The sequence below is a fragment of the Lonchura striata genome, chromosome 5 (genome assembly GCF_046129695.1).
Source record: "Lonchura striata isolate bLonStr1 chromosome 5, bLonStr1.mat, whole genome shotgun sequence".
NCBI classification, from domain to species: domain Eukaryota; kingdom Metazoa; phylum Chordata; class Aves; order Passeriformes; family Estrildidae; genus Lonchura; species Lonchura striata.
This window is the reverse complement of record NC_134607.1, coordinates 25,281,315-25,345,024: the sequence shown is the minus strand read 5'-3', so window position 1 is coordinate 25,345,024 and position 63,710 is coordinate 25,281,315. Positions and strand designations below refer to the sequence as shown.

Here is a 63,710-nt window from a genome sequence, read left to right as displayed (position 1 = left end):
TCATTTTTTGGTCAGCCTTTCAGACATGGTTGTGTCGTTTACTTTGTGGCAAGCTTATTTACTTAAGCATATTCCATATATCTCTGACACCAGAATGGGATAGTGTTCCAACAAGATGATACCAGTATGACAAACAGATGAGTTATAGCATCTCTGCCTTTGCTTGTCTGTATTCCTGAAGTTGCTCTACCTCCTTTTTGATTAAACCTTTTATTAGCAGCTCTTGCTCAGGTCCCACACCTCCTCCTGTGTCTCCTTTGCTGTAGCAGAGTCACATCTTCTTTTGTCTCTTCTTCATTCCAAGACATGCAATATTTCATCAGGCCATATCAGAAGAGATTCTTCATGTCTGGCTTACCGAGCACAGCAGAGCCCTCTCTGCATGTCCCCTTCATTTAATTTGTTCTACTTCAGCTAGTGTAGCTGATTCACACTACCACCATATTTTCTTTAACCACGTTACACAAAACAAACATACACCTTTTACAAGAATGGACAGTGGGGATCCTTTGAGATTAAACCTACAATCATCAATTTCTGATGAAAAAAATGAAGTGTACATGGAGTAGTATGGAGAATGTTTATTTTTCCTTTCTCGGCAGAAGAAAAGCCTAATGACATATTCTTAGGGGTCAGCATACCTTGGCTGGTGAATTTCTGTGTTCTTTCTATGGCTTTGTAAGGGAGTAGCATAGAATCACCAGGGTTTTGAAATGCAAAGTAAGGTTTTTCCCTTTACATTTCAACTCCTTCAGATTCTGAGGAACTCAGCTGGTGAGTTTTATGCCTGACAAAGGCAGGATGGACAAAGCAGCTGACTACCAATGCTTTAAAATCCCAGCCTGAGAAGATCTCACCCCACTAAAAATCTGTAATAAATATAATCCATGCCAAGACTTGGAGAAATTCATTCTTAATCCAATCTGACATTAAAAGACAGTAAAATATTTGTCTGTAGATTCTCGGATTCACCTCATACCACTTTTAACAGGCGATCAGTATTTTTTGGTGAAGTTGTTATCCTTTTTACGAAAAGAAAAAATAATTTTTTTGAATGGGAAGGAACAAGCAGTGCAACCAGAACTTCAAAAAAGTGTAAATGATCCAAAATCACACCTGCACCTCAATGCTCAGAGAGGATAAATAGCCAGATACACACACATGGCCACAGAAACTCCTTTTTTCTTTGATGCCCCTGTTATAAATAGCTGACCAAGGGCTGTCTTGCTTACATTTATGAAATAAATATGTGAAATGAGAGCCCATGGCACATGTATTACTGACTAGTGTTTTCCTGTTGTGATTACTGAAACTACAAGGCACAAAATAACAATAAAGCAATAAAATCCAGGTTGTAATACAAGCTTGAACAGCATATTGATGCTGGTAGGATTGTATTTTTCTGCACTTATTTTATTAAGATATATCTGCAAGCGCCAGCTTAGTCACTGATTTCACAGAAAACTTGTGAAAACTGGCTGACTCCACATGTTTATCTATCAAAGAGCTCTTTACAGAAGTGACATCTCCAACATCTCTATTGATCTCCAGCCACATCTCCAGTTCCCACACCAGTCTCCTTTTTCACCATTTTTCAGCAAATTCAACACCTCCCCTCTCCCAATCCTGCTTCTATCCACACTGTAAGGCAGATTAGAGAGAAACACACTGAACCAAAAAGAGCCCTGCTCACAAACCAACCAAATTCTGTTCCCCAGTCCAGGCCAAAGTGTTTACAAATTTGCTTTTTCTAATACATTGTTTTTTTGCTCACTCTCTTTGCTCTTTTGCCATGGTGAGGAAGTAACATCCTCACATTTGGAGGAAAACTAAGAGCAGGTACCTCTTTGGTGCCATTGTTGCAAAGACACATGGAGGAGACTGGATTCTGCACAGAAGTGGTCTGCCTTATTGGTCCCCGTCCATCCCACACTGTCAAGCCGTGAAGCAAGCAGTGTTCTCTCTTTATGTCTGCAACATGCTCGGGGTGAGCAGGCACAGGGCTCTCACAGCCACCACGAGAGGATAACTGGCAGTGTGGCCAAGCCCAAGGCAATGCCTGGCCAGCAGCCTCTGGACCAGCATCTCCTGTGCTGCTGGAGCCCCTGCTGGCTGCCCTGCTCTGGGATCTCTAGACCAGAGCCATGAGACACAGTGCAGACACATCATCTGGGCCTCTGCTGCTCCTCAGGTTTGTGCAGCAAGCACTGCTCTGTCTGGCTGCCTGCTGATGCTGTCTGCTCCAACAGAGGTTCTCCTTCTTTCCTCTGTCCCAAATACACAGCTCTCACAAACCCTGCTAACATCATTCCTCTGCACAAGGACCTCCATTTGCAGAGTCCATGGACTCAGAGTGGCACACTTTTCAAGTGTTTATTTCATCAAGGACTGTAGTCACGTGCTCTATTCTAGGGCAATGAAGATGTTCAGTTTACTTGTCACCTTGTCCTCCTTCACCCCACTGCCCATATTCTGCTCTTCCTCAGCCCTTTCTCACCACCTTCAGCTACCTTCAGATACCTTTTGTAGGTATCCAGCTTCTTCCCACAAAAAAGCTGATGTTCAAATTGCTCTCTCTGCCTGTGCAGAGCAAACATATCTCACATCAGACCTTACTGCAACCAGCAAAGGCTCTGGAGAGACCCAAGTCTTAAGGCTCCTCCACATGACCCAACTCTGACAAAGACAAGTCCAGGCTGCAATTGCAATTCAGGATGGAGAGAAAAAGAATTGAGTGATCACTATAGTTGCACATCTTGTAGCCTGAGACAATGGGCTGATTTTCAGATATGATGATATAAGAATTAAAATAATATTATACTAATATTTATTAGATTATATATTATAGGCATTGCATATTATATTAATGGCAGGTTATGTATTGGGCTATGGAAATTAGTTGGTTGTTCCTTGTTTTTTCCCTACCATAGCTTTGGAAAAAACCCAAACAGTGTATGTTGTGTAGAAAAATGGTCCCATTGAGACCATTTCCAAATATTATCTCCATTTGTGGTGAGACAGAATTTTCAGGATGATTTCTTCTATGCTATTTTGAACACACATCAGTTTATGTTAATACTCACTAACCACTATTGAAAATTTTCTTTGAGGAATACGGAGATAGAAATACTACATAAAAAAAAGATCAGTCATCAGTCACCAGGTTCACATGCAATGTTTTAATGACTAATTTTTAATTTGTTTTACATTAAAATCAAAGTGGGATAAATCAAAGGGCTAAGGATTCTAAATTAAGTCAGTGTGTTCTGACCATTCTAGTATAACTTAAGGTTGAGCTCCTGAGTAAGTGGAGCAGAAATCCGCAAAACCAGCTTCTGTGGAAAAAAGAGACACAAAATAATGAATTATGTTAATGTAAAAAAAAAACAACAAACCAGTTCAAAACAGAGGTTAAGAAGTGAAACTAGAGTTTAGACCTTCATGCTTTCTTTAACATATCTGGTAGGAGAGACTAACTTGATGCCAGTATGCATCTTCCTACTGCTGCATCCAATCCAACAGCCCTTTTAGAAATTCAGGAATGGTTTAAAATTAATTAATTACATGAATCAAATATTAAATTGTAAATGCAATATCTGTCCTGCTCTCTTCCTGTTCAGTGTTAAATTTTATGTATTTTGGGCTACTCACATAATTTCCATTTTCAGTACTTCACCAGTTTTATCTTTAGGTTCCAGAATTAATAATCTCTTAAAATGCCCAATATCCATTCACACCTATTTGCTAGCCCACAAATTCACGTTAACATTAACAGTCTGTGCTTACTTAAATCACTTCTTCAAGGTATCTAATATTCTCATCTTTCATCAGAAACAGTTCTGTACCACTGCTTAGGGAGCTGGATTTCCACTTCTTGAATAATTTGCCTTTTCTTCAAATATAGGGAAAAATCCAGACAAAAGTACTGCAAAATCATCCAAACACCAACCTGAAAATTGCCAGGCAGCCAGAGAGGCTACTCCCAACTGCAATCCTGCATGGACACTGGGAGTTGTGGATGCTGGGAACCTCTGCACTTCCCAGCAGAGGATGCAAGTGTGATAAAAATAACCTTCCCTATGCCCATTGTCAGCACAAGCCTGGCCAAGATGTACCCTTCTAACATCCCTGCTGCAGTCACTGTACAATTCCTTAGGGCATGAGACTCCAGAGAAAAAAATAGATACCAGACTCCTAATAATAGGAAGATTCTGTGATATTGCAAATGTCAGATCAGGGTAGTGCTGCATGAATCAGAGAGAAAGAAGTGGCTTATTACTAAGCAACCTGTTTCTATTTATATACAAATAAATATGGCTCAATAAGCACTTCAGCACTGTTATTAGGTATATTTGCTTTCTGGAAACCAAAACCAATATGGGAGAAGTTACTTTCTACTGCAGCCCTTTAAACAGTGGGGTCTCTGCTTATAAAACTATTATACAAAATGTAAACTCACTAAGCCTGTAAGAAAGTGGCAAATTTTCCCTTTGCATTTTTTTAAATTACATTAATAAGTTTTCAAGACCAAAACCCAAGCTGCTGCTACTGCTCTTTTTTATTTTATTGATTTTTTATTAGAGGGTCAAACATGAGAGGAATATAGGTAGTGACTTTGTAACATATGCACAGGGATGGTTGGAGAAGTTGGACTAAAGCTCTCAGCATTTTGAGAGGAATATATTTCTCTGGTGTAGAAAATTTAACTTTTTTGTAGTTTTGGATCCCTACAGCATCAGCTTGGTGGGTTTTATCCTCCAGCATTTGAAGTAGATCTTAAGTCACCAAGATAATATTCTGCTCTTAAATCCAATTTTAAATTATATTTTTGAGACAAGCTTATTAGTCTTTTAAATCGCCTTTGTATGTGAGGCTGTTAGTCTGCAGTTATCTTCTGGATTTCTGTAATTGGTACCTTCAAGCACATCTCAGTGGAATGTTTTCTTTGCCCTGCCACATTTATGTTGCTTTGAGCTTGCTTAGAGGCTGTTAAACAATTTCTTCCCTTGAGGCAGTACTGATTATGTTTATTTATGACATTGTCTCTGAAAGTGGGATTTTTACAATTCTCCAAGGCAGAAATTTATTCTCAGCAATTTTCTTCCTTTACAGATTCCTTCAATAAAATAAATGGTAGTACCAGATATGTTTAATGGGGATCATTCTTTGGTTACAAATGAAACTTAGACACTAAGCCAGGTCAGAAAGGTAACATAAGGTGTGACATCCCCTACTTGTTGCCTCATCTATCTTCCACTGCATGATGATTTAGTGACGTTTTGCAGTGTTAACACCAGGAGTGTTCTAGATGCAACCAATGCTGAGATATGAGTACATATCTCATACAGAGTGTGAATGATCACTTCAGCTTGGTGGTGACAGATATGGAACAAGTGGCCAGAGGAAAGGAAGCAAAAGGTTATGCTCCTTTTGTCTATACTCCTATGCAAAAGAAAATTGGGACCACAGAGGCTGCTGCTGCTGCTTAGGGTTTATTAGTGGCTTTCAGGCCATCCCCTCTGGAATGTCCTCACACTGGTGCCAGAGGAGCACTGCACAAGCAAGTCGTGCATTTTGTTCTGGAACACTGAGGCTTGGCACTTTAAGATGCTAAAATTATACCTTTTTGGAAGATGGGGAGATGCTCCTTAGAGCCAATGACACTGGAATAAGTTTTGGACACCAAGTAATTGTGAGAAAAAAATCCACAACACTTCAGCAGCAGATAAAAAACTTTGACAAGTTTTCTCATTTTATCAGAATGATAAGAACACCCATAAAACTGCTAACTGTGCTCTCAGCTCATGGACCTGTATCTTCTTTCCAGTATTTCAGTAGTTTAAAAATTTGTGTAAGTGGCAGACATTAAGTAAAAGAGAGTCCATATGCATAAGCAAAGATTAAAGTTTCCTAAAAGAGCTCTTGCTTTTGCCTTTTTTTTTTTTTTTTTTTTGCCTCCTAAATGTCAGACTGTTGTATCAAGAATGGGTGTCTGGTTATACTTCAAAATGTAAAGGAGTGTGGATGAGAAACAGTTCCTGTCCTTCACTGACTTCACCTCTCTTCACGGTTCTTACCCTTCTTTCTCTAAGTTTTTTCTTAAACTCTCAGTTCAGGTCTTACCCCACTGATCTCATAAGACACAGCATCTCCACGGATGGATCTTCCATTCAGAGACACAGCTTGAGGTCTCCGTTTCAGGCCAAGAATGGTAATTTTGTTGTACTTCAGAGTTTCAGCTCCAGGGTAGCCATTTTTAACTATTTCTGTCTTCAGGCTTCTCTGGAAAAATACACAGAGAAAACTTTAGGACCATGACAGCTCTTTAGAGGTGACTTGCTGCACATTTACAAGATTTCATCCTTGTCATTGAACATACACAATGTCTTCCAATGTAGATATTGAAGTCATAAAGGAAAAAACAACAGTCATATAAATTTGTACGTAAGAAAGGTTTCATGTGCGATTATAAACTATGAACATAAATCACATTTACAGCATTAATTGGATTATGAATAGAAAAGCATGTCCAAGAAGATATGTTTTTCTACTTTTAATCAATGTTGTTCTTGTACCCATTGCAGAGTACAGTGGCATATGAAAAGCCAAAATCCACATACAGAGATTCAATTAGTGACCTTAAGACAGATTTAGTTAACATCCAAAACTAGCTGCTTTAAAACACTAGTATCTTCCACAAACAGAAGCTGCTCGATGTTCTGCCCTGATTTTATGTACCACATCTCCTGCTAGAAATCCCTGTTATATATGTCCCAGGTTTAAGGAGACTAAATATGTCCACAGAGCTTTGTTTGCTGCTCTTTTTATTTACTACATATTTAGGGGTATACCAAGAGGACATGCAAAGTCATGAAGCTAATTCATTTGGATCCCCAGAGACAGTAATTTCCCATACATGCAATGAAGAGGAATCATCACATTTGTTATGTGATCAAAGTTGTTGAGGAAATAAAGATGAATTACACTGCTCAGGAAATGATGGATGGCTATGCAATCATGACTTTTTAAAAATATGCCAAGGAGAAACCCATGATGGAACCTTTTGCATAAATTACCTTATGTTATTTCAGTAGTGCATTGTAGGAGGGGAGCAGGAGCTAGATCACAGTGTATGTAACTTAGGGCTGTGCTTAGAGTGCTTATTTCAGGCATCCACACTAAAAATAAGTGCTAAGCCCCAGCACACTGATTTAAACTGCCTAAATAAGGAATGTTGGCTATTTTTTAGCAAACGGAGAGAAGCCTGCAAAAGCCACCAAAGAAGTTTTTGGGGTACCTATTACATGTGGTGTCTTATTCCCTCTGGCAGAGCTCCAGAACAGAGGGGAGCTCAGTTTAGAGAGAGCACCTCCCTACGGTGTTTTACTGCTGTCTCAGGACAGCCAGCTCAGGCGGCCACACACCCAGGAATCACAGTGTAATGCTGAACTCAGCTCTCAAGCTCAGGGGCCCAAGACAGGACTCTTCAGCAGATACCATTTTCCCTTTTGCTATTTAAGATTGACTGTTTTCCTTTATAAACACATAATAAAAACTCGACATTAAAGATTACTGGAATGCAGATAGGGAATTCAGTCATGGATTTACAGGCTGAAGTCAAATATGAGCAATTACATATGGAAGTGCCAGAGAAGCAACAATCTAATTTGCACGGTTCAAAATTTAATATAAAACTGAATATTGTTTTTCTGTAGACTTACTGCAGTAAATTACTATACACAGACTACAGAAAACCAAAGTGATTTTTCTTCCTTTTTGCTGTTGAAGTACCCTTTTTTTTTTTTCTGAAAAAGAAGGAATATTTTTTTCTTGGTAAATCAAGAACAAAGTAAGTTAAAATAATACTTGAAGTCTACCCATGTGGTGTTAGTTCCAGGAAAATATCTCACGAACATACCAGGCTACCTAGTAAAGCCCACTGTCTTACCCTGGATTGCTCTTGCTTCTGGAAGACAGACCTTCTAAGAGTAGTATCACAATAGGGGTTAACATGATTTTATCATTTTGACTATCTTCTGTGGATTACTTTTGGACTTTTAGGAATACATGGCATGAAAATCACATAATCATTTAGGCTGGAAAATATCTTTAAAGTTATCAAGTTCAACTATTAACCCAGCACAGCCAAGTCCACCAGCAAACCATGTCCCTAAGGGCCACATCTACACATCTTTTAAATACCTCCAGGGATGGTGACTTCACCACTTCTCTGAGCAGCTTGTCCCAGGGCTTGATAACCCTTTCAGCGAATAAATTTTTCCTAATATTGAATCTAATCCTCCCCTGGTGCAACCTGAGGCCTCTGGCCCTATCACTTATTGGAAGAAGAGACTGACCCCCATCTGGTTCACCCTCCTTTCATGCAGTTGTGGATAGCAATAAGGTCTCCCCTGAGGCTCCTTTACTCCAGGCCAAACACCCCCAGCTCCCTCAGCTGCTCCTCATATGACTTGAGCCTCAGATCCTCAAGATTCACTGCCCTTCTCTGAACACAGGCTCTGAGGTGTGGCCTCACCAGTGACAAGGACAGAGGTACAGTCATTGCCCCAGTCCTGTATCTTTCTGATACAAGCCAGGATGCCTTGGCCTTCTTGGCCACTTGGGCACATGCTGGCTCATGTTCAGGAAGCTGGGGAACAAACCATGCCATACTCTATATACAATATCCTATTTACTACTAAATGTTAAATTTGCAGATAAAATAAAATCTGTAGAGACAGGTTATTTAAGCAGGGTAAGGTTATTTTTACAATAACTCCTACAACTTACTATCATATACTTAATGAGCTTATAGTAGACACATTTTACAATATTTTACTCAATTGAAGCCTTGACTGTTGGGCTTTTCTACAGGTGTTTCCCAGGACATGTCTGCACAGAACTGAGCACTGTGTGAAAGGCATCAGTGCACTGACCCTGAGCTAATCTGTTCCTGTGCTGCACAGAGCATCTGATCAGCCTAGCGGGTTGCCAGAAGCATGCTGGATCTCTCCACGGGACACCCACTATGGGAGCAGTGTCTGTGCTGTCAGACAAGGAAATGCAAGCTACAGAATTGAGACTACATAACTCTCTGCACCACAAAACAAAAACATTAAGTGATTGAAGTCAAAAGGTTGCTGGAATATTCTGAAGAGTGAAATCTAGCTCTCTCCCACCCATCAGACTGAAAGTCATTAGGTGGAACACGAGAAAGGCCCCTTGTCCCCAGAAGTTGCAACTAAGGAAAGAAAATGTTGAAAATACGTTTTTTTCAGATTTGTATTGCAGCAGGGACATTAATGACATGTGTCACTATGATACTTAATGAAGCAGACATAAAACTGCAGGATCATAGTTGGACTATTTCATAGGTAGCTGTAAATGACAGCATTAGATAGCTTACCTGGTTAATAGACTGAGCTAGAAGATAAATATCAGCATGTTACAATGGTTACACTAAATTATAGCTACCTCCATGTAAGTAGGTATCTTGTATGTTGCCACTTACATTGCTGAATGTGTATTTAGCCAAGAAGTAGTTCTCTTTTTCAATAGTATCTGTCAAAACACAAAGCAAGGAGGATTGATATCAAAACAGGCAGCAAAATCCATAATCAGTTCACATTACAGCAGCAAGCAGCTAAGGTCAGGCTAAGATGATTTGTGGGCTATTTAATCTCTTCCTCTAGACTTAGGTTGATCTCAGGAGAATCAGCTTTTCACCTTCACAGAATCACAGAGTAAGATGACTTAGAAAGGACCCTCAAGGATGATCAAGTCCAACTCCTGGCCCTGCACAGCACCATCTGCAAGAGTCACACCATTTTCCTGAAAGATTAACCCAAACATTTATAGACTCTGTCAGGTTGGTGCTGTGACTGCTTCCCTGGGGAGCCTGTTCCAGTGCCCAGCCACACTCTGGGGGGAAGAAACTTTTTCTAATATCCAACATCAACCTCCCCTGACACAGCTTCAGGCCACTCCCTTGGGTCCTGTCACTGCTCACCACAGAGAGGAGATCAGTGTCTGCCCCTCCTCTTCCTCTCATGAGGAAGTTGTAACTGCAGTGAGGTCTCCCCTCAGTCTCCCCCAGGCTGAAGAGACCAAGTGACCTCAGCTGCCTCACACAGCTTCTCCTCAAGGTCCTTCACCATCTTTGCTGCCCTCCTTTAGATGCTAATAGTCCTTTTCTACATTGAGGTGCCCAAAAACTGCCCCCAGCAGTCCAGAAGAGGCTGCTCCAGCGCAGAGCAGAGCAGGACAATCCCTGCCCAGCCCAGCTGGCGATGCTGTGCCTGATGCCCCCAGGACACAGGTGACCCTCCTGGCTGCCAGGGAGTGCCTGGATGAATAAGGTTCAACTTTCTACTGCTCCTTCTGGGGTCAGTTCTCTAGCTATTTCTAACCAAAGCCAGTGCCATTATGCTGCTGAAAGGTGGCCTGAGGAGAGCCCTGTATGCAGGTACTGTATGCTTCACACCAGGGGACCAGGCTTACCAATGGAATCACCATCATCCCAGAAGAGAGATCCAGAGGCTTGTCCTTCTTCATCCAGGGCAATAATGAGTCCAAATGGGTTCAGGCGGCTGTTGATAAACGTGTTGAGAAATGTCAGTACAAACCTGTGGGCAGTCCTTTCCAAGCAACTTAACAAACACTTCTGAACACAACTCCCCTTTTAAGGTTACAGAAAAGGTCATGACAGAAGAATGACAACAGTGGCCACCAAAAGGACTCCCAAAGTAATGGCAAAATCTTTGCCTTGCCTTGTCCTACTGACATGTAGATTTCCCACATTTTGAGTACTTGTGGGAGTTGGTGTTGAGGGCAGCTGACCTGGGATGCCCTGGGAGGATTCCTAGGTTTAACTTAGAGTGCGTTACTGCGTCAGTTCCCTGAGGCTACCTGCTCCCACATGCTACTAGTTATCTGTCTGTCACCTGGCCCTCACCCCCACAGCCCAGAAAGTTCTGTTCCTCCCCTCACCCATTGGCTCCTGTGTTACAGACACTCCCCTCCTGTTACACCGTTGGTTTGTTGTATGTCACACCACCTCAACTCCTCCTTCTACCTGTCCCCATTGGCTTGTTGTACCCTGTCCCCTCCTATCTTCCCCCAGTTGTATACTGTGTATCCACCCCCTGTCTGCGCTCTTAGCTCCAGTTTCACCTTCTGTTGTCAGTCTGTGCTCCGTCCCTGGACGCTTCCTCCTGCAGTTTTTGTCTCCCTCTTGCTTCATCTGCCTCCCTCCTAGCCTACATTCATCCTACCCTGGTGGACCCTCATTCTAACGCTCAAATAAAACTCAGTTGGAACTCCACACAGAGTGCACACCCGTTCGTTCCTGGTGTGGAAGATTACTTCATCTGGTCAGCCATCGAGTGGCCAGCAATGGGTTACCCTGTGGGACGTGGTCTGGGGTAGCCTACAAGTGCTCATGTGGACAAGCTCCCCCCTTCTTTTGTGGCCTTAACAATAACTGGATGGTCTGGGAGTCAGCTGGTAACCAGTACTACCTTACTATGGCTGCTGCACAGTGCTGTCCCCTCTCTTTCCTACTCAGATTAACTTCTGAGCATGGTTCACACTTGAGACCAGAATATTATCCATTGGCATGGGGAAGTATTTTTCCTGAAGAAAGATTTGAGCTTTTCCACCTTGTTTACAGCGTTTGATAAATTCACCCAAAAAAAAAAGAATTTTGCTTTTCCCCTTGCATACATTTACTCTGAATGATTGACAGCAGGTCAGTGTGGCAGTAAGAGGTGCAAAAGCTTTTCTGAGCATTAATCGTAGAGCCAGGAGTAGGTGTCAGCTGTGCTAACAGTGATGTGGATCATCTCTGAGGTGCTTTCTCCTAATGAAGTGGAGCAAATACTGGTATAAAAATACTGTACTTATCACTTGGGATGGCAGCTGGGAGCTGCAGATATCTCTCTTCTGTACTTTCTTTTGATTCCTCTTTTGACTGTCTGTGGGTCTGACCCACACCCTGTCTGTGGGTCTGCTTGGTGACAAACACAGGTGACATTACCTTTCAGTAGTGGTTGTGGCTGGTGCCTGCTGTGGCAGAATGTACCCTCCACGGATGTACAGAGGGATCTTGTTCAGTGGGGCAGACACAGTAGTGTAGGTCTTCTTCCAGGCACTTGGCACTTTTAAACCCTACCACAAAAATTAATGCAGTTAAAAAAATGCCAATCCAGGCAGTATACATCATACTGAAAAAGAGAGCAAGGGGTAAATTTTCATTTCAGTTTCATCAGTGAAAAAAACAAACTAAAATATGGATTTCAGGAGTATTATTCTAGTTTCCTTTTTAACATGAAAGAGGATCTAGCCTTTGCAGTTATGCATATGCTTGAGATATCATATGCCTGAGATAGAAGCATCATGACTGAAAGACAACAAATGGTTTTTAAAACTGGTATCATTATTCCATATACTGTGAAAAAAAACACTAATCAAGATACTGAGAAAAAGGAAAAAGGAACTTTTGCTTCCTCTTTTTATACACATATGGAGCCTGTCACATTCAGTTTAAGGTAAGTGATTCATAGTCATTTGGGAATGTAAACTGTAGATTTTCTTCTCTTCTAAGAACAATTCTTCCCCTTTCAGAAAGTCATTATAGCATTCAGAGAGTGAAATTTGTGTGTGTGTAGACAACCAGCATTAAGTTCTCTGCATCATACTTTTCTAGTTTAATGCCTCAAAACCTCAAAAAAAGACTTATGTACAGGGAAAATAACAGGAAGATTTTGCTCTTGCCCTCTGTAAATGATAATTATGATTTATGGCAAGTACCCAACTTTGGTTTGGATAATCACCATGTGCATGACAAGTAAGTGCAAAATACTGGGAGGCGAGCAATGCCAGGGGCAGGCACATAGGCAGGGCAAGGGACAAAGGCCACTGTCCTGTGCCCAGCCTGGCAAGGGGGCTCAGAGGGAACCATGAGGAGGGTTGAATTAAAAGCTGGACTTTGCAGCATCACAGTCTCATGAAAAGTGAAAAAGGAAAAGGTTGGATGAACATCCATCTGAGGTCACCAGCCAAATGCTGAAAATTACCAAACTTACTTAAAAAAAAGTCTGCATTTCCTCTGAGAGGAGTTCTGCTCTGCCCGCTCCTCTGCCAGGGACACTCAGGAGAATTAACAACAACCTGATGATCCTGGGCTCTTCCTGAAAGCTCTTAGCATCAGCTTAACTTCTCCCATTGAAGCCAAGCTGGGCTTAGGCTGCATATTGCAGCAGAGCACTTCTGGAAATGTGGTCCTGGGGATGGTGTTGGAAAGGTCAAGACAGGCCCTGAAGAGAAGGCACTGGCATGTCCCACAGAGCAGATTGTTCTGCAGCTCTTGGGAGCATCTTCCAGAGGGGTGCCTCACCTTGTGCTCCAAATATGCCTTCTGTCAAAAGGGATGCACATGCAAAAGTACATGCGCAGGAGGGTTTGTGGCATGTTCTCAGGAGTGTGTATTAGGTTCCTGCCTCTGTCTCTGTGCATGGAAGTATATCAGAACAAGAATTAAAAGTGGGGGACAAAGAAAGAAATCCTGGCATTTTCATGCATGTCTAGGCTGCTCTTGAAAATTCTGTTCACTGCGTTTTAGAGCCTTACATGGCAAAAATAGAGAACAAAATGTTTCTGAAAGCTGTGTCATTTACCCTGCCAGCTAGCCTGATGCAGACTTTTTTTCTCTAGTTTTCTTCATCTACAGATGCTGAGGTAAAAATACTGCTGAAGATTACTAAAAGTTATTTTGCTGGAATTGTACCATTTTAAATTATTAGGGAAAGAAAAAAGTAAGAAAATTAATCTTAAAAATACATACGGTATAGTAGTCGAACCACTGTGCTTCAGGGAAGTATACACTCACAGATCTTGCTCCCTGTAATTGTTATAAAGAGATTAGTCTTTTTTCTTTTTGTATTTCTGATATTACATTAGCTTTATTATATTTGTGCATGGAGAGATGTATGCTGAATATTCTAATAACATCAATTTTTTTATTTTATGGCTGAGTTATTGTCATAGCAGTGGACTGCTGCTGGCTAATCTATAATACTAAACAGACAAGCCTATCCTATCTGGGGGGGGTTTACTGCCATAGCCTGGCAGGAGTCAATGTTACAGGATTATTTTATTCTAGGATATAGCTCTATGTCTTCCAAATGTAACTGGCCTAGGTGCACTCCTCCAACATCTGAGCAGCCCTATGACAGCCTTTTCAAGACAGGGCTTCACATTGGATGTGGGAGGACACCACTGCTCAGTGCCCCTTGCACCATTCCTGTCCCAGAAACAGGCAGAGAATGAGCTGTAGCACACAAAGGATGCAGATCCTTCTCTTCTCGTAAACAATTTAAAGTTGCAGATAAGTAATAATAAATAATAAATGTTTTGCTAATTGCACAATTACTGTAGTTCATTTTGCAGCATGTGTTGTGTCAGATCACTGCAGGGATGAAATCACGCTAAAGGCACTTTGTATTAATAACTCCAGGAACAGTTGGGATCAAAACATATTTCCATTTTTGTTACAAGTTGCTTATTCTCATAAGCAGATTAACTTTTACTATCAGTGTAGATATCTGTCCCTTTGCAGAATTATGGATTAGCTCCAAGGACTATCCCAGGAATATTGTAGAACAAGAAAAGTAAAGTTGGAAGAGAAGAGTTTAGGCAAAGTTACCATGTAATATTCTAGGGATTTTAGATATATGAAAAACCAAAAAGGCAAGATGCTCCCCTCTCCATCTCTTCTCTGCGATATTATGACAACCCTGGATGTTCTGGTCTACAGAAAAGTGTGTAACCATCATCTGGGTCAGGATGATTTCAGGATTTCAGGGCCAGGTTGGATGGGGCTTTGAGCAACTTGGCCTAGTGGGAGGTGTCCCTGCCCATGGCAGGAAGGTTGGAACTGAAGGTGCCTTCCAACCCAAACTATTCTATGACTCCATGATTCTGTGAGCCTCACCTTCATGACTCCCTAAATAACAAGCCAGTCTGCAAGGCAGTTCTCCATTCTATTTTTTTTTTTTTTTTTTTTTTTTTTGGATGTCTCACTTGCTCTCATCCTAGAATTCAAGGAGTGAAGGTCAAGTCATTCCTGACTCATCTTCCCTACACAAGCAGATGCCAAGCTGCAGTTTGACACAGTCACTGCTGGCCTGCACTGCCACAGAGAGGGGCTTACAGCTCACCTCTGCCCCTGCCCCACCAACTGGCACAGCCCTGGCTGCCAGCTATCACACTGCAACAACCAGCAATGTGCTGCCTTCACAGTTCTGCTTCCCTCATCACGCCACAGGCAGCCTTCCTTTTGTGCTGCAGTTCTCCAAAAAACATCAGGAACTCCTTATCTAGACCCCAAATCATTTTAAATATCTTTATAATGTCCCCTGTTATTCAATTCTTTGCAGGAGGCCTCCCCTGGTTCATCTGTCCCTCTTCATGGGAAGGTTTTTTTTCTCATTCTTTATCATCCTGCTGGTCTGAGACCCTGTGAAATCTTCTTTCTACTCTTCAGCTATTAGAAACCTGTGGGAGTCTGAAGATAAAGGACTAATGAATGAAGTGCCTCAGTGGGGTCAGAACGGGTTTAGAGTTTAATTTCTGTTAAATTCACAGAGACAAAAGGGTTGGTTAAAAAACAAGGTAACAGTGTCCTGTTTAAATGTTTGATCATCAGCAATATCTAGAAATGTACTAGATATTTTGGCAGCATGCTGATTGCAAACAGCACTAGGATACATCCGATGTAAATACTTAGATCTGCTCAGACATGCCTCTCTTGTGTTGCCAGCAGTCAGTGGTGGGCAAGGAGAGAAACACACCCTTGCTCCAGCCAAGCAGGGAGAGCCATGTGCCCAGCACAGGAGAGGAAAAGGCTGCTTTTTAAAACCTGTCCTGTTAGCAGCTTACATTACCATTATCATTTCCGTAATGACTGCCTTTGCCTGTGGTGCTGGGAAACTCCTACCACAGCCCTTGAGAGCTGCAGTTCCAAAACACTGTGGGTGAGCGGTAATATGGAAACCAGTTTGCTTTCATGTCTGTGTGTTTCTTCCTAGCTCGACAATTACTGCTCCATGTGTGTCCTTGGAGACTGCTGCCAGCACAATAACAGGAGCACGTGAGGGGCAGCATCCAGCCTTTTTGCATCCATTTCTCACTTGGAGTAAAAGGGAAAGGCTGCGCCCTCACTTTCATCCTCCCACTTCAAGTACTGAGAAAGCTCTGTACTGTCTGTACTGCTCAGAAATGTGTTCTGCAAGCTTTGACAGCAGAGAGTAGAAAGGGATGGATATGAGCAAACATGCTCTGAGTGTCATCCAATGCCCTAAGCACCATTTGTTTCTTCTATTCCAGTATGATGGCATTTTTAATTACAGTACTTGCCTCTTCAAGAACTGGAGCAATCATAAAGGCAGGTCCCCAAAGGAAGGCAGTATCTATTCCATGAGTCTCCTGATCAGAGGTAAATCTGGTTTGAAAGTTAAATATACAATGTTATTCATAGTTATTAGAATTTGCCCAATATTTTGATATTACTCACTGTGACAAGAAATCTGCTTCCTCAAAGTATTCTTCAACACAGCCAAATATTTTCCTGATTGAGGGAGTACCAAAAGCTGGACAGAGATTCAGATATTTTAGTAGTACCGACCATCCCAGAGCAGACCAGAACTCTCACAAAATGATGAAGCCAATTTCTTTTCAGAACAGCAACAGTGGGAAAACAACTCACTTCTGTTCAGTGGGCTGAGACTTCATTTTGGGAGCCAATGAGCAGGACAGGGGCCAGGCCCAGGTGGGGGAACATGGAGGAAAAACACTGTGCTCTAGGTTCTAAAGCGTTTGTGAAAATTCTTGGCTTTGGCCTCCCACAGCTTTCTCAGATTTACATTTGAAATTGTTTGCAAGACAAACACAGACCAACACTCATGCATTATTGTACGTTTTAGCTGCCTCTCCTGAATGGATGGAAAACCTATGGAATTCAGTCAATTTTATTAAATGCACTAAAACTGTTTTGGATTCTGATCATGTTCTCCAGAATGCTCACAGTCCCTTCTGCATGGCATCACTTGCCTTCTCTTGGGAAGAAATCTCTATTCCAATGTACATCAGCTAATGGGAATATTAAATAGCACCTGGCAAAGAAAAGAGATCCTTCCCAACTCAGGAACCTCCTTTCTTCCAGCATCAAATCCTGGAGAATTTAAATAGGTTTTATCATCTGTAAGTCTCTTTCTGAGGAAATAATTGATAGATCCTAGCTCTTATAAAAACATCACATGAAATAAAAATCCATGTCTCAAATCCTCCTAAAATCAAAGTACCTTGTACCTCCTCACTTCTGCTACTCCTTTGCCCCTCTGCCCCTCTAACAGCCCTACTGCCTTTTCAGAGATAGTAACTGGTCTGGTTTTCACGTATTTTTGACAAGTTCACACTGGTTATTGCATATTTACATATTATTCTCTAAGAACATATAAACTCCTTGTTTAGAAATTCCTTTACTGTGTCTGTTCCATGGGCTTTGCAGCTGCCCCTGTCTAAAGGCAGGTCTCTGTTGAACACTGGCTGGAGCAGAGTGGCTCAGTGTCAGTGCCCTGCTCTGACACCCTGCCTGCTTGAGGCAAAGGCACACACTGCACCCAGCCCAGGCTTACAGAAATTTCCCCAAATAAGTAAAGATAACTTGGCAATAAAAAGACACCTATTGAGGGCTCTGTTTGAAAGAAACCTCAATTTCTTCAGCGTTTCTTTTTCGGTCCAGAACAGTAGCTCTTTTGGACACCTTAATTTTGGTCATTATTGCATTGTGACATAATACTTTCAAATGTTTAAAGCAGATTATGGGTTTTGATGAATTACCTTATCCTAAAGTTTTTGAAATATAAAACATGAGTTTTTCTTGTCATCTCAAAAGGTTCTCTGTGTTTTCAACTTGACTGTAATAAAATTGTAATAATAATAAAATACATTTTGTTGTGGGAGATTGCAGGACAAAAAAGCTGATCAAGAAATTATGAAAAAAGAAGAATCAATTGTATTTGTATATGGAAACAAGATTCTCACTCTTTAACACAGCACAATTTTCTCTTGCAATTATAGCAACCACTAGCACAAATTCAGCAAACAAATGAACTTTCCTAGTTTGAAAATATAGCCATTAAAGCATGCTGTCATCTATGAAAGGTCTTTAATTCCATCTACTGCTTCCTCTGGTTAGATACTGGCCTCTCTCCTGTCATATTTCCACCCTGGTTAGCCATTAAACACATCTTTCCTTTGCACTAATGGATTACCACCTCACAGTCTTTTTTGGACACCTGAGATATTGATGCCTCTGCTTTATGGAGTGAAAGCCTCCGAGGCACCAAATACACTTAAAAGAATCTACTGGGATGTTGTTCTTGTTTGTTACTTGAAACAAGCCCCTAAATGTTCCAAATGGAATGAAATGTCCACATGAAATAGCTATTGCTTGGAGACTCCCTGCCTAGGTATGGCTGTTTTCATGGTGAGGACTCTGAACTCATAAGAACTTCGCCTGAAAAGCTAATGCAGGAGTTTTTTAGTTTTCCTTTCTAATTTTTACAAGTAAGAGGCAATGTTGATGTAAACTTCCATCATCCATACACTGAAAATTCTATTTCAGTTCTCTTTCTCAAAACCCCACATTTCTCCTCCTGTTAGCATCTAGGTCACTTTCTCCACTAGGGTAGACCCACTACTAAACCACTTAATTTTACCTAGAAATAGTAAGAAATACACATTAAGTAATGGCCATGAATAATAGTAACCAAAATTAACTACTAGTAGTAAGAAACACTTTTAACTCATTTTAGGATCTCGCTATGGCAACATTAACAAGCCCTAGGACTAGGATGCCAGTAGGGGCACTGGGGAGGGAAACAGTTTGTTTTGATCTCCTGATGCCTGCCCTACTTATGTGCATTTGAGAGGTTTTATTTCCTAGTCATCCCACTCTAGTCCTGCCAACTAAGCTCCCATCAGTGTCTGCAGTGAGCCTCTCAGCTCAGTTCCATCTAACAAAAGCCTCTGCTGGTGCATCTGAGACTGCTCTGCAACTCTAATCAAAAAAATTTGGAAATTTGCCAATGTGGAAGTGGCCCTCATAGAGTACAGGTATGCTGGCAGTGGTCAGAAAGGCAGCTTTAATGACACTAGAGTAATTCTGTATTAGCAGAGATTAGCTAATATTAATGCCAAAATTAACTTGGGCATTTCCAATATTAACACAAACCACATTCAGCAAAAACAGACCTAATGTAAATACTTGCAATAGCACATAGCCAATTTTAAGTTATGAATACCTGTGTAAATTCTCCCTAATTTTATCTAATAAAATGACATTGCCAAGTAGAAAGAGGAAGGATACTGCTTTTAAAATTTATCAGTTAACCATTATGCCGAGTAAGCAAAACAGATTTTGTGCATATCCTTTCCATACTTGAATGGTCAGTTTAATTTGCAAAAAATGCCTTTAACCAGAATGCTTTTAAGCTAAAGGGGAAAAAAAGAACATTAAACAGTTTATGACATAGCCTGCACCAATGGAATGACAGTGTGGCAGAGCTTCAGGCTTTCATAAGTATTGTTTGCGCTCCTTTTGCTCAAGTCTTCGCATAAAGCATTCCAAAGTAGAAAATTTACCAAAAGCAGGTAAAAAACTAATTGAAAGATCAGGACAGCTGGATTCTCAATTCTTCCAGAAAAGGAAAAATTAGTTGTTCCAAAAGTCTGAGCTTAATTTTCAAAGGGGCTTTTCCATTTATTAATCTCAGTTTTGCACCTGCTTCTATACTCAAACATCTCTATCTCTGTTTTCTCTGTGCAATTTGTGGACACAGATGTGGGTTTCGTAAATAGCATGCAGATCCAAGTGCTAAATTGGAAAAAAACAAATGCTATGGATCATTGGACTCTCTGTATGAGGCCTTTTAGCATTCTGGATCAGAATACAGATTTCATTCAAATACAGAAAATACAGGTAATGTGACTCTCATTTTTGAAATAGAAAATAACTATATATTTGCCCAAGACTAAAAATTTTCATAATTCCTCTTTCTAAAGTTTGCCTTTTTTCCCACACTGGAAACAAATACAGGTTATATATTAATAGAAATTAATTGCATATATTAAGACTTACCTTTGTGCATATAACTTGATTGATTTAACTGTTCAACTATTCTTTTAAAAGACAGCATGCAATAGTAATACTGTGACTATTCTCCTAAGGATATCAACCAGTACATACATAAGAGCTCAACTATTTTGTGAGCAAATTAGAATGAAAAAGAAGCTCCCAACTCACTCGTGCATCAGTGACCGCACCACTGTGCCTCCGTGAACATGAGCCTCGTAGAACAGGGTGTATAAGTATGGCAGCAGAGAGTATCTGATCCGAAGAGTATCACGAGATATCTTGGCAAAAGTATCTCCAAACACAGCTGGGTCTTGTTCCTGTTCAGGAAAAGCTTAGATTTGTACTGAGCATTGAAACAAACTCAGCAGAGAAGCTGTGTGCAACACATGGAGAGCTGTGGCTGGCATGATTCTACGGAAGTGAGTGTTTAAATAAGAGAAAGCACTAATTTGCAAAATGCAAGATATATTAAGAGCATCATCCATTATTCCCAAACTAATATTTGTATGAAATTATTAACTTGAAAAATTCCAGTCAGTTCAAAAAGATCAGGTCCCACCTTTATGTGACTCCTCTCCAGCCACCCCTAACCTTGTGAGGAGACGGAAGCTGGTGCTCCAAGCCTGTGCTCAGGAACAGATACCCTACATCTAGAAATTAATTTATCCTGGAGAAGCAAGCCCTCTCAGACAAAGGAGATGAAACACAGGAAAAAGGGAAGACTGATAATCTGCAGGTTAAAGTCAAAAGCATAATTACATTGGCCACAAATACAGAGGCAAGTCTAGGTAACAGAGTAAACTCATAACCCTGCTGAAGTCAGCAGGGGTGACCAAAGTCACTGTGTGTGGTACAGAAAACATTTCACCCATTCAAGAGACTTGATTTCTACTCCTGTGTGCTCCATTTTAGGATGCCCTGATGACTGACAGTACACCCACACACCAGCAGTGCCCCTCAGCTCCTCACTGCCAGCAATGCTCTCCTGTGAGACACGACATGCATGGGGTGCCACCATCAAGGGGACAGGTTGGGGCAGGTTGGGGCAGCCTGTCTGTACTCATTGGCTGGGTTTGGTCCCACTCCAACACAACCTTGACCCTCCCCTGGGATGGAAAAGAGTTACATCTCCTTTAATTCCTCCTGTCAACCTCTCCAGTGCTAAACAGCCAGCTTACTAATCACATGGCTACCTTTCTCCTTCAGGAAATCTTTCCAGAGTACTCAATTTTCTCATTAAAGCTGAAGACTATATGATGAATTCCAAGGATAATGAAATGCAAAAGTAACAGAAGAAACAAAGCTTTTTATATTATTTAGTGCTTTTCAGACAAGAAAAATATTAATTAAACTGTTTGAAATACTCAATGAATTAGGCAAAGTGGGCACTTAAGATCTTAACACTAACCTAATGTTAATTAAATTCAATATTTAAGTAAAATTTCACCATTATTATGTTTGTATCAAAATTACTCACTAAGAATACTCCCTGCTGGCTCTGAGCTCCAGAGCATCCATCTATTATTTCAAAAATTCCACTATATTGTTACCAGTGTTCTGACACTGTAAAAACACTGCTTAATTTCACAAAAAAAAGTCAGATTTCTTAGGTGATGCTGAGTCATTCAAAATGCCTGTTCATTTCTTTCCGTAAACACATACTTTAAATAGATTTAAGTAATCCAATAAAACCAAATATATCTCTCAGTTGCAGCACCCATCATATAGGCCCATTGCTATCTTTTTGTTTATTAAATTGTACATAATGAGATTGATATCCACTCACCCAGGTCAGACTCTGTTGTCATGCTCAAAGGGCCATTTGAATATATATATATATATATATATATGTACATCTCTAAGTTTAGTGGAGAGGCAAATGGAAAATGTTTCTCAACATCAACAGCTAATACCTCACAGACATTTCTTGTCCTAGAAAGAAATACCTCAGGGATCTACAGGCTAATTCCTGACCCTCTTAATGATAGTACTATGGTTTATTATTCCTGCATTTGCCCAATTGCTGAACATCCATTATACTTTCATGTACAAAGGTCTCCTTGGAAGTGTAAATGTTGCAGCATTTTGATGATGCAGCTTCAAAGAAGCTGAAGGTCAGAAAATAACCTGAGCTCCAGTGTTGCACTGATCAGTTTACAGAAGGAAAAAAACCCAAACATTTTTTGAACAAGCAGAATCATTTCATCACAGTTGCAGATAAACACAGAATAATGACAAAGGCTGCAAGACCTTTAAACTTCATAGCTAGAAATGACCTGATACTTCTTTCTGTTTGCAACAAGTCGTTAAAAGACTTTTCTGGTGTTGAAAGCAGAGCAAGGATCTGGACTGAAGCTGCACTTTTTCATTCATCTCATAGGCTCATTAGCCTTTTCTGGTCTTGGTTGCCTCTTGGCTGATAATGATGTCACTATTGGAACTCTCACATGTTAGTAACTGTTTTTAAACAGCAAGGATGCTGTATAATGATCTCTCTCCCCTCCCTGCAATACTTACGATAATTACAGAAGCATTGAAACAACAGTTGTAGCAATCAAGGGAGTAGGAAGATACTCCGACACTCACTGGCTCTTAATAAAACCTGGACTTCAGTAGGTAAAAGATGAAATAGATTAATTTTACCCACTCCGTGAGAAGACCAGCATTTCTATGGTATCTTTACATTATGGATAGGAAAAATTTACATTTCACCATGCAATTCCTGCTCTCAGTGCAGGACTGCTCTCCTTTTCACCTACTGCTCCAGTTTACCCAAGAACGGCATGTTGATTTTGGAGAAAGCAATACAAATCACTGTCCACATAACTGTAATCCTAGGTTACAGCTTTATGTAACTTTGTTTACTTACTATGTTTTCAATTGAATTGTGATTTCTGGAAAATGGATAGAAAGAGCCAAGCTGCATCCAGCGCAGGCAGAGTTCGTAGGTAGTGTTGTAGTTAAAACCACAGATATCAGCACCAATCTAAGGAAAAATAAAATTGTTTGTGATTGTGACTGAGGCCCAAAAATGAGAGACTACAGGAATGTGCAGAAATAAAAATAATTTTTGGAAAGAAATCCCTGTTTCTAATTACTTTATAACAATGTTCCATAATTATACACATTTTTCTGTGACTGAGGTTGTACTGTCTCCTAGAGCACTAAGTTCACTGTGGACGATCTGACAGTATTTCAATAATTCTACAAATTCTCCATCCCAACTTGCAAACCCAGAAATATATGAAGGAGCCCTAATCATAGAGTACACAATACAAAGAGATCAGTTTTGGATGGCATACATTAAGTCAGTCTGAATCTTGCAGTGCTGTTTTTGTTTCCTTTCAGCAGCCAAGATTGACATTTAGCCTTTTAATCTGCGGTTCCTTAGGCTGTGGAGGCTGTTACTGCTGGCCATCCCAAGCCACTTGTTTCAGAAAACATTTGAGTTAATTTGAAGTGATATTGTGTATAACCCAGCACCTGCCTAGAGGACACCAGACTTACATAGGGAATGCCAAAGAGGTTGAATTCCAGGATTCCAATGATTGAGCGGTGCAAGTCCTTCCACAGAGAAAAGTTGTCACCAAGCCAGTGACCACCGTGCTTCCCACTGCCAACGAACGTGGACCGAGCCAAGACAAATGCCCGCTTGCCAGTAGCCTGCTGGACAACACTGCAAAGAAATGCAACAAGATCATCAAAAACAAGAAAGGTAACCAAAACAGCTTAAAATCATCCTGAGCATTCAGGCACAATTTTATCTGAAAGGGTATTATTCATTAAACAATTGTTGTTGTGATCCCTACTCACAAGAAAATGTGACCGCAAAACTGCAAATAAAAGGAAGATTTACACAGTGGCCAAAACAAAATAAAAAAACAAAAATCTATCTGATTCACGAAACGATTTTTCTCAGGTATTTTTAATCTTCCTAAATAAGAATTTGTGTTTAATTTATTCACAGCAGTGTCTTGAACTGAAAATTCAAATCATAAATTCCTTTCTATACTAGTATATTTAATTAAGTGTCCAATGAGTTCCTAAAAAGAATATAATAGGTATTTTTTTTCAACACAGGATTTATTTAGAGATTTGTATTGGTAAATAAAGTTCCAATACCAGGAATTAAAAACATAAAAAACCTCAACAAAAATCAAAACTAAAAAACCAAAACCACACAAAAATACTAAAAGTATATCTAAACATCTTATAAAAAATAAATAATGTAGAAAACAAACCTGTAAGTATTCAAAATGCCACCCCCTCCTTGTAGTATTTTTTTATGGTTGCCTGTCTTTTTTGATATATGAGGTTTCATTACAGAATTAGGGGCACAATGAATTTATCTTTGATTTTTGAAAATAATTTTGCTGTATCACCAGAAAATCAAGGGAATGTGTCTTACTAACAAATCTGTCACAAAATTCCTCAGAATTAGATACTCTTTGTACAGAATTGTAAATTGCAGTATTTTATATTGCAGGAAATCAAGTTAAACTCTTCTTTAATATGATTTGGGCAACACAATTTAGATTCTCTGGGAAATTCTAGCATGAAATATTAATCATCACCATCTACTTCTTTCTCCCTTTTCTTAATGAGATTTCATCAAGAATTCTTTCACCTGTATTTATAATGGCCCAGTGTTTGCTTTTGGGTCTGAGACTTAAAAGTGCTTCCACACTCGCTTCTGAAGCAAAAAACCCAACAGCTTTCATGGAAGACTGAATGTATTAACTTCGGGGCCTCATGCAGCAAGAGGTGCAGTTCTTTAACCGTGAGGGACCTGCTGGTTCTGGTTTGCAGGTGCACTGTTGGGCCAATAACTGCACAAGGCTCCATGCCCTTTGTATAAATGTTATTTTGGAGCTTTTCATGGATATCTTGAGCAGGAGTGCTCTCCTCTGGCTGCCTTTGGCTCCATTTGCATATACAGGTGCTAATGAGAGCAATATCAGATCAACTTAACTATGATCCAGAGCTGCAAAAACAATTTGTAGCAAGTAATTTATTGAAAAATTTCAGTCTTTTATGAACCATTACAGAACAGGTCCTAATGTTGTCAAATGCATTTGTTCATTTAAATTATTTACAGCATATCATGTGCAAATAACTCTTGGCATTAAGGGACGTCCAAACTGATTGCTGCTAGTTTATGTATTCAAATTCAAACCATTTGACATAGGCCAGATGACACATTTCCTATTCTCTGCCTGCCTTAGAATAATTCTTAGGATCGTATTTTTTAATATGATTATGAAATTGTCATTCAGTTTCATTAAATATCCTGCAATTAATGCTGGGTGCTAAATATTCCTGTCAGTAATTTCATTTAATATATTCTTTGTGAAGAGTGACTGCAGAAAGGATATACAACCAGCCTTGAAAAGAAATCTATTTGACAAACCAAAATGACTATGTACAAAAAATACATCACCAAAGTTTCCCAGCTTTGCAGCAAAATCAGCCTCTGCCTATAATTTTGGTGGTCCTCTCCACATTTGGCCAAGTACAATAAGTTTGTTGGGAGGATCTCTTTGAAGACTGGGGAATAGGAACCCAAAAACCATGGTAAGAAGTTCAGGGTTCAAGGGCTTCCTGTTCCTGCTTTCAAATGCAGAACTGTGCTTTAGCCAGGCCCATAAGAGCTGGCAAGCTACTTCTGGTTTTTCCCAGGGCTTCCCATGCCCTGGACTTAACATATAAAATACAAATGCATCAACACCAGAATTAGGTTCACTTAACCATGCCCCCTGGACACTATTAGAATCCAGCTTCTGAAAATGAGTGCTAAATGCTGAAACAGACCACACATGGACCTCTGCTTTGGCTCTTCCATTATGGTATGAAATTTCCTAGTGTTTTAGCTCAATCCCTGCTAGAAAAGGCATGATCTGCCCATTTCATTTAATCCAACAGGTAGCTTTCCACAGCAACAGGCTGCCTGTGTAAGCTGGTTGTGAGCGCTTCCCAGCTGCAAAATGAGTTTTACAGTAGCTGAGAGCAACTGTGCTGCAATGCAGCTCTGACCTCCTGAACCAACTGAGCCCCAAGCCAATTTGCAAAACACTGCCTGCCAGGAACCAGAGGCAGCTCCGGAAGCAGCCAGGGGACAGTTTGGGTTCTCCACTGACAGTGACAAAAACTCCTCTGACACAGTATGATGGGACAGATAAACACCCCTGACACACACAAGGCTGCTTCTGCTGCCAATGCTCATGAGAAGCTCTAACAGAGCACAAGAGTATCCTGCTTTAGGTATACAAGAGCAGCAGCTGTAAAGTTAGGCCCTACACATACATCTTGATTTAGCTGAGAAAGGTAACATTAGAAAGGATTCTGTTCCTTGTTCCAAGGATCTTTTTTCTTGAAACATCCTACTAAATGGCAAATAAATCAAGAAATGGGTCTGCTTCTTATTAAATACTATTACAGATTTTCCAGGTAACATCAGTGGCTTTTAAAATGCATTTTAATCACCTGGAATCTGATTAGAAGTATTTAGAAAACTTACTTGAAAGTTGGTTCTGTCTGGGACCAGCCAAAGAGAGAGTGTGTGTTGTAGTGGTCTCCAAGGTAAGTCTTGGAGTCAGGACACAGTGTCTTTTCTGCCAGGGAGCGATCAGTGATGCCTGAGAATGATACAAACCACTGTAAAATCATATACATCACAATTCAAGTGTCTTCACATTTCTACATATTTAGGGTGAAAACAACAAAATATTTGGGAAGAGGAAAAGCTGAAGTGCTGGATCTGCACTTTTTTGAGTTTAGCACATAGTCACAAAGGCTTGCAGACAGGCACATGTCCTTGGAGAGGGGAGAGGGCTGAGTAATCACTGATAATTAATTTCAAGTTCTATGTCCAATAATTCAAAATATCTGTACAGATGTCATGTATTCAGTAAGTAATAGAAAATTTCTGCTTTGCTGAATTAAGAATATATTATTTTACACAATGACAAATTCTAATTAACAGCAAAAATACTGCACAGACACTAACTGGTCTTTAATCCCCTATCAAAGAGATGCTGGAAAAGCCCATTTCATGCCAAAAAAAAATTTATCCTCTTTAGGTAACCACCATGAAAATGCCACATGAAGTTCAGCAGGAATTGGGCAGCTTAGATGTTTATACATTTCTTGGCAATTAGGTTTCTTTCCTTTTATTCCTTTTTACATAGGGAATTTTTTCCCCTTAAGTTGCTAAGAAACACTAATGACTGGGCACCTACGAAAAACAAAAGATGTGGCCAAGCTCAGGGGAGGAGGGCATCTGGCTGCACTTCTCTTATCTGGGAGTTTCTCTCCAAGGGGGAGATACCACAGGGACTGGGCAGGTAAAGGGGCTGGGGCAGCTGCCAGCTCGCGCTCTCTCTCTATTTCAGAGGTCGGAGCTGCTGCCTGGGGAAGGGAATTCACTGCTGCCACCAGAGCCCAGCCCGGAGCTGTTGCTTCTGCTGCGGGGTGAGCCTCTGCTTGTGGGAGCAGCCACTAAACTGGGACCTTCTGAACACCCACCTCACCAAAAGAGGGACCTACCCCTGTCTGCTCCGGCACCCGGGATCCTGAACCCGCCTCTCCCTGCCCTGCTGGGGCCGGGTCGCTGCTGCCCCACCCCTGCTGCTTCTTCAGCACCGCTCTGAGCTTTCGCTGTGCTGCAGCCCTGCACTCCTGCCTGCTGAGACATCCTGCCATTCCAGCTTGCTGCTTCCCAGAGTCCTGCTGGGGTTTGTGAAGCGAAGCCTCTCCTCCATCCCCTCCGTCCCGGACAAAGCCGCCATTGCCGCGCGCTGCCCGAGCCCGCCCGCAGCGCCCCCTGCAGCCGCGGGGGCAGCGCCGCACCTGCCCCGCCGGCCGGGAGCCAGCAGTGCCCCTGCTGGCCGTGCCCGGAACTGCACCGCAGGGAAAGCGCCACGGTCCAAAGGCCGGGGCTGGGCTCCGGCTCTGCTCGGGGCCGATGCCGGAGCTGGTGGTGTTGTTTGTGTGCCTTGCTGGACATACTAGCAAAGAACTGCAATTCCTGTTCTCATATCTTTGCCTAAGAGGCCTTTAATTTCAAAATTATAATAATTGGGAAGGAAGTGGTTTATATTTTCCATTCCAAGGGAGGCTCCTGCCTTCCTTAGCAGACACCTGTCTTTCAAACCGAGACATTATAATTATTTTTAGAGATGGTGTTGCAAATATTATGCAATTCTTTCAAAATAAAAAAGAAAGTGAATTCTCAAAAATTCTTTTTTTCATGCTTAATTAGGTGCACACACTTTTGTAAGTATTTCTCCACGAACAAGCGATCTGCCTGCATAATCACACTTCCTGTATGGTTGCAGTTCATTATCACAATTTCTCTGTACCTGAAACCCCATTAACCTCTCAGCCTTGCTGTGCCACTACAGCTACAATCCTTGTGTTTGGATCTTTAGAACACAAAGACTCCAGTGTCGGTGATCTACATCAGAAATAACTTAATTTATAGGCAATTTCCAAGTCACTTTGACCAATACGTCTTTGAAGAAGCCACTAAGTTTCTGAGGAAAGTCACACTTAATGTCCCAGTGGTTCTTGATTATTAGCCCTATAAATTTAAGGTTGGATAGGAGAGAAAATGCTACCACGTGAATCACAGGTTCATGCTTCACTCTTATTCTGAGTATTTTGTATTCTGCCTCAGTAATACTGATTATTTTACAATTGCATATTAATCTTCAGTATAAAGTGTTTTATAGAAAATTGATTTGAAGGACATCTGGCTTGAACCAGAAGATCAAACCATGGTTACGTGTAATGATGGTTATAAAATTCAGACAAGGCGCTTGAAGGCTACATTGACAAAAAGCCCGAGGCTCTGAAACTGGGACTTGCACTTAAAACAATAGTGAGCTCCCAAAACTCTGCTAACCCTGAGGAGGTCCTTATGTCATACTGGACTAAACAGCTTAGGTCACCTCTCATATAAGTCAAGGGCTTGGACAGCTAAGAACAGGCACGTATTCTATAAAGTGAAATAGAAAAGAAAGCCCTTAAACACCGGTTCAAGATAGATTCCCTACATGTTGAGATGTAATGCCTAGGGCTCCTGGCTGCAGAAGGAAGACCAAAACCAGGGAATCTCTGGGAAGACCTTCAAGCAGCCTTCTCGTACCTAAATGAGACCTACAAGAAACCTGGAGAGGGACTTTTGAAAAGGGCATGGAGTGATGGGACAAAGAGTAATGGTTTCAAGAGAGTAGGTTTATATTAGATAGAAGGAAGTCTTTCCTGTGAGGGTGGTGAAACACTGAAACAGGCTGCCCAGAGAAGCTGTGGATGCCCCATGCTGGAATTGTTCAAGGCCAGGAGGGATGGGGTTTCAAGAAACCTGGTCTGGTGTCCCTGCCCATGCTAGGGGGGCTGGAACAACATGGTTGTGAAGGTCCCTTCTAACACAAACCCATCTATAACATTATACAATTATACAATACACATTAACAAACCCATTATATCATTCTAACACTGTGGGCCACAAGCAGAAGCAGGTGCATATATACATGAGTCAAGTCAGAGAAACTGGGCTCAAAACACACCTGTCTTCAGTATCTCTCAGTGTCCTTACACATCATGTAGGCCTCTAGATTTGAGTCCCTTCTAGTGGCTCAGACGTCAGTGCTAATCTTCACAAAGCTCAGCTGCATGGCTCAGAAGCCCCTGCATGGGTTCACTCTCAGTTCTCTATTTGTCATGTAAAGGGAGCTCCGCTCTTTTGGCCAATTTACCCAGTGTCTCACATCTTTTATACAGCTCTGAAGGCTGACAAAATTGAAGGTAATTTAAGGCAAAGGTGGAAATTCTCATCAGTTCCTGGGCTTTGGTCAAGACCCACAGGGTAAGTATGTAGTGGTTACCCCACAAAGAGAGCAAACACCAAAATCATCATTAAAAGCTCTGGTTCGGCTTTCAAAAATTTACAATCTCTTTCTAATATTTTGTCATGCTTTTTTATGCTTATCTTATATTCAAAGTAAAAAAAAGAAAGAATTGCCATTTAATAAAGAAAATTTAGAATTCTTATGAGTACAAAAGCATGAAGGGGAAAAGGGGACATTTCCAATTCTCCACTGCCAATGCCCCAACTCTCATGTATCAGCTTCCTACTGCATATTAACATTGCTCAGGCAGCTGGGCTTTCCTGGGGAAATGTTGGCTGGATTAACTGCCACACCACTGGCAATAATCATCAGTACTCATGGCTTCCTGGGGAGGAATGAGCCTGTCATTAACTCAGCTACGGGAAGAGATTTTCCCATTCCTGTAAGTTTCCCATAGGCTTAGGTATTTAAAAACTTATTTTTAGCCCATTTCTAGTGACACTGTGATAATTTCTTTCCTAAGAGAAAGGAAATACATTGAACTAAGGCACCATCTCCCTTGTCATAGTGCAGAGACTGCCCATGTCTAAGACTAGCAGTGGCAAGGGTTACTTCACAAGTCTGTAGCTGAATTATAGTATATAGGTATCTTGCCCTTTTTCTGATGTAGACCAGTTGCTAGGAGGATGGCAGGAAAGGTCATTTTTCTAGTCCTGTTACAAGCAGAACCTTGGACAGAGGAAAGTGATTGTTTCTGATACTCCTTGAAAGCTGAGCCACTGAAGTCTTGAACAAATATCTAACTGAACATACAGAACAGGCAGGGAAGAATGGAAAATGAGAGAATAGATTTTTTTCCCCCTAAAATATAGCCTATTCAGGTTTAAAACAAAACAAGCAAGAAAACCAAAGAAACAAACAAAAAACCCCCCAATGAAATTACAATATTATTATTACTATAAAATATAATATGTTATATAAAATAGAAAAACATTTTAATGTAATAGTAATAAATAATTCATGGTAAAGAAGTTATTCTATTATACTTACTAGGAGTGTAAGGAGGGTTATTGATTTCAGTATCTGCACATCCAGGTAGCTGGCCTCTCATGAAATTGGCTGGCTCATTCATATCCTTTAATAAAGAGAGTAAGACATGTGAAAATCTTAATTTTCTTTTTTTTTTTTTTTTTTTTTAAAAGAAGGAAGGGCAGATATAATGAAACATACAATCCAGATGCCATCGTAGTCAAGGACATCCTTAAACTCCAGACACAACGTGGTCCACCATTCCACTGCCCTGGGGTTGGTGAAGTCAGGAAACACAGAATATCCAGGAGGCCAGATCTAGGAGTTACATATGTAAATCCTGGTTATTTTCCCATTTCTATTACATTGCTGCTTTATTTTTTTGAAGCAGAACTACACAAAATGCATGACAAAATTAAAATCTCACCCGCCCAAGAGCAGGAGTCACACCATCAGAGTTGTTCACCCACACTCCCATTTCCTGGCCGAGGTCGTAAGGCCTGTAAGTGCCTGGCTCCTCATCCTTGGTTACAAAAGGGTCCTGAAAAGAACAATCACCCTTCCTTTATTGAAATCCCAGAAATAACAATTACTCTTCTATTCTATATTTTAGAAAAATCTGGATTATGTTCTTATGCTGATTGCAAAACTAGTGGAAGAAAACAGCATTAAAATTTAATAAGAGTTGAGAGCACACAATAATTTAGAAAAAGTCATTAAGGATATGTCATGAGTATTTCTTCTGCAAGGCAAGAGCAAAGTGAAATTACTAAATACCCTCATGTTTATTTTCATAAGACTTTCTATGTTCAAAGTATTTTAGGAGAGGCATTAGATTTTACTTCCCCCCACAAGGTCTCTGCTGTGGCTGGGTGCTGTGCTGGACATTCCCACACTTGAGCACCTCTGGGTTTTCTCCAAGGCAATCCTTATTCCAGCTGCCTCAGCATCAACAGCTCAGTGCTGGAATAACAAGAACTTTTCAAGGGGCTTGGAGCTGGGCACATCCAACCTCAAGAGGACCCTGTAAGCCCTCCATTCCAAACCAATGTGTGTTATGCCAGTCTGATGTAGAGAAACCCAATTCACTCACCTGCCTGTGGGGCCTTACACCTCTGCTCTCCCCAGGCAGCAAGACCACAGCATTTTACACCCCACGGCTTGTCCTTCCAGCCCCTTTCCACTGTTTGTGGTGGTCATCACCTCTCACTGCTGCCAGTGATAATGACACCAACAACTCTTCTGCTTCAGGATGACCATCAGTAGCCACCAAGCTGATACAAAGAGAGCCTGATCAGCTCCTGAGGACAATAGAGGCTCACACACCATGCTGGGAAGTAATGAAGTTAGGAATACTTGGAGATGACAGTAAATGAAGAGGTACTCTGCAACTCTGCCCAGCAGTCAGCTGCAACCAAAAGGAGCAAGTGCACTTTGCAATACATCCCTAATTGGAAGCAACTATCTGCTTTGTGGTTTTTACAACAGATAAAGACTGTAGCCATTTTAGAAGGGAATTCTTTACTTTCTTCTTAGAAAATCTTACTTCCTCAGGTTCTGCTTTAGGCAAAACCTTTCAGTTATGAAACACAATGGAGAAATACACAATTGAAACAATGCTTCCCCTCAGTTGTAGCTTGTGCAATAATTTAAAGGAACTTTAATCAAAATGTGATAGAAGTCTAACTAATAAATGTCTTAAGAAGAAAAAAGTATCAGACCTCAAATGGTAAGTTATTTTAAAGGCTTGTTTTAAATCTCATTTAAATACTTGAATTAGTTGCCTGATTTACTTGTGAGCCCTCTGATAACTACAGCCTGGTAAGGGAAGTATATTCTTCCATGCCTCAAAAACAAAAGCTACAGCTAAATCCCTACTTTAAGTCTGAAATTTTGTTTAACTTTATCTAGCTCTAGTGTCACCTCCAAAAGGACTATAAGGGTCCATTACATTTTTAACTTGTTCAATAATCCAACTTTGCAAAAGAGAAAACTGTCCATCTATAATAACTCTTTTTTAATTGTGGTAGTCTCTCAAGGGACATGAAGGCTAGAAGAAGTCAGCTTAATTAGCTACTCCTAATGCAAACTTATGGTTTCCTTCAGATGAAAGGTTGTTCCAGAGCATAAATCTAATACATTATGCAGGTTTAGTATTAATATATTATGCAGGTTTAGTATTGCCCTAAAGAAAACAAAACCTCTCCATGCCTGCAGGGGTTGTTTGTGGGGAAGATGTTTCATGCCTGTTAAAACTTCAATCATCTTTGTAGCATTTTGGGGAAGAAGTGCTGAGCATCCTCAACTCCAGCTGACTGCCTGAAGACCTGTGAGCACCCAGCATGTACCCAGACTGCCACCCACAGCCCCACCCCAAATACATATTTTGATGCACATCCCTAAAAACTCATCTCTGGAAATTTTTGGCTCTACAGCTCACACAGTTGCTTTAAAATCTTAAAGATATTGTGCATTATTTTGAATCATTAGCATATTGCTCTTGACTTCCAAGTATTTTGTCACTTGTCATTCCTAGCTGTTTCTGTTTTTAGTATGACTTAATAGACAGCCTACAAGGCCTTTCATTAAATAGCCTCTTTAGTAAAAACGTTTATAATTTTTCAAGGTATTCATTGTTACTTTAGAACTTCTTTGTTTCTAAAGAATATATTTGTTCTGACACAGCTGAAACATGCACAATTATTTAGTGCAATGATGATGACCAGGTGCTGACATGCAAAGTCACATTTTCCCCTAAACAGAGCTGGCCTCTGAAAGAGATTAGGAGAGAGAAGGGCTGCACTTAAGAGGCTCCAGTAATGGAGCCATGCTACTCTCAAGGTGACCATAGTTACAGAGGGTTCACAGCCCTGGGTGCAGCATGGGGAGCAGACCTCCTGCTGGTGTGGCACCAAGAAGTACAGTGATGGTGACACAACTGAGTTCAGGGTCCCATCCTCAAGCAGGTTCCAGTGTCAGTACTGCTGGCTGTCAGGATCTCTGCTTTGCTTGTGACCAAAGTGTTCTGAGATGAGATAGATGGACCCCATTCCCCAAATCCATTTACTGGAGATTTTTCATGACACTGGCTGCAGTCAGAGCCCATTTCCTGAAATCATCATGAGGGAGGCAATAATCTCCTCTATCTGGGGAACTCACCATTACTCCCACTACCCAAAGGGAATCTAAATACAAAATTGTTTTTTCAATATCCAGCTGGATTACACTTGCCTTGATTGCACCCACTATCACTTGGGAATTAAACCCTTCACACTGCTCCAGCTCCCAGCTCCACTTAGGGGAATATTTTACATCACTAAAGAATGCTAACAGACAGATTTTGACAGAGATATCAGCAACTGTAATAAAGTGAAAATAGAAAACTTCAGTACCAGTGCAAACTATACTTCTCAGTAACTTTTAAACAATGAAGGACAGACTGGCTCAGCTTTTACTCTGTTTTCACAAGCTTGGCTAAAGAACTAGAGCAGAAGACAGACCTTGGTTACAAGTTAGTTGAAGGACAAAAGAAAGGCTTCCTATCTGGATTCCCATTAGCTCACTGCAAGAATTAAGAGTTGCTATGCTCCTTGCATCTGACTAACAGCTGAATTTATACAGCAACACCTCCCTGCACTGCTGCAAAATGTGCCACCAAAGAAACTGAAAGGGCTTTAAAAATGTTGTTGAAGTTAAACTCTTAAGGAAGAAGATAATGTAGCTCACCCACTAAAGCACAGCTGCTTGTCTGTAGCTTTATACCCAGTAGCAAGTACAAAACAACTGGAGACCTCCCAACAGTGATGAAAAAGAGTTGACTACCATGTATTCATTGAAAGGCAAGAGTGCTTAGGAAGAGCTACCCCAAACTCCTGGTATTTTGCTCCTATATTAATGTTTTGCAAACTATTTTGAGATAAACCAATAAATAGGCATGTGGTATTTAATGTTAGAGCTCTAAGAGATTAGATCATTTCTAGAGCAGTATTGAGGTTACAGAGAGCCTAAACTGCTTAACAGTTAGAAATCAGTCCTAGCAGCACATGTGCTCACTACTGCTCAGTTATTTACAATGATGTATCCATTTAATTTGGGTCTATTTTTGTCTTAAAGTTTCTCTCCATCAAAGTGACTTAGTAATCTGCTACTATTTAAACGCTGTGCCTTGAACCTTCACTGCTGAAAACTGATTTCACTGCTGCACCCCTGAGCTGCTCAGAATGGAACCTCCAGGGGAAGGCATTTTTAGGGACAAACTAGCAAGCAGCATTTACTGTATGCATACTGCTGTATGCAAGCAGCACTCACTGTATGTATCACTTAGGCTAGTCAGGACTGATTTCTAACTGTTTCCATTATCAATATGTAATTGATCACTTAGGCTGCATGGTTTTGTTTGAGAGTCCAAGTAGTAAATGGAGTAATAGTAGACCAAAGCAAAGATTAGGAAAAAAAAAAAGGTATGTTTAAAGAAACTATCAGAAAACTCCCAATTAAAAAGAAAACACTGATATAGCTATCTCTGGTGCTGACTAATACATCATCCTCAGGAGTATTTCAAACTTCACAACAAACTGTGAGGAAAAAATAAGGACAGGAGGGAGGCACTTCTGCCTTAATCTGTCTATTTAACAAGATAATGTGATTTTTAGATGAGAAAACTGCAATAGCACTTGCTTGTTTTGACTCCAGATACACCAGCACAAGTGAAAGAGAAATTGCCCCACAATTTAGGACTCTGCTGTTTAGTCTCTCTCTCCACAAACCTTTGACAGGATCCCCAGGACAAGAAGAGGAACATGGCCCTTATTTTAAAAGGACTTGTTTGATTTAGGGTCCAAATATTAGTCACCTGTCCATCATGATTCAGTTGGATTAATTGAATCCTGGTCTCCTTAAAAGCATGAGCCATCAATATAATTGTAGGTAAATGTGTTTGTTTAGCCAAGCAGAGAAAGGCTGAGGGAGAATACACGTACTTGAATCAGTATATCAAGAAAGAGAATAGAAGGGTGAGAGACTGGCAGCTGGAGGTAAGGACAAATAAGTAGTACCAATATGAAAGAAGTACCCAAATGAAAGATAGAAACTCACCATTTAGGTAGAAAACAGGTTACAGATCTACAGTTACAGCAAAAAGTCCTGAGAGGAGCCCTGTGGGATTGTCTCGCCTTACCCTGTGGCTGTGGGTCAGTTCAGCCAGAGCCACGCCTGATCCATCTGTTGGGCCTGTTCACAGCACCCACCTGGGGAGGGACCCTGGCCCCAGCAGCTGTCTGAGCTCAGCTCACCTTGCAGACAGGCAGCTGTACCCTAATGTTTGCCTTGAATTTGTCCTGCTGCAATTTAAAATGCTTTTCCTCTTATCCTGCCCACAGTGGTTATGGAGAATGAGCTGCAGCCTGCTCTGGGGAGTGCAGCCCTCCTACTGCTGAGCTGCTGGGGGACCATGGAGAGCAAGAGCTTGTGAATTTATCAACGGATTTTATTTAATTTCCTAATTTATTTTCATCTTTACTTAAATTTCTATTAAATTGGTCTCCAGTTTCCTCGCCACCATTGGTTCACTTAGCTATTGTGACAGAGTCATTTTGGCACAAGGACATGTATGTGGAAGTGCTGGAGAGAAAGAGAAAATTTTGCTGGAAAAATTTACTGGGGAAGATGGAAAACCCCAATTTTCACTTGTATCCAAATTAATTCATTTGGCCATAAGCCAATTTTGATTAGAGGTTCAAAATACATTTTCCACAAATTTGCATACAAGTAATCATTTCTCCCATTAACTTAGATAAAAAGTAAGTACAAGGAAACATGAATTATAGTTACTATATTCCAGAGCAATCAGGAATAGATTTTTTTCCATTATTCAGCTATTTTTGTATGTGTATTAAATTTATTTGTTAATTTCAGGAAAGAATTGCATGAAAGGAATCCTTTCTCAATTCAGAGGCAAAATTTCTTATAACTGAGTGCAGAAAAAATGACAGAGAATTAATGTTTTGGAACAGAGATGATACCGGTACAGAGATATCAAATAAAGGCAACACTTCTAAAAATTAAATCTGTGAGAAATTATTCTTCAGCTCTTTTCAACATATGAGAAAATGGAAAAGCTGCTACATTAGCATACATGTGTTAGCACCTAGTCACTGCTATGAAGACTATGCTGTGAACAGTTCTTATAAATGGAGAAATAATTAGTAATATCGTTAATTTACCAGAATCACCACATTGTGCTTTCCGTTCTTCTTCAGCTCTTTCATGAACTCTGGCAGACCAGCAAAATTCACTTTATCATAGGTAAAGTCCAGGTGACGTTCCATGTAGTCAATATCATAATGTTGGACATCCTAAACATTTTTAAAGTAAAAAATTACATTAATATTTCATCCAGCTCTGGAGTTCTTAGACAGGGAAGACATGGATCTGTTGGAGCAAGTCTAGAGGAGAGCCACAAAAGTGATCAGAGGGTCTGGAGCACCTCTGCTATGAGGACAGGCTGAGAGAGTTAGGGCTGTTCAGCCTGGAGAAGGGAAGGCTCAAGGGAGAACTTACTGAAGCCTTTAAATACCTAAAGGGGGCTTATAAGAAAGATGGAGTCAGACCTTTTTGTAGGGTCTGTAGCAAGAGGACAGGGGGCGATGGTTGTAAATAAAGGAGGGCAGATTCAGACCACATATAAGGAAGGAATTTTTTACAATGAGCTGGTTGCACAGGTAGATGGTAAATGCCCCATCCGTAGAAACTTTCAAGATTAAGTTGGATGGGGCCCTGAGCAACCTGATTTAGTTGAAGATGCTGCTGTTCATTTCAGGGAGGTTGGATTAGATGGCCTTTAGTGGTCCCTTCCAATTCCAATGGTTCTATGATTCTATGACTGAAGTATTTGATACAGAAACCAGAATGTATCCAATGGTATTTCTAAAAGACAGCTAACGTATGCAATGAAACCTGAGACTGTAATTGCAATTCTAGCAGAGGACTACAAGAAAATGCAGAAGTCCTAGTTTAGCAACTATTTTGCAGTGATCTGCATCAGAAGTTTGTAGCAGAATTTATGAAAGAGAGAGGACACGATTTATATTTGGAATGAAGGTTGAGCTACCCCAGCCTAGGCCTCAGATGTGGGCCTCGGTGAGGCCTTTGAAGCCTATGGTGCAGTTAGGAATTAGTCTGTGGCGCAGTTAGAAATTATGTTAAGGTGTAAGCACAGAGCACTGGGCTTTCTGGGTGTGAATTAGTATAGGTCTGAAGTGTGAAACTTTAGCCACCTTAAGACAAAGAGGAACAATGTTTTCTTGCCAATGAGAGTGTTCTCACAATTGTAAACTATATTGAAGTGTATATAAACTGCCATCTTATAAATAATAAAGGGAGAATCTTTGATTAACTACATTGGTTCAGATCTGCATTTCTATTGTCCAGCTCCCGATTATTACGAGGCCCCTTGCTTTAGAACTTTGTTTTTCATTATTTGTTTTTAAAATGCTAGCACCTCATACTGCAAATCCACACCAAAATAAACTGCTATACAGTCAAGAGCAGCACTTAAACATCATGCCCAGTTTAAATGTTTTTTAAGTATTATGAAGATATTACATGCAAACCCACTGCATAAGATTATGAATGTCCCTTTATTCTACAATTCTCTTTGTAAGATAATTATTTTCCCTCCATTATACTTCTACGATTAGCACACACAGTGAACAATTCATACTTACATATGGGATGTCATAGTGCTTCATGCGATCAACAGTTGCCTTTAAAGCATCAAGGGTGTTATAGCCGTAGCGGGAGAGCTGGAATCCCAGAGACCAGTAGGCTGGCATGTGTGGGCGTCCAATGGCCTGCAGCAGGAATGAGGAATACAGAAACACAAGGGGTGAGAGGAAAAGAAGTTATTCTAAAACACCAGGAGAGGCTTCCGGATCATTTAAGGCACAAAGACCAGGGCACAGGCATCACACCCCCATTAAATCTCCAAGTGGCTCTCAGCACAGCATGCTTGGCACTTCTCCTGGTGGATCCTTGCCCCTCACAGAGACTCCAACAACACCAGCACTGAGCATCAGTTCCAGTGGAAACATGGTGTAAAAAAGCCAGGCTAATGTTAAATGTGGTCTCAGCCTCTGCACAGCAGCGTGTGCTCTCACTGACAGGGCACATGCCAGCAGAAGTTCAGTGTGGATCCTCATGCCACCTGATCCACGACAAGTCCACAAACCCCTTGGTCAACAGAAGGCAAATCTCCAACAACACACAGCAACATAAGCTTTGCAAACTTCTCTTACCACATCCAGCTGAACTAACTTATCAAGAGTCTGATTTTTATTTGAGCTCTCTGAAGTTTTAATCATATTTACACACCAATCTGATGAAACTCAGTTACTTATGGCTGACTACTGTTATTGCTGGCCCACAGCCTTGTGCTGCCAGGCACTGACAACCCTCTTCCAGGCCAGAGTTGCTGTTTGATCCTGAAATTCTCAACTGAAACACAAGGCAATGAGTTAAATATGATTTTATAAATATTTGATTTCCACTGCCTGAATCCATCTGTAAATGGCATGAGGAAAGTCAATTGAGAGCAAGGGAGGGAAGGAAGGCATCCTGCTCTGCTTTCCCTGGTGAGAGCTGCTGTGGTAACCTGGGATGAGCAGTGGGCAATTATGATGTGTCGGTTCTACAAATAAGCTGAAGTCTGGCTTTGCCTCGTTAGCACACACCAGTGTTTTCTGGGGGACAGCTCCTGAAATCCTTACTTCAGTTAAATCCAATGAAGCTAACCTTTGATTTTTATTTCTAGCACCTTTGCTGGCAATACATGAAAATCTAGTAGCTATTAAGCACCTATGACTTATTAATCAGCTGCAGGTATTGTCCCCCTTTGGCTAAATAATGGTTCCTCCCTTATTTCCTTGTGGATATCCATAGTTAGGTAATTATGCTGAAAAGTGAAAACCAACAAAACTCACATATTGGCAGCTAAACACCATCTACTTTAAATAAATAAAACAAGGCACTTCTGGCAATCTGTGTCTATTGCATTGCTAAGCTCTGGAGATGCATTGCATGAAGGCACACCTTCCTGTGGGATTTTCTTTAGGAAGCGTATGACCTGGGAAAGCATGTCTGGACATATCTGATGACCCAGACCATCTTTCAAACTCTGCTGGGGTTTTCTGTGGAGAGCTGAATGGGGTGTGAATGCTCAGGACAATCTCCCTGACACCTTGTGAGCCAGCACCAAAGTGTCCAACACAGCATGGCAAGCCTCAGGACATTGCCTCAGAAATCTTCTTCTCTGTCATATCCACACTCACCATGTCAAGGATAAATTCATCTGAGGAGGCAGCAGAGCTTGTTTTAGACCAGCAAAGAGCTTTGTGAACCCACCATTTTGTGCTCCTAAAGCAGACACATATTTTGCCCTTGCTTTCTCTAGTGGAAACAGAGAATGACCTCTACAAACAAGGTTAAAAAAAACAGACCAAAACAAAAGAACTCCCTAATGAAATAAGATGCTTTGTGCACAGGCTTCTCATCTTGGACAAGAGAAATAGGGAAAAGTGGCTGATAAATATTAATCCTGCAGCTCAATGCAGAGCCCTGTGCCCTGGCAGGATGTCTGCATGGCATCTGCTGCCTCTTCCCAAGCAGGCTGGGAAATGGGAAAGGGAGAACCAGCCTGGGCAGAGGCAGTGGGAACTGCTGAGCAGCTCTGCTCTGGGTCCTGTGATTCCCCAGGTCACTCCTGCCTGGGGAGGACATTGCTGGAGGACTGACTAATTGTCAGTCTGGGACATTGCCAGTGCCTTGCATTTCAAGAGTTAGATGAGGATTGGCTTTGTCCCCCATGTCCTATCAAGCGTGCAGGTGGAAAGCAGTGGGGCTGGAGGTGGAGCTGTGGCCACTGCTGTGTCAGTCAGAGCCCTTCCAAAAGGACATGTCCCCAGCACTGGGGTTTGCTGGGGTTCACCTGCTCACCCTTATGGGATGGGGCTGTGTCATTCTGGACCACAGAGTGAGACAGTATTTTGTGACAGCATCCCTTGAGGAGTTTTGGATTACAGCTGAACCAACAGAAAAATATCTATCTTGAAAGGAAGATATTAAGTTTTTAAAGCAATTAGTTCTCTAGGTTCACCAGGCTGGTGCATCTATGGTGAGTTTAAATGAAACCAGCAGAATATTTGAAGAGGAAGGATGAAAACAGCGCAGCTGGGAAAACAAATGTTCTTTTTTCTAATTATGCTGTGGACTCTCTCTACTGGATCCCCCTGAAGCTTCCTGATAAAGAAACTGACATATGGTGCCCACTCACAGATGGATCAGCAGAGGCAGGAATGTAATTTTGCAAACCTGAAGACTCAAGCTGGAGTTGATATATATTTAGGATCTAGTTAATTCATATAGATTGCATTCTGCATACAAATTATCAGAAAGTGCAGCAGCCAGAGAAAGCCTGCTTGGCAAAATTGACTCCCATAGAATCAGAAATGGTAGATGGGGTATGGCAGGGGAACGGAGGGAGGAAAACCTAGAAAGAGCAAAAACGTGGTATCCAAAATGAAAGGGAAAATGAAAAGCACAAAGATATGGCAGTGCAGAAACAGTAAAAAAACAAAGATCGTATTTTCTGTTCCAGAATTCTTCCTGCACTTGCTTCTTAACTAACTCCTGATATTTAATAAATCACTGTTAGTTTTTCCATGTTTACATAATTTAGCATTACGTATATTTGTTTTCACTTTTTTCAGAGCCACCTGAGAGCTGATGTATCAAGGAGGTACCCTGGAAGCACTTCCTGGTAAGAATGAAGTTCAGTGGAAACAAGTATATCTAAAAGATAAAATCTGTGTCTAGGGAGCAGGTGATCTGTATTCATTTTCCCTATGCTGGATTATTGGACAAGTAATGTTATTAATATGAGCATCAGTGACATGTACTAGGTTATAAATTCTATAGAGTAAATCAGGATGCTATTCTGTTAACACTATGACCAAAGACTTTGATGAGAGAGAGACAGCTGCTGAGTTATGCCTACATATCACAGAGGCTGGAGAGAGGTGCCCTTTCCCGTGCTCACAAAGGAGCTGAGATGTCCCACAATGCAGATTGCTAATCTTACACCCTAATTAGCCACACAGAATGATTTCTGAAGCTTGGTATTTGCTTCAACTCCCTTTCTTCAAAGAGGAGTTATAGGAGGAAACTGTAAAACCCAAGTGGGCTAATGCACTGATTTAGTGTTTCTGTATGGCTAAATACGCAGTGGCTAAATTCCACAGGTGCTCCTATGGCCCACATATCTGTATCCAGCTCATCTGCTATGACTAAGGCAAGCAGCTGAGTGCTGTGGGCACCCAGTCAGTTAGAGGGCAACCTTCACTCAAAGTCTGTTAACAGAAGCTAAGCTTTGATTTAGGAGAGCAAAAAGAAAGGCCCTGCAGCTGTTGAACCATAAAGAAGATGCTCACCACCTCAGGAATATAAAAAATTAAGGATTTTCAATGCCAAGGTCTTCAAATCTTGGTTTTTGCTGCACAAAACAATTATCAGCTGTTTGTTCCTTCTTGGGGAACATAGCTCCAAGACTCACTGAATCATCTGTGATAAGATATATGTACAAGCAGGTTCCCCATGTTACCTCTCCAATAGGAAAGTGGACTAGAGACCTCTGAGGTCCCTTACATCTGTAAATAGCCCACAGTTCCGTAAGGAGGAAGCAAACCAGCAGTCTTCTCTCCAAGAAGAATCAGAAGACTTACAGTATGCTCACTTACAGCTTGTTATTGGATAACTTATGACAAAAAAACAAATTCATGGCCTTTACCCAAGAGCTATTAAATATCTATTTTTTGAACCCTAACATTCCTGACTGTCCACTACTGCTGTGCACTGTTGGTCTGTTCTGAAAGGCCACCAGTGGTCTTGGCAATGTTGGCCTTGTATTAGGTGTGACTGCAGAGCCTCATCCAGGCTGAGGTCAGAGCTTGAATTCTTTAGCTTGTTCCTGCTCTTCTCACCCTCCTGCAAACGGAGGTGTTTGCTGTTAAAAGTGAGATTTGTGTTATGTAACTGTTCTGCACACCAGACCTCTTCTGCAGTAGGAGAAAAATGTGATCACTGTCACATAGAGAGAGCTGTACAGGACAATCTGAGATGCCTTAGACGTGGCAGGAGTAACACCCCACACAGCTGGGCTCAGAGGCAGGAGGGAGCAGAAGAATGGGACTGGAGGCTCCTCCTTCCCATGGGACCAGGCCCAGCACATAGCCCATGGCTGCTGCCACTGCTGTAGCACCCTGGTGCCACTGGCAGGATGCATCCTACAGCTCACCTCTGCTCCATGCAGCACACACTAGAGGGACAGAGGTACCAACATTCACCCTCTGCTCCCTTCTCACACCATGCCTCACTCTTGGAGCCCACTCAAAGCAGATTATCCTTGGCCAGGCTGGCATCCAGGGCCACCACAGCTTTTGCTGTTACCTGTCCTCACTCCAAGGATGCAGAGAGGCTGGTGACTCTGGCAAGGCAGCTGATCACCATACAGAGTGCCAAGAGCCCTGCTCTTGGCATAGCCTGGACCCAGCAGCTCTGGCCAAGAGTCCGTGGTCCACCCTGGTGGTGGTGACAACCTGGAGAGGTGTGTGGGGAAATCTTGCATACTCCAGAGGCCAAATAAAGAGCTTTGTTACAAAGCTGTCCTAACTCAGTGGTTTGCAGGGAGCCACATGAAAGCACTGAGCAGAGCTAAGCTCCTAAACCTCTCACAGAAACAAGCATAGCAGAGGCAGAGAGGTGGCTCAGATACTGAAGTGGTACTGAAGGCAATGGCACAAAACATTTGAGAAAGGTGTAAAGCACTTTGCTCTGGAAACAGCTCCCTTGTTCTCACCAGCTGTGCACCCACTGGCACCTGGCCACCCTGCCACACCAGTGGGGCCATCCTGGAGAGATAAAATGAGTGGTCCCTGCAAAAAGCAGTGACTGGACCAGACTTGCTCAGGGGGAAGGCAGGTGCTATTCCACCGAAAAGCTCTGCAGCAGTGCAGCCTGGTCCCAGCAGGGGCCCCTGCAGCCAGCAGCTCCCAAAACACCAATTCCCAGAGCAGACCCATGCAAACAGCTGAGAATGCAAACCCTTGAGCCCTGCTGCTGAGAAGTGCCTTGCAGACATCAGTCACACTTCTCCTTTCTACCCCTTCTCTTGCCCTACAGCATGACAATGACTGCACAGGGAAAATCCTCTCAGTGTGACAGAAAATACAACTGAAAAATTAAGTCTTTTCTGTCTCCTTCACCTTCCCACATATCTTGTACATAAAAGTCAAATTATTACCCTAGAGACTAATAATATGGTAACTGTAACATTTCTGACCTTGGAATTTCAGGATGTTTACTGAAGAAGTTATTATTTCACATTGAAATTACTAACATACATTCTTTAAGATTCCCTAGAGAGTTGAGCACAAGTGCAGAGAATACAGAACAGGATTTTTTTTGTCCTGGCATGTGACATGTCTCATTAGGAGACGCCCACTGCTCGCCTTTACCTTCTTTTCTTTGCTCCAGCTCCATTCCCAGAGACAGGGGTGGAAAGTGAGCTGCCACTACCCATCAGCTGGAGAGTGAGAACTCTCTCATTTTATTTTCAGATGCTGACCACCTGCTAAGCCACAGAAATGCTGCCTTCAAACACCAGTAAAAGACTCTGAAAAGGAGCAGGCATGGCTCTAATTCCCATCAGACTGCAGCACTAACTCCCTTGAAATGAGGATCAAAGCTCCAGCCTGGGGGAGAGTTGCTTTCCTTTCCCCCCCCCCCCCCCCTTCCCCACCCCCGCGCTGGTTTTATTACCCATATGTAAGTTAAAATCCCAGCCTGCTTGCTGGTCTGAGGCACTGGCATTGGAGATCCTGTGTGCTGGTTTGGGCTGGGATATAGTTAATTTTCTATACAGTAACTGGAATGGGCTGTGTTTTGGATTAGTGCTGAAAATAGTGATGATAATTCAAGGATATAGTTGATTTTGCTGAGCAGTGCTTACACAGAGTCAAGGTCTTCTTTGCCCCTTACTCCACACCACCAGTGAGGAGGCTGGGGGTACACAAGGAGTTGGGAGGGGACACAGCCAGGACAGCTGAGCCCAACTGACCCAAGGGATATTCCATATCAAATGGCTTCATACTCAGCACATAAATCTGGGGGAAGAGGAAGGGGGAGCTGGATATTCAGAGTGATGGCATTTGTCTTTCCCAGTAACAGTCACATGTTCAGCCATTCCCCCAATTCCTGGGCATGTCTAAACACCCTCCTGCTCCTGGGAACTGGTGAATGAATTCCTTGTTTTGCTTTGCTTGTGTGCACAGTTTTGCTTTACCCATTCAACTGGCTTTATCTCAACCCACACATTTTTTCACTTTTACCCTTTAGATTCTCTCTCCCACCCCTCTGCGAGGGCGCGACTGAGTGGCTGCGTGGGTCTGAGCTGCCAGGTGGGGTTAATCCATGGAAGACAAAGGGTGGGGATGATGTGCAGAGGGAGCTGGAAACCTCCAAGCAACAGAGGAGTTCCTCCTGCTCCAGGACATGGAGGAGTACCATCAACCTCTCACCTCTCTGGGAGGTAGCACCTGAACCTCTTCTTGGAAAAGGAACGTCTAGCAGATCCACCACCCCAGACAAAACAGCAACATGAGCAAAACAGCAACATGAGCAAATTTTATCCCTTCCTTCACCAAACCAGAATCCAGTAATACTTTCCTTCTGGGTTAAATCCTCTTTTACCCTTGCTCTAAACCACAGTATTTCTGTTCCCATAGAGGCACTTTAAAAGAAGGCAAGCACAGGATACAGAGGCTTTAAAAAGCCAAGAAAGAAAATATGTTTGCTAAAGATCAGAGTTCAGGCCCCATTGAGGAGTGGCATGGGGAAAGGCAGAGCACATGCACATCTTGCTGTGAGCTCTGAACGCCTGTGAGCTCTGGGATGCCCCACCCTGTTCAGCCTTCCAGGTGCAGCTTAATCCTCAGGGTCTGCACCATGACCCCCCCCTTCTCACATGATTACTCCAGTTTTGCTCCATACTCTTTAGGTTTGATGCTGATTTCTTTACATGCACAGCTTGCATCTGAGCTGGCAATTTTCTGTGGAAAGGCCTAGTTGAAGCATCATTTGGTGACCAGAAAAAGCATCTGCTACTTTTTCCTGCACAGTCCTCACTAGAGAAGAATTGCATGTTCACTTCCAAAACAGTCATTTGCATGTGTACTCTCAGTTCTCTGGGAATCATTCAGCAATTGGATAGCAAGTAGTTACACTCAGTGAGTCAGCAGTAAATGCAGTGTTATACATCCATGCTCTCCAATGCAATTATATGGGTTTTCATTAGTAAAAAACAGCCTGATGGCTCCAAAATCAGCAAACAATTCTACTGGCAAATAAAGGCTTGAAGACTTTAAAGTCCATTCAGTATCTCTGAAATCCAGCATATGTAAAGTTCCCAGACATTCCCATCTGTGCTCTGCCTAGTTTGTTTACTTGGCCTGCAGTGTCAAAATGCAGTCATGTCATACAGCAAAGACTATAAAACTGTGACAACCCAGAGAGGAGTAGCTTAGACAGATATCTTTCTAATCATTGCATCCCTTTAGTGCATCCCATCCTGGCATATTGCAGGAGAGGCTGGAGATGTGCACTCAACACCCAGCCTGCCTGTGACACTCCGAGACTGTTCACAGATGCTCAAGCACACGGCAGTTTTCCCATGGATCTGAAGCTGCAGCTTTGTACAAATGGATCAAGACAAAGCTCTGGCTGCACTACCCACTGATACTACCAGCTACTGACTGTGTTACAAGGCACTGCTCCATGTGCACTTTTCCACTAACCTCAGTGTATTGCTGAACCACGTTCTCAGGAGTCGGTCCCATGAAGAGATAGAAGTCGAGGATCCCTCCAATAGTGCGGAAAGTTAAAGATGGGTTTGGAGACAGAGTAACATCTAAAAGGGGAAAAAAGGCCCTCAGCACAAACCAGCTCTGCACCATACATGGGAATAGGTCAAGAATGCATCAGGGGAGGTTGAGACTCAACATCAGGAGGCAGGCATTTCTTTACTGAGGGTGGGCATATGCTGGAACAGGCTTCCTGGAGATGTTGTTGATGCCCCAAACCCATCAGTGTATAAGAGGCATTTGGACAATACCTTAACAATATGTTTAGCTTTTTCTCAGCCTTGAAGTGTTCAGGCAGTTGTACTACAAGTGTGTTTGATGTCCATTCCAACTGAAATATTCTAGTCTATCCTATCCATCCTAGTTTGTGCATGCTGGGCTCTTCTGTGCACCTTGTGGGTACAACTGGATGAGCAAACAGGGCCTGCAGGTAGGCAGGCTATTGTTCAGTGTTTCTGTAATCTCTGCTTTCAGATTGGCATTGTGCAGCAATAGATCACAGAAACCCACACAGAGTAGATTGCAGACATCCATTTGTCTTGGTTTCATATTTATACAAAAGATCAACAAGTTTGCGTTTAGGGTTCTCTATGCTGTTTTAATCTTATTGAAAGTCATTGTCTGCCAGGGGAAACTGATTTTATAGACTAAGTGAAGATTTACCTTTTCCGAAATTATACCACTAGAATAATGCAGAAAGGTGACCATGGCAACACAGAAAACTTTTCTCCAAAGACAGAATATAGGACTAACTGAAACTGATTTGATTTTGTTATCCCAATCTCAGAGGATATTTCTTCCACCTTCTTTTCCTCTATTTGCATCTATTTTAATTAAAAAAGTTAAGAATGCGTTTTCCATGAAAATGCCTAAAAATGCCCAAATTCCTTGTTAAAAATTCATTCTACTGATATTGCTTTGAAAAATCTATTATTCCTGGAAGCTTAAATTAGCTGCGCAGTAACTCATACTTGTACCACACTGAAAAAGCAGTCAGTAAAACAGTATTTTATACTTACTAATCTATCATATTTCTATATGCAGCCCATATAGGGAATCCAGATATCTTTTTACCTTGTGCATTGGAGTTCAGAAGGAGAACACCGTGGGCATTGGAGTCTGGTTCTACGCACATGTAGAAAGGGTGAACTCCATAGAGGTTGGCAAATGACTGAAACATAAACAACACATGAAGAATGGCTTGACTTTGCTATTTTTCATGTCTTTTGTCAGATACATACATATGCACAGACAAGGAAGTAAATTCATTCATAGTTAGAGACTTATTTTGAAAGGTTAGGGATTTTTTCATCTAAATTGGTGTGAAGTCAAATTGACAGAAAAGAGTAATTTTTTTCTGCCTTATTACAATGGAATATTTTAGTCTTTCCCAGTTAAACCTCTGATATTCTGCTAAACCCTTCAAAATGACATGAGTAAGAATCACTTTTCTAGTTCAAACAGACTCATCAACCACTGACTCCAATTCAGCCAAATATCTAATGAATCCTGCTGGAGTCCAGCTTGTTTGGATGAACAGGGATTGATCCAAGCATGAAATGCAAAACTCTCCTGACCAGGATCTTGGCACACAATATACTTTTTCCTGAAAACTGCACTGTGAGAAAGGTTCTGATAAAAGCTTTCAAAGTTCCCTCAAAACAATTTGTGGCTCAGTCTTTAATTAAAACTGATGATACCTGCAAAGCTTGTGACAGTCCATGTTTGCCACCCCCTGTTGGTGACACAAACTAGGACAAAGTGTTGCACAGAGTGAATTACCGTTGGCGGCTGGTCCCTGGCATACATTCCATAGGTAACAAAGTCCATGTTGTGCTTGAAGGTCGGGTGCTCATGTTCACCAAACCCATACACAGAAGTGGATGGCACAGTGGTGGTGATCTCAAGGAACTGGTTGGAGAAAAACAGATCAACCAGGGGACTGTCCCACCTGTGACAAACAGAGGGAGACAGGATTAGCTTTTTTCTCTTTGGAAGGTATTATTTTATATTCATGTTGGGCTATTTACACTTTTTATATATTTTGGAGAATAACAGTATTAAAAATCCATTAAATTCTATGCATGCGTCTAAAGTGCTTAACCTAACACATTAAATTCATCTTGCAATGGTTGAAGATATCTCATCTACTTGTGCAAAGAAAATGCATCAATATAATTTTTGAAAAGAGCAACTAAAACAACAGAAGACAGACTATAAATTTATTATCAAAATAAGTGGTTGCTTATGCTATTTCTATGACAACCAATGTGAAAGGCTAAAAATTGTTATTACACAGAGAAGTTCAGAATACTTAATGAGAACAACAGACATGTTATCAGCTTTTTTTAATGGTTTGCTGTATCAGGACCCAAATACTCCCAACTTCATGCAGGTGTCTTAAAACAGAGGTATAGTTTTCTCCAGACTCTGCTTGAACAAGATGTGTTTATTGTGATGACTCTCTCCTGCTTCTCTCACCAGCTTAATGCATTCATTTCTATTCAATCATCTGTGGACACAGGCTCACATTTTATTTAGGTGCTACATTCTGTTTCCTACCTCTAGAGCTAGAATGAGCTGCAAGTTAGATGGGGGAGAACACAGCCAAGCTGTGGAGAAGTGTTTTGTTAATGGTCATGTGTATGCCATGAATAGCTGATTTAGGCAGCACCCTCTTGAGCCTTGTTTAACCACGAATTTGTTACAGCTAATTAAAATAAATGAGCCCAAGCCATAGAGCACAGAAGTGGCATAATTCTCCTTTTAATGTTCTGTGTCAATGATTTTGACAAAATTAAATAGTTGATCAACTTGACTGGTAAATCAGAGAAATGGGAGACGGGTTGTGTTGGTGGGGAGCAGCTCTGCCCTCAGGAGGAGAGCACTCTGGTGAGTGGCCTGCCACCTGTGCCACCAGCACCCCTGCCTGGGGACAAGTCCCTGCTGTGGGAGGACTGGGACGACACCACTGCTCCCACCACACTGGCAGGCTCTCCCCACGAGGCTGCAAGGATGGCTGCTCATGGGGAGCTTAAGGCACTACCTTGCCTCTCCATGCAAGACTCAGGCACAAACTATCACCAAATTTTCCTAGAAAAATCCAAAGTCACACACAGGTACTAAAGGATCTCTGTGATTTTTAGAAGTCTATTTTGCCTTTCTTCCAAATAGAAGTAAGAATTTGTATATAACTCTTGATTTGGTTTCTTTGCCAGCAGGAACCCCTCCCTTCCTCCTTTCCATCATCTCCACCTACATGCAGTACAGAATAAAACTATTTTCTTTTAGGAGGGTTATGTATACAAAACATCCCTGAGAATTAGATCCAGTCCTTGACAAATAGAGGCCTTTCTGCAAGAAGGAGTTGCTGTGCATGAATAGGGATAGGCTCTGGAGCTGTATTCCTGCCCAAAGGAAAACGTCACACAGCTCTGCTCTGTGCCAAGACAAGAAGGGTCACTGCTCTGAGCAGACCGCAGGGTTAAGAAAATCTCAAACTATGCCAGAGGGAAAATGCTTTCGAAAAAGTTTAAATATCTGTCCTAAGTCATTGAGCTCTCCCCATGATGTCTGTTCAGAGGACATGAGGCTTTGTATATTTGTGGTCCCACATTATAGCAAGGACATTTCCCATCATGAGAACTCTTACTGTTACCATGGCATTAAAGTTTTACTTCCTTAAAATATTACTTCAGCTCAGCAAGTCGTCTCCCTGACCAGGAGGGTCACTGGGGTGGTGCAAATGACAACTCTAGGAACAAGCCCTCTGCCCCACTATCTCTTCACATGTTGTGGAGAAACTGGTTTATGACTCATGCATTCCTTCAGGCAACTCTACCTCTGCATGACATTGCCATAACAGTGCCCTGCTCTGCACCCCTCCATGGCTCAGCTCCCTGGGGGCTGCCATCCCCACCAGCACAGCTCCCCATCAGCCTTGTCTTTCCCTAGACCTCGCATGCCAGCGTAGCTATGTGCTAAATATAGCATCAACCATGACATAAAAAGGCTAGTAAGGACTCTCTTTTTTTCTGGGCATCATTATGTTATCTCCATCTGAAGGAAAGCATGAAGATGTTTTCCCCTGGCACTATTCTCTGCCTTCACCTCCAAGCAACTTCCCGAGTCCTTGTGCTCTCCAGCACACCATGGTAGCTGTCGTGCTACTTTATGATCTTGCTCATGTGGTGTTGGCAAGGAGCAATCATTTAAATGAAAAAAAAATGCCATTCCTTAAACTCTTGCATACAATAAAAGAAAATGTCATATTTTTCCCACCTTCCTTCCTGCTGGTTTAAAGCAGATAGAAGGAACAAAACAGGAGGGAGCACAAAATGACATCATATTTGCAGGAATTTGCATGGTTCTCCTCCAAGAGTCCTATGAACCATAAAACCACTATGATGCACAACAGAAGGGGTCTAAAAAATGTAAAAACACAACTGAACCTGAACAGTTGTTCACTTTCAAAAATGCAACCTCTGCTAGAAGTAAGACAAGGCAAAATCTGTGAGGACAAGTACCCTTCTTTTTTGCACAAGAGGTAATAGCTGCAGTCACATTTACTGATGAAAGTCTTAAGCTGTTAGTGTGTCTGTGGTAGGAACACTCCTGCCTATGGAAATACAAACCAGCCTTCCCACACATCTGCCTGGCCCATTGTCTTTGAACTATCAGCTATCCCCTGTCCAAGAAGCCTGATTGATAAAAGCTGCTCTTTTCTTCCATACACGGTGCACTATACTAGAGTAAACCTCTCTAATTTTTAACCTCTTATCAGGAAAAAAAATAATTACTCAGATTGAAAAGGGCTCTGTAAAAACGTACACTTTTGGCCAGCAAGGGAACTAGTCTCACACCCAGCAGTCAAGCCACTGGCTGTCAGGATGAAACAAAACTGGAGTGGACCAAGGAAGTAGTATTAAAGGAAGGTGAGTGGGCAGATAGATAAAACATCCTGCTCATGTTGAAGGTGTAGTTCATGACTAACACTGTCACAGTGTTTGAGTGGGATGACCAAAAAGGCTGTACAAGATTCTTTTCAGGAGTGCAATCATCAGTCCTTTGCAATACAAACTGGACATGGTGATTTACCTCTCTGAACAACTACTCTGTTGAGGTTTATTGCAGGCCAATGACTGCAGGGTGTGCAAAGGCTCAAAGCACTGATTCACCTGCCGTGAGCAACCAGCTGGTGGCACTTCTAAATGTGGTCTTACAAAACCTCCACAATTAGGAGACTTGGGACACAGATATGATATACATCATTAGGATAGACATCGTGCATTATCTGGACATTCGAAAATAACTTTAAGTTGGGAGAGGTTTGGTCTTTTCTCTTCCTTCCTGTCGCAAGGAATCCTGGAGAGCTGAGCTCATTAACTGAAGCTGTAAACAACTGGTCCACTCAGTCACTTGGAGAAAATGTCCTCTATAACATCTGCTTTTCTTGGCCTCCAGACCACCCTGTATATTATCTGTGTGCAAATTTAGTTGTAACTTCCCACAGCTTTCCCACAGGTCTAAGCCTCCTGGCAAAGCTGGGTGCATCCTTCCAGAGGGCCTGGCCTATCACAGTATGCACAGGCTGCCCATAAAGTACTAAAGCACCTTAGGGAGGAAGGAGTACATATCCTATTTTCAAATGAACCTCAAATATACTGATTGACTCAATACACTTCAGCTGCTGAGGAGCATCACTTAAGGAGTCCAGATCTCAGATTATTAAAAATACTTCCACGGACTGCTCGTTTTGGCTGGAGCTAACCTTCTTCATAGTACCTGGTTTTGGATTTGTGCTGGAAGCTGTTGATAATTCAGAGATGTTTTAGATAATGCTGAGCAGTTCTTAACAGAGCACAACAGGGCTTTGCTGCTCCTTACACTGCCCCACCAGCAAGGAGGCTGGGAGTGCACAAGTAGCAGGGAGGGGACACAGTTGGGATAGTTGGCCTCAAGGGATATCCCATACTATATAGTATAATGCTGAGCATTAACACTAGCAGGAAGGTTGGCTGGGAGACTGCTGCTCAGGGACTGGAAGGCATCAGTCAGATGGTGGTGAGTAATTGTTGTCATTTACATCACTTTTCTTTCTTGGGTTTTATTTTTCTCACTGTTATTTCCTTTTAATTACATTATTATTAGTATTAGTATTAGTAGTATTAGTATTAGTATTTATTAGTATTAGTATTAGTATTAGTATTAGTATTAGTATTAGTATTAGTATTACTACTACTAGTACAACTTTTTTTCTGTTATTAAACTGTTCTTGTCTCAACCCATGAGTTTTCTCACTTTTACACTTCCAATTCTCTCCATCCTTCAGGCAGGAGTGAACAAGCAGCTGTAGGGTGCTAGGCTGCTGGCTGGGGTTAAACCATAACACTGTTTCACAACAGCTGTACTCCTTATTAGCTGTAAGTCTTGGGACACCACTGGCAGGCAGAAGGTTCACCAAGACTGAATTTTTATATGTTTATCCTACTTTAAAGTTGATTTGTCAAGTAGGTGGAGAAAATCAGGAGGAGTAATCAACAAATTTTCCACAAACATGGCATTTAATAAAAAAAAGAAGTGCAGAGTATATTTAAAGTTATTGACACATTTCTGCTCTACTTCTACTGTATTCATTGTTGTGATGTCAGGAAATGTCCTATAACTCCTTGGATATACAATGCTTCATTTTTGCTTTGAAAAACACTTGGGTAAGTGATATACCTACAATATTTCTTGCCTAGGTAACAGAAATCTTAATGATTAGAAGACTAAAATAATGGCTCTTACAAACTAGGAACAAACCCATTCTACCCATGATGCATACAATTTCCTCCCCTTGCTTTTGGCAAAACCGCAGTTATGACTATTGCATTATAAATCCTTCTAATAGCCTTGCCTAGGTAAAAACACTTCGTGGTAAGTGGTGTCTGTGCTACAAATAAAAAAAGGCAGCTGAACTCTACAGCAGCCCTTTTGGAAATTAGGGAAAATCTTGATTACCTTTTAGTTATTTGTCCAGTATATTCCCAAGTGCAATAGCAAAGTATTCCAAATGCTTAATAGAAAGTAGTCCCTATCTGACTTGTAAAAAAAATGTTCTACCTTCCATTATTTTTGTGACATCATGAAGGAAAAGTCAGGATATTATAGTGGAGAATCAAATCAGTAGTCCATCCCTCTGCAGCCTGTCTCCAGCAATGGCCCAGGCCAGATATCACAAAGGAAGGCATAAGATGTCACTCAGAGCCAGTCTTGCAATAATCTGTTTATGGAGGAAGTTTCTGGCTGTTTTCATAGAATTAACTGATGTTGTGAAGCATGGAGACAAAAGTATTTGGGGGTTTTATTTTCCTACAGATGATATTTTTTATTATGCCTGAATGTGTATCCTGCTAGGCCTCCTGTGCCAGTGCTGCCCTGGGGCAATGAGTCCCACAGAGAAATCACACACTGCAAAACAAGCATGTGTTTGTTATTTATCACTTCCCAGCCTTTCACTCTCTGTTCTTGAGAAAATCTCCACTTTCTTGGAGCCTTCATGCTCTCACTTGATAGTACCTCCTCCAGCGGTTGCTGTTAGTGTGGCGAAGCAGCAAGGAGAACAGCACTGAACCCTAGTGTGTGCCACAGACAACTCACAGGCTGTTTAGCTTGCTCACCTGCCTTATTACAACACAGCATTTTCTCTCCTGTTTCTACTAATGTAGGGCCCTGGCCAACAATAGGACAGTTTCCCATTAGAGCTGCAAGATCAACCAGGATATCCTAAGCAAGGATTTATTAAACTAAAGCCAATCTTTTGACAAAACATTTTTTCACTGACCACAGCAATTTTGCCCAGTTATTTTCCAAGCACGACGGGAGTAAAAAGAGGCTCCCTGCAGCCTCCACTGCCCAACAATGATGTTGTTTTGGGAGCTTCTCCCCTGGGCCAGGAGATTCATGCCCTAGTCCCTGTCCCTCATGGTTCACAACTGGGACTTGCAGCCTTAAGTCAGATGCAGGTGTCTAGTTTTCTCATGAAAAACAGAAAAACCTGACGTCTGGACAGGAGCAGAAGCTTTGCTGTGTCTCATCTGACCCCCTTGCCATCTCCCTAGCAAATGTGTGGACATGGCACGTCTTTACCCCCTTGGCTTTGGATAGCTACTGGCACAGAAAAGGACCATCCCTGGCTAGTGGCAAAACAGCAGGAGCCTTGGAGAGGGAGAAAAGCAGAGCAGAAGGAGGCAGGATGGGATGGGACAGAGAACAGGACAGCAGTGAATGAGAAGGAGAAAAGTAAGAAGGAATAAGCCAAGATGCATTACTGGGACGACAAAGGGAGCGGCCCAAGAGCTCCTGGTCCCATCAGCGCCTGGATCATCTCCCTACTTGACTCTGATTTTCGCCCCATGCAGTCAAAGCTGTCAACTGATTAGCTTGGAGCAAGCTGAAAATGTAGCAGGACTTGGCCTTTTATTCTTGCTCCTGGCTCTGCTTGAGGTTTGCAATCAGCTGTTAATGTCTCTCCCCTCACACAGTTTATTCCTTTCCCCTGTTATTGTGATTACATAGAGCCTGAGTTTGTCCTGCCCTCCTTGGGTAGCTCAGCTAGGTCTCCCTGCATGCAGCGAGTGTGAGAAACACCCGTAGAGCACACACAAAGCCTGCTCTGCCTCTCCCCTGCAGCATTTCCAAGTGGAATGAAATCATTCCTCACAAGGAGGAGGCTTTGTGCACAGGAGTGCCAGAGCAGGGATGGGGTTTTCTACCAAGCAGACAGGCAGGATTCTGACTCCCCATTGCTTCCCAGCACAAAGACACGGATGGCAGGACAGGCTGCAGCTCGGAAAGGAGGGTAGGGAAATACAGGTGTGGGCTTTGAAACAGCAACCAAACCTACACTGTGTCTCTGCTTGGGACAGGCTGCTTCCTTCCCAGGTGGACTGTCAGCTGTGCCAGGGCATGCTGGGCATGAGAAAGGAATTAAGGCTTTCTTGGGAGGTAGGTCATCAGCAGCATGGCTCTGCTAGCAAGGGATAAGAAGCATAAGGAAAAGCAGATTTCTGAGGATCTGGGATTGCTTTGCTATGGGAAAGTTTTCCTCAGAGCTATTTAAAAGGTCCAGAAGAGAACCGTGACCTGGTTTGGTGCTGACACAAGTTATTATCCACCCACACCTGGGAAGTGCAGCTGCAGCAGCTGTTGAAGAGGTTTCATTTGCCCACATTGACTGTTCTGAGCAGTGTTTGTGTGCACATGGAAATCAACAATTGATTCACCTCCTCATTGAGACAGTAAAGCCATGGCTGTTCACATCTTAAAATAAGAGGCTAAAGTCCCTCCAGGTGTCAGACACTTGCCTGTTTCTCAGGGACACTCTCCCACACAACCTGCCCTAACCTGGCCCAGGCACAGATACCACCAGCTGTGCAGCTTGGTGCCCAGGTGCCCTGGAGCAGCTGCTCTTACTTCTGGAGGAAGCCCAAAGGAAAAGATTTGGGTTTTAGCATTCAAACCTGCCTATGGGCAAGTCAAACTAACATGAAAATCTACTTCACCTGCCAGATGTCACCAGTGCACCCCTGGACCCAGCCAGTCAAGTGCAGCCACTGATGGGAATGTTCCTATGATGCTGATTGCTGAGGGCTCATCCTTCCCAGTAAAGTAAATGCAGCCAACCATAGATTTTAGGCCAGGACATATAACCTGCTTTCGTGTTTTGAAAGATTCCATCTGCACAGGTCTTTTGGTAGCTAAGGAGATTGCAAATCCCTCTAAGACAGGCTGTGGAGCTATCTCTGAGCACCTGCATTTCCTCACTCTGACAGGATGGACAGGCAAACAAATGAAGGGGAAGCATTTTTGCTCCTCACACAGGGAATACAACTAAACTAAATATCATTCAGCTGTGACAGGAATGGCTCCCTGACAGGATCCTTTAGACTACAGTACTGGCTGTGCCATTTCATATGAAACAAGTGTTCCAAGGAACATGAGATTTCCCTCTCTGTACACAAAATCCTGTGTCTCTGCTGGTGACAATATTTTGGGAGCAGCCTTGCCATTGCTTGCAGGATAGAAGAGTATTATTTATGCATTATATTCACCCACAATTTCCTCTTTTTGGCCTTGGTTAGATTTCAGGAGCACTCCTTTACCTGCCTGGAGGCAGTGTACAATTGCCCATAGGGATGCTGGAGAGCAGAGCATCACTGCTGATGCTGTGCCCGTGCTGCAAACCAAGGCTGCCCTCTGCCTCCCTAGGCTCTGCAGCACAGCAGTGCTGCAGCCCACACCTCTGCCACTGCTGGGCATGGGCCTTGGTGCACCAAGAGATGGAGGGAAATGGAGGAGGCTTCCCCAGGCCCACAACAGGGCACTGAATGTACCCTCCTGGAAACCTGCTCAGTGGGGACCGACTTGTGTTCTTCTGCCTGTCACTGGAGTTGTGCCTTTGGCAGACCCTGTGTCTGCTCCATGGCAGGCCCCTTCCCTTAGCTGGGACATCTCAAGTTTGATCAACCCAGACCAAACCCTTGGGGTCTGGGTGAAGGTGAGGACGGCTGAATGAGAATGGGTCAAAAGCCAGGCATTTTTTATGCATTCACCCCTTACATCAGCATTCCAATTAATAAGCCTTTACAGAAAGAAGAAGAAAACTGGGCCTTTAACAAAAGCCCACTGTTTACACAGAGGTGTTAAGTCTAATGAGAAATTAAATTATTTTTGTTACCAGAGTAATGCATAACACATTCATTTAAAATAGCCTGCGTAAACAAGATTTTACAGAATTGACTGTGACATGTATCAAGAGATGCCATGAGACTGTAGTTCAAAAGGATGGTCAGCTCATTAAAAACCCAGCATGATGGCTCCATCTGCAGACCATTCTAGAGGCTGTACTGCCTTATTTGCATCACTCATGTTAAGCCATCCTTAAATTGCTCACTGCTGCGTTCCCAAAAGCAGCTGGCAGGAATGCACCTTGATTGGCACTCTCTAAGTAGCATTATGCACTAGAGATGTGTTGATGGAAGCCAAGGAAAAGAAAAATGATGAACCTGGTGACATTTGTTAGTGAGACAAGTTTTTGCTGAAGTTAACTTACAGTTCTAGCTTGAGAAGACAAATGGTATTTTTCCAGAGGGAAAAACTAGAGCCAGTGCCATTCACTGTCATCAGTGGAAATTAGAGGCTTACAACCTCCATTGCTTGGAGCTTCCTAGACCTGCCTGCTGGAGAGTGTCAGGAGATCTGGTGCTTAGTTCCTGACACCTCAAATTCCAGAAATCTTAGCTCAGTGCTTTGATGAGTTGAGTTTACCAGCATCACAAGCCATGTATTGTAGCCTCAGAAGTTTTTTGACTTACTGAATAAACTTTTATACATGCACATAGATAATTGTCTGTTATACAGGCACATAGCCCTGTTTATAATGGAAGTCCTTCAGGGACAAGGCATAAATCTGCATTTACACCACATCTTTTGACCCCTTGTCCCACAGACCCAAGCAACAGGGTGTAAGGAAGGAGTGCTCACCCCATCACATCTAACTTTTACAAAAAGCAATATGAATCATGTGTAGTACTCACAGCACGGTGCCAGTGCTTTTCCTCTTGATCCTGAAGTGCGCGGAATCATCCGAGAACTCCACCTCATAGTTGGCTTCTTCAGCGGTAACCCCGGGTCCATCGATCTTGAGTGGGACTTCAAACCGCTGCTTGTTGGGGTCGTAGAGCTAAAGCAAGGCGAGCAGGGACCAGGTCAGCTCACTCCTTAGCGCGCGTTGCTGTGGTCAAATGATTCCAACCCCCCAGATACTCACCCTGAACCGGAGTCTGTCCTTTGTCTGGAACTCCACTTCCAAGACGATGGGGGAAATGTCATTTCCAAAGAGGGACAAGGCCTGGCGCTTGTTCAGCGTGACTCTGCATGGAAACACACGCTGGTGCCCACCACGAGTGATCGCTGCCCGAGACCACCCTGGGGCAGGCCAGGAGAACCACCCAGCTGCTCTGTGGCAGCTCTTTAAACGAAATCATTGACTTACTGAGAGAAATAATCCCTGTGGTCAGGTTAGGCCCTCCTGGATGTTGAGGGATAAAACAGAGGCCACCAAAGAAAGGAGACCTCACGGTTTCCCGGGACACAGCTCCCAGGGTGGGAGGAGCGCTCTGTGCCCTCACCTGGATTCCTCCCCTGAGGTGTGGTGGGAGCACAAGCCCCAGTTCTATGGCCTGCGCACAGGGAAAGGCGTCCCTTTCCCTCAGTGCCACATGTGCATGCAGAGCTGAGGCAATGTTTCCGTGAGAGCCCGGCGCGGCAGCGGCGGCCGTGGGGCAGTGCCCGAGGCGCCGCACGCACTCACCTCCAGCCCTTGTCCGTCGGCTCGGCGCTGCCGCTGCGGGCGTAGCCGTAGGGACTGTCCTCGGGGAAGAAGCACCAGGGCGCGTTGGACGCCCCGGCCGAGCACCAGACGCAGCCCCGCGCCTCGCAGGCCTCCTGGGAAGCGCCGGGCTGCGGGTGGCAGTCAATGCGCTTCTGCACCGCCACGGCGCCGGGGCACTGCGCGTCCTGCTCCGAGCCCCGGCACCCGCCCAGCGCTGCGGGCGGGAGAAGCCGTCAGAGCAGCACGGAAAAGCCCGGAAAAGCCCCACAGCACTGCCAAATTCAGCTGTTGTTTATTCTTTGGATGTGCTTTCTCCCCATCTTAGGCCTAGTGCCCGTTATCCCTTGGACTGAGGTGAGGGCCGAGCAGCTGTCTGCTCACAACAGAGCAAGAGCTGCCACCGCTTTCTTTTACAAGCGCAGGCAGTGGGTCTGCATTATCCTGCACTCAGAGCTGCCTGTGCTCAGCTGAAGCACGACTTGCTTGAAATACTCATAGAAAGTTAAATAGCAGCGTAATGAGGCTGCTGGTGAGGCGTGAGAGCAACACTGCAGGCTGGCAGAATAGGAGGGATTCTTCAATAAGGACTGCTATCAATATTAAAGTGTTACATTTTCTGTATACTTATGTTATACACAGGTGTTTTCTATCGATAGAGACATAAATATGTGACAAGCAGCATGCAGTTGTATTATATAAATAGAAAAATAGTGAGTATATGTTCATATCAGGTTTCTTTTCTGTATATCATATGACAACTGTATCTACAATAGTATTAGTAGTTTGTGTTAATACAGGCATGGTTATGAGTAAAGGGAAGATGCCAGCAGTAAAAGAAAAGGCATATATTAGTCATTCTCAGAATCATCATGAAAAAACTGTTAGTAAGGTGCTAAATTTTGCCTTTTTACAGCTGCAAGTCAAGCCCTCTGGTTGAGAGCCTTTGAAGAGCAGGGGCACCACCAGACCAGTTCCCTGCTGTGCTCACAAACTGCTGTTAGTAAATATTCTCAGAGAGAGCAGACATATCACAGGCCGAGTACTTGTTCTGAAGTTCATTTATGTCATCAAGATTAAATCTACTTGAACATTAATTGCCCTTTCCTACAAAATGACTAATACCTCTGCTTTTGGTTTTGTTTTTTTTTTCCATGTGGACTGTTGTGTGCTTGAAAGCCTAAAACACGATTGCTGATGCAATCTGGGCTTCTCCACAGAAAGAATTCTACAAGCAGATGTGCACAAGCAGTAATTATGTGTACTGGGAAAAATTACAGAATGAAATAGTAGATTTTTCCTAGAGAATGCCATCATGCTGGAATGCCAGAGTTGATTTCCAAGTGGGGGATATGAACACAGAAAAGCAGGAGTGCCACCTACAATTTTTTTTGAGTAAACTCTCATTCCCCTTTTAGACAGGAACATCTGACACTCGGGTCTGATGCTCCCAGGCTGCTCAGCAGACCTCACTGCTCACTGCCACAGGGCCTCATTATCATCTTCTAGAGGCTGGAATTAACAGGAATTATCTGACTGTTAACCTCTGCCAGCTGCTGGGCAGGTAGGATTGGTTTCCACCTCTGTTTTCTGGGGCAGAGAGTCAGGTCCCACAGGCTGACTGCTCTCTGTCCAGCATTCACTCCTCCTGATACATCACATAGAAAAACTATAAATTCTTATTCTCTTTTTCATCCAAAGCATAATAGGAATATGAGCATCCTTCTGCAATCCCACAATTATTTCTTCTAGGAGCACAAAATAAACTAAACCCATCACGCTTCATTTTGGTCTGGGTGTGTTTTCTAGTGAGAGTCAAATGCAGCATTCGTGTTTTCATTGCTGAAATCAAGAAAAGTATGACTGAACAGACTACAGCAGATTATTAATGTGGTGTCATTTTACACAGGATAGGTTTGTGGGAGAATTTTATGAACTAATTTGTATTGTAAAATACTTTCAGAATACTTCTTATCAACGATATTGTGAATGAAGAAGCTAGTTCAAAGGAAAAAACATTCCCCCTACAGAAGCCAAGACATTTCTCCCATTTTTTCTCCCATTAATGCAAACCTTACATTTTCCAGCAAATTTTAAAAACAAGGACTTGCAGGTGTGAGCAGCTGAATAAGGCTGCAACCTTGTTCATCCCTTGTTCCTGGATTGTCTTGCAGTACAAATGTGATAGCAGCAAGTGGGAAGATACCATTTGCCTTCCCTACTTAAAAAAATAATTTAAAAACCATAATTTTCACTGTATTTACAGCCCATGTCTGTAAACATACAAAGAAGACGAAATCCAAACAAGCAGAGTTGAATATATAGCAACAGCTATAGCTACTTGCTGCTTTTCCATGATAATTTCCATGGGAACAGAATCTAAAGCAAGGCAGTTGGAAAGATACAGGTGAAAAATAATCCTCATTGATTTTTAAAAACCTTCACTTTAATTTTGAAAAATTAGATTAAAATTAAGGCATAAGGAAGTAACTGAAGTATTAACACATCATTTTTAATTTAATAGTATTCATATTTACATGTTAGGTTCATCTGTACATTTCAAAGGCATTTGCTGCAGAGGTTCCATTCTCTAGCAACAAAATAATATTTATTCTCCCTTTATTATGCTCTGGACCAAATTAACTTCTGGTATGCTGGAGCAAAAATTACAGAAAAAACTAACAAAATAATAGGTAACTTTCAGGAGCTGAATTGTCCCACTGATTCCCCTTTGACAATGCTGGTGCCCAAGTGCTGAGTACACTGTAGGACTGGGACATATTTCTAACCAAGTCAGCTCTGCTGTCCTCCCACAGTCCATCTCAGGTGGAGTCAATGCCATGCCTGTTCTGTCCTTTTACATGAAAAACAGTCATCTCTTTTAAAAGCTCTTCTATCGTTAGCACATTTATATTTTGCTTTTGAAGCCTAGGACAAAATGCAAATGTGGTGTTCTTACCTGCGAGCACAACGGCCAAGAACCACAGGCTCCTCATCCTCGCCATGGCTGAAGGAGGCAGGACTGCAGGCACACTCTGAAGCCTTTTATACAGGGCAGGAGCACGATAAGCACTTGTTCTGATACACAATCAGAAGCACTGCAAATATGTTCTCTGCATTCATATCATTGATGAGATTATTTCTAACACATGACCTTGCCTGCATCTAAGCAGATAAGTGAGATACAGTCTCATTTTTCCACACACTCTGTTCAACTTCTCAATTCCAACTTTGAGAGGAAAACGTGATTTTTCCATGACTTCTTAGAAAATTAATTTTTCAGGAACCACTTCGAGTTTTTTTGACACAAACAGGTTCAGACACTGGGAGTCCAGTGCTTACCTTTTTCTGATTTCATATTAGCTTTTGTCACATAGATGGGTTTACAGCACAGATGAAATTTGGAGAAAAACAAACAAAGAATTCTCCATTAAAACAAGACAGTGATACTGTGACCTTTATAAAATGACATTTTTCTTCCAATTACTTGATGGCAAGAACTTTCAGAGCAAAAGTGTGAAAGCTTTGTTCTGTGGTAAGATTTGGTTTAGGTGGAATATCTTTCTGGAAGGAAAAAAATTAAACCAAAGTATTTTTATGAATACATTAAGTAACATTGGTGCCTATCAGGAGATAAGCCAAACAAAATAAATGCATTGCCAGGTATCACTGGAGAGGAACATCTGCAGCTCAGGCCAGGGCCACACAGCCCCATGTGGTGAGCAGCTGGACAGGGGGAAGCTTTTCCCAGGTCTGCAAGGGCTTTTGTCCTGCTGTTGCAAAACACAGTATTCACATGAATCTTGCACACACAGCCATGAGCCTTCAGCCCCAAAACCAGGGGTCACCAAGCTGTTGGTATCATTTGTGTAGCTTGGCATCACATCTACTGGGCCAAGGGGAATGGGGATCCCCCACCAGGCACAAAAAGCCTCTCATGTGAATCTTGCATGTAAATCCACTCTCCACTGGAATTTGCTCAAGGTTGTTGTATAGTCCCAAATAATTTGTGTGTATACCCTTTGAGTAGCTAAGAAGCAAGACAGACAAACACTAAGTTGTAGTGCCGCTGCTTATTTTATCTAATTTATACATTGTTTTTTAACAATATATAGAAATCATGACCCATTTCTATCAAAACTTGGAATAGCTTGGGAACCTCAAATTGCAAGCAGTATTTTCATCTCCTTTCAAGCTGAGCAGAGAAGGAAGTAATTCCTCCAAGATCAGTAAGGGGCATCAGCACTTCTCCTTGTTTGACAGAAAATATGAAATAAGGTAAGAGAAGTGTC

At 42.1% G+C, this 63,710-nt stretch overlaps 1 protein-coding gene and 1 long non-coding RNA gene across 2 annotated transcripts; both read right to left on the bottom strand.

The window, feature by feature from the left end:
- Positions 1 to 3,164: 3,164 nt before the first annotated feature.
- LOC110467630 (uncharacterized) lies at positions 3,165 to 10,591 on the bottom strand. The gene is made up of 4 exons (XR_013340004.1): positions 10,501 to 10,591; positions 9,512 to 9,561; positions 6,124 to 6,282; positions 3,165 to 3,335 (listed from the first exon to the last, which is right to left on the bottom strand). It is a non-coding gene; the product is annotated as an uncharacterized LOC110467630 (long non-coding RNA).
- Positions 10,592 to 16,267: 5,676 nt separating this feature from the next.
- Positions 16,268 to 62,423, bottom strand: LOC110481816 (sucrase-isomaltase, intestinal). Its single transcript, XM_077783119.1, has 17 exons — positions 62,378 to 62,423; positions 59,401 to 59,635; positions 58,858 to 58,960; positions 58,625 to 58,770; positions 48,828 to 48,996; positions 48,120 to 48,216; positions 46,980 to 47,092; positions 38,802 to 38,927; positions 37,299 to 37,430; positions 31,505 to 31,618; positions 31,279 to 31,395; positions 31,099 to 31,183; positions 26,715 to 26,832; positions 23,705 to 23,873; positions 23,067 to 23,183; positions 20,366 to 20,514; positions 16,268 to 16,501 (listed from the first exon to the last, which is right to left on the bottom strand). Exons 1-17 carry the CDS (start codon positions 62,421 to 62,423, stop codon positions 16,378 to 16,380), a joined length of 2,160 nt encoding a protein of 719 aa, XP_077639245.1. The 3' UTR covers positions 16,268 to 16,377.
- Between the last annotated feature and the right edge of the window lie 1,287 nt (positions 62,424 to 63,710).

Excerpts from the sequence above, each read along its gene's own strand:
- LOC110481816 (XM_077783119.1), bottom strand. The coding sequence starts at position 62,423 with ATGGCGAGGATGAGGAGCCTGTGGTTCTTGGCCGTTGTGCTCGCAG. Across the intron at positions 58,771-58,857 it reads AGGACAGACTCCGGTTCAGG|CTCTACGACCCCAACAAGCA; the intron begins GTGAGTATCTGG and ends GCCTTGCTTTAG. Across the intron at positions 38,928-46,979 it reads TGGTTCAGCAATACACTGAG|GCCATTGGACGCCCACACAT; the intron begins GTTAGTGGAAAA and ends TTCCTGCTGCAG.